Here is a 71,802-nt window from a genome sequence, read left to right on the forward strand (position 1 = left end):
ATGTACAGACATGTGGACACCTCCAAGGGATGCAGTGGCAGAAAAGGACAGAGACACACCTTCTGAGGGCGACTGCATGGGAGGAAAGTTGGAGACCAGAAGCTGTGATTGCTGTACTTCCCAGCCTAGCCCCTTCTCTGTTTTAGCTGGTCTTGGTCATTCTGTACATAAACCTGCTGCCTCATTAGAGCGTGTCTGTTACTCGAGGAAGAAAAGGGAGATGAGGGATCTCTCCTCTCTTGTCCAACGGCTAACCTGCTAGCTAGCATTCAGCTTCCAGTTAATTCAACTCACCGGCATCGTACACATGTCGGTCGTCTCTCACAAACCTCGACAGGCAGGGCAGCTAGGTCGCCAAACCCGTCGACTAGTCCATCTTCCGAGGAGGAGTTGTCGCAAGTTACTGGTTCGTTTTCGTCCGAAGAGACCGACAAGGAGAAATTAGGGACTGCTTCCATCGAGGAGTTAAAATAGAGCTAGCATCAACGTAGCTAACGTTACCTAACAGCTACCGTAAACAGAGCGCCGAGCAAGAGCTGTAGCATAGAAATAGACCGACTAGAAAGGTAACTGAGCATTGAAAACACATTGAAAACTCATTTTCCTTTTCAGCTGACTACTTATATCTTATTATTATCATCACCAAATATCACCTGAATTATAGCTGAGTGTTTGTTGATATGTTTTGTTCATTTTATTTTACGGCACTTCGTAACTTTGATGGTAAAAGTGCATACATTTCGCATATCCAATCTCTCTATTCTAATTCTACGACCGTGAGTCTTGATTTGGCAAGTTGACGGCAAGCAATCAACTCGTTGCTGCCATCTGTCGTTGAGGCGGGAAAAAAGTGGTCAAAAAAAGTCAGAAAACAGGGAAATGTAAATTTCTAACGCAAGATGTCACCAAAGCCCATGTTAAAGACTACGCGAGCGGATCGGTCACAGGTAATCCATATATCGCAGAAACACACTTCTTCACTTCTTTTAAAACAGACAGTGGTCCGCCAGAGATAAAATACTTGCTAGTACTATTTCACACTTCTCTTTACATTTTTTTTTTAATGCATGCATTAAAACACACACGACATGCGTGTGTGTGTGTGTGTGTGTGTGTGTGTGTGTGTGTGTCTATGATGATGCATGATGGTCCATGATGGTGATGATATGGTGATTTTTGGATATTATGACACACAAATCTGCCGTCTAAAATGATGATAACAAGCAAATTTTATTTAAAAACTCTGACAAAATGAGGTATGGTAGGGATATTATTTCAGAATTTCAGTTTCAATTTCAGTTTGCCATCACATCTAACATTACCATTCGGTTCAATTAATTTGATTATTTAATGTGATTTTGCATACTTGAGCCATACCGTTATAGGCTGTATATCAATGTCTAAAAAAAATTCTCATGAGTATCGTGATACTGACTTCAACCATATGGCCCAGCCCTACTGCCATGCCGGACTCACTCCCTGTGGTAAATATGACTCACTGCTCAGCTGCAGATGGGACCCAAGAAGATCCCACTTCTATCAGGCCTGGCTCTGATAATATTAGCAAATAATTCTCAGCATTTGTTTTAACCTGCTTTGATTACCAGATGGGTGGGGGAAATACTTTCTTGCGATTGTCTAAAGTTCGTGGCAACTGTTGTACTGTCCTATGTGTCTAACCACACCCCTCTGGCCTTGGTGTGGATAATGCAGGGAGAGGCACAGACAGCTAGAGTCTAAGGTTTGGACTCCTTTGTTTTAATCTAGATTGCAGTCATGGTTGTCTTAGTTGTAGAATGCAGCTTGGGAAACATAAAGGATTACATCATGTAAAGGCGTCTTGCAAACATTGTAGACAATCCGTCACAAAATAAGTTGATGCTTGAACATAATGCACTCAGTTGCACATATACCACACATTATTATTACACACTTATTGGGTCTCTTGTCTGATCCTCTTCAGTTTAAAAGATGAGAAGAGGGTACACAGTACAAAGACTTCTGGTTAAGAGGTGGTGTCAGGTTAAGGGCCAGAGAGGGTTATTTATAACTGAAGATCCACCCTAACATCTCTCATACACACACACACACACACACACACACACACTCTTACTCACACTCATGACCCAAACCTCTCCCTTCAACCACTCCATGATTCATGCACCCCATTGCTCAATCAGTTGACACCCATCTATTGAATTAACCTGGAGCAACATGAACACTGCTCATACACAGGAAAAGATCTTCTTCCAGGAGAAAATTAGGGGATTGCGTGGCGACGACTGTGTTACTGTCATGATCCTGAATATGCATATAAGTACAGCATGGTAGAAACTGGTAGAAATGATAAAAACGGGACAAAAGGAAAGAAATTTGTTACATTACGACTCTCTGTTTGTGTATGAAATTTTAAGAATTTACCTCGACTCAAAACCTTGAATGTGACTCTAATCACGTTTTTCACATCAAACAAGGACACAATAGCACTTAGATTTGTGAAAATTGCTACACTAAAGTATAATACACTGTCCACTCGCTTTAGCTGGTTCAGTCACTAAGGCAGCTGGTGATTTGCTTTCCCCTTCTCTAGTTGATTCAGTTGAACTATCCCCCTGTTTCTCCGGTTTAACCTCTGCCTTAGCCGATTCAGATGATTTAATATCTACCTCTTCTGGTGCAGTTTGTGTTTTAGCTGTTCCAGTCTCACCCCTTTCCTCTGCTACTGTTTCAGTGTCATTCCCTTCAACCAGAGCTGGTTCTGTGTCAATTGTTTCATTGTTGTTGTCTTTTCCTTCTGATTCAGCCTCTTGGGTCTCATTTTTTGCTCCTGTAATCAAGGCATCCTGGGATAGAGCGACATCGTCACCGTCTCCCTCGTCGGCGGTCTCTGCCGGTGACGCCGTTTCTTTCTCCTCTTCCCTCTGTTCCTTTCCACCAGCCTCCTCTTTTTCCTCAATAACGTCAACTGGAGTCAGAGGTGTCAGATCCAGAGATGACTTAGGAGATGATGCTGCCTTTTTTCTGGGTGGAGCGACTGGCTTGTGCATTGCCAAGGCGTGTCTTCCCAATTCCTGATCCGTGGGCGCACCGTCATCTTGCCCGTCCAGGCCTGAACTCCCCCAGTCTGGTTCCTCTGGGAAGAACTCGAGTGGATCTATTGGGATTTCAACATTCTCTTTCGCTGTGATTTTAGCAGGTTGAACCACTTTTTCTGTTGTTTTTGATGCTTTTTTCTTTGTGTTTGATTGGATGTCATTCTCTTCTAGTGATTGGGGGAAAGGTTCTACATCACATGGAGAAGAATTGGCACTTGACCTGAAAAAGTCTGTGATTTCCTCTTCAGCATTTGGCATCTCACGTTTTTCGGGGTTTGAGTGCAAATCGGCAAAATTATACGAATCTTCGGACAACAGCCGAATTCCTCCCTCTAATTCCTCCCCTAATTTGTCTTTATCAGTTGGTTCCATTTCCAACACAGGAGTCTCGTCTTTTAGGACGTACTTCTCCAGGTAACCCCTGGCCTCCCTGTCTGAATGCCTACTGTGGAACGACTTCTCCGAGGTCATACTTTCTGTATCCTCTTCTTTTTTCCTACTGCCCATCGCTTCCTCATACAGGTCTGTGTATAGGAAGGCCATGGCTTTGGGCTCCTCCAGCAAAATGGGGTCGATAATTTTGGGGGGGCCGTCGGGTAGAAAGATCGGGGTAAGGATGTCCTCTTGGCTTCCAAACAGAGCTGAACCGCTCTCTTTTAAAGGGAACTTCGAGGGCACACCCTCAGCCACTTCGCATCCTTCTCTGTCTAGAGCACTTTTCATGAGGGTATCGTCCATACCACCGTAGAACACTTCATCTAGAAGCTCGCTGCTGATTTCTTCCTCTGCGGTTCTCGTATCTACAGTTCCAGTCATTGCGGTGTTGCTTTCTTTGGATTGCACAGGCTCCTTCGTGTCCTGGATCTCGCCGGCCTCCTCGGCGTAGAGTTCCTCCTGTCCCTCTGTGGTCACGGCAGGACTCCCTGGAGCCTGGGCATCAATCAGGGTGAACTTCTCAAAGTAGTCCACGTTGCCAACGGCTCCTCTGCCCGGAGGTCTGGCCACCGGAGCCCCCGGGGGATCCATCACATTTGGACCGATGGGGTGCGAGGTCTTCGCCCGTTCGCCTCCACCTGCACCCGATCCTGGTAGAGCTTGGGTTGAGATTACCAGCTCATTGTTGAGGTCGAATAGCTTGTCATTGGTCTCCTCACTGGATTTAGTAACGGGAATCTCCTCCAGGTAAGAGAGGTTGTCCACCATTTCTTTGCTCTCCTCCTCATCCACAGTAGCCAGTTTAGGAGGAACGACAATGTTGAGGATTTCTGAGCCTTCGGAGACCAAGCGGAATAGCCGTTGTTCTTTATCTACCACAGGATCTGCCACCTCCTCTTCGTCTCCTTCTCCTTCGGGTTTCACATTTGGCAGGGAGACTCCCACTAACTCCGGCCTCCCCGAGACTGCGTCAGCGTCTTCTTCAGCAAGTTCTCGTTGTCTGTCTGCCTTGCTCTTCTGATCACTGACTCTCTCTTTAGTTTTCTTCCTTCTTGATATCTGTTGCTCATCCATGACAATGATAATCCTGCCTGCTGGAAGAGACCCAGGTGTTGTGGGCCGGACTGTAACGGGAGAGCTGAAATCCAACGTGGAGTTTCCGGCTTCAGATGCCCAAGGCGTGGTGCAGCGACTCGGACTGGTCTCCCACTCAATGCCGCTGTCCTCACCCTGCACAGTTACCATGGAGAAGGAAGCGTCCATCATCAGGCACTGCATCTTAGGCCGGACAGTCTCGTCGTGGACGGCCTCGCGCAAACTGAAGGCACAGTAGCACACAAACAACATGGTGGTGAGGAGGAACAATCACCAAGGGGTGGCAGCGTTGGATAACATCAGCTAAATGCTGATGCTGTTGTTTACTGTGATGTTTACTTTTTTTCCATTAAAATTTGTTTCATTACTCAGGACCTTTGTCACACGTCATCCCCCCCTCTCCTGATCTTTTCTGTCTCTCTATTCTTTGAGCTGTCCAGTGAATGCAAAAATGCCAAAAAATAACATGTAAAAAAAAACAACTAGTTTGGTTAGTCTTAAGTACAGTAGACTTAATAGCTACACATATTTGGGCCATACGCTTTTTACATTCTACATTTCACTGTGCTCTTACCTCCAATTTTTGAGTCTCCACTGACTGGATTAGAAAATGTTTTGACATTTGAAATTGTTCATTTACTTCATTTTGTGATGGGTTTTCTGAAACAATCATGATATTTTGCTCTGGGTGCAAAACAAAAACATATAAACAATCACTTACTGGTATTTTATTTAACTGATTACATTTATATTGAAAGGAAAATGTCTTTCTCTTTTACCTTTCTTTTTCTCTCCCTTACTTAGACACACAGACAGAGGCAAACACATACACACACACACACACACACACACACACACACACACACACACACACACACACACACACACTCATAAACAGACAAACACACACACAGGTCAGTGACACTGATTGAATTTCCTCCATCAATTGGCCATTCCATATGGGAAGTTATTACTCTCAAATAAATCATTGCCTTTCAGCTGCTGATTTGATATAATTGATTGATTCAACTGTGGGGATTTGTTGATCATGTAAAATGAAGAAAATTAACAACAACTTTCATACTGTTATGAAAACTATAATGCAATCCCCATTACACAGGCAACTTTGACTATAAACCACAGCACTGTATCCAGAAAAGCATATTAATAACAATGCATTAACCTGATCACATTTATTGATCTGTACCTGTTTCGAAGGTCCTCCACTTCATCGCTGGTCTCATGCTCTTGCTCACTAATATCTTCATGTGTCAACACTGTCATCTGAGTGTCCACATCTGTCCTCACAAAATCTTCTGACAAAGTATCCATTGTTGCAGTGTCTTCAAGAAATCTGCAATAACCTCTCACCACAACGCAGCGCTGCTCTGTTGATCACATTCTAAGCAAGCGTACTTGAGTTGAGATTTCATGCTCAGCGTAATCTTGAAATAGAAGACTAGGCTTCCAGTGTTTCATCTGAAGCATTCGCAACATGTAGGGTAGTTAATTTGTCATCTGTTTACACTGACTGACCCCTTGCATTTGGCATTCATGACAAATTGGATTAATGTAAAAAATCTCATTTCTATTGTAGCCTCTGACTAATATGAACTGTAAAAAAAGGAAGCAGCAGCATGGGGAAAATGCCTGATACCTCTGCTTTATTTTTCTTGCCAGGTCTAAATATAATTTTGTGTCGGTTGCCTGTATCCAATGACATGAGTCTGTCTGCACGTCTGTCATGGGCAGATAAGAATGTTGAAAGTGGGCACAGTTTAGTCATTAAAAGTGTATAACACAATTGGGATTAAACAAATCCCTTATTCAGTTTTAACAAGTAACAATGAACTGGTGAAGAAAACTCAAAAACTGGAAAAACAGCAAGCTGCCTCCTCCCACCTCTCTCTCTATCTATCAGCCCTTCCCCCCAATAACATTTATGGGCTAATGTGATAATTAACTTTCTAAAATTCAATATATTGCAATTGAAAATTTGCATTTCTTCTCTCTTGCTCCATGCGTATTCGAAAATGTCAACCTTCCACCTGTTTATGCCTGTCTTCTGGCGGTGTGACACAGATACTACGTGGGAAATGCAAGACTCCAGAGGAGTTGGGGAGGGTTTTGCTTATACTCACACAGGTTGCATCTGGACAAGTAGTCTGGCATATCTTTCCTAAATCATAAACATATCCAGTGGACAGACATGACAAACCTAAGCCAACAATTTACTGGTGTAGAACATGCACACTCATCTTAAAGCCAGCAGGTCTGGAAATGTGAAACTTGGAAGGTTTCCCCAAACTGTGCTATGGACTGTATTAAGTGACACACGCCCAGTGAGGTGTGGAGCACATCTGACAGGCCTCACGTGGCTTTTGGAGGAGGCTAAAAACAGACAGCCCTGCAAAGTGCCATGCAGATATGTGGTTCGCTCTGTTTTACATCACAGAGAGGAAATAAGATAGGCTGTAAAATCTAAAATAAAATAAGCTGTAAATTATACATCAGTTCAAAGCACAAGAGCACAAAAACAACACCCCAATAATAACTGGTGGTCAGAGTTTACACTCATAGTGAAATGGATAAAAGAGGGAAGAAATGAATGACACAAGAGCAAAAACAACAAGAACAACAACAATACTACCACTACTACTCCTACTACTACAGCTACAAATTATAATAATAACAACAATAATAATGATAGGGAAATCAATAAAAAACAAAAATATGAAAATATAAATTAAAAGCAGCTCCATAATATTATGAATATATCATGTATTTAATGGTGAAAAATGGTTAAAAGTGATAAAAAAAACCACAGTCAGAAAAAACAAAACAAAACTTTGAACGAAAAAGTGCAGTCAAGAAGGATGAAAAAAAAAACAAGGACATTGGAAAACATCTCACTTCAAAAGAAACAAAACAACAAAAAACAAGATGAAAGAAACAGCATGGCAGAAAACAGTAAAACAACAACAAGCTCTATAAAATGACATGGGAAATGAAAATAAATTAAAATGGCCCTAATGCAGGGCAAAAATCACGGGGGAAGTGAGTGGGTTGAGTTACGTGTGTGTGTGTGTGTGTGTGTGTGTGTGTGTGTGTGTGTGTGTGTGCGTGCATGTGTATGTGTGTGTGTGTGTGTGTGAGAGAGAGAGAGAGAGAGAGACAGAGAGAGAGAGAGGGGCAGGGGGGCAGGTGTAGGTTGTTGAGGCTACGCCCATCTATTGTCCATATATTTATTATGAATTAAATCTAAATATATTCTGCAGTAACAGTATATTTGGATAGTCCAATGATATTCTCCACTATCAGGTGACAAAAAGTAGATGTTCAACAAAGTGTCACTTGTCTATTTGCTGCATCTCCACAGACTATGTAACCCTGACCTTAGCCTAACCTTAACCCTAAACCTGACCCCATTTTTAAACCTAAACCCAAACCTAACCTGACCCTATTTCATAACATAAACCCCAACCCTCAGATTAACCCTAGCCCACACACTGAATATCTATAGACTACTTTTCACACAGTTATGAGTATCACTTGAATCTCAGTAGACGTTTTAGTGACACATTATAGTCACTTGATAGGAAGCTGAGTCTCAAAATTGGACTATCCAAATAAAATGAGCCCTATTGGGCCATACGACCTGTTCCTTCCTTATATACAGTAAATTAGTCTGCGGTCGCTTCCATTTACAGCATAAGACATTACCTCATTTCATTATTAATTCACACCCAGAATGAGATCTTGATACTTTTCTGATGGCTCTGATAATGTCAGTTGCCAGAATTTTCAAAAGATCTTTCAGTTTTATTTGCTTGTCCTCTTGCTTCTCTTCGAACCACACAAAGCAAGTATAAGCCATATCAATAATTGTCCACAAGATGGCAATCATCAGTAGCACATAATCTATTCCTGTGTGTGTGTATATGTCATTGTAGTTAGTGACACCTGTTTTTGTTTTGTACTTAATTTAAATGAAGTTATGCCATAAAGTACTTTAGCAGTAAATCTTCTCATAATATCTGTCATATAGCAAAATTATCTTGCCTCAAGAGGAGTGTTACTGTATATTAAAGTCCACTAAGCCTGTCTGTACCACTCTTTTTTTGTATTGCAAAATAAGCTACTATTTTGTAACCTAACAGTATTATTATTAGTAGTAGTATTAGTATTAGTATTATTATTATAGGCATACCGGAAATGACGAAAGACTTTATTGCCAATTACGTCAGGTTTCAAAGAGAGTAGCGTGATGACGTCGCAGCTTAATGCTCCCACTGGGCAGAGGGATTGAGCCGAGCTAATGAATGGGATGAGAGCTGATAGACTCTGTGCAGACTGATGAAAGGAGAACCGGGCGATGGAGCATCCAGACCACAATTTGACATTTGGGTCCCGGTGTAGGCTATAATGTCAATGAACAGTAAGATAAGGAATTTGCATATTTAGCATTAACTGCTCACACATTTTTTATTTTTATTTTTATTTTTTACTATCAGTGAGCTTAGCTGCTGTGGTCTCGTAGGACAGACGTGATGATGAAGACTTGAGTATGCACCAAGTCTTTTCCCTTTTCTCAAAAACAGACCGGAGATGAAGCTCTCTCGACAGAAAATGTTTATTATTCCCAAGTAGCAGAAATGACTAACACAGTCTCGGTCTTGTTTGCTCATGCCTACTGCAGCAATAACACGCTCTAATATCACATAGGACTGGAGGAATTTAATGGCACAGCGAGCGACGAGAGCCAGCGACTAAAACTGGGATTTATGGACAGTCGGCTTATTTAAATGGAGCTACTGGGATGAGTGCTGAGTGTTTGTTCTCGGTCGATGATAACTATCTGCCCATCTGCTATCTCTGCATCTGTATCTACTGGTCACGTTCACGTCTGTGTCCTCTGTGGAGAGCACATACCAGCAGGCAACGGAGAGAGTCGACAGCAGGCTAGCAACGAATGGATAAAGCTAGCTCATTTTGCAGAAAAGTGGAGTCTGTATTTCTGCCTTGTTTTTTTGACCGGCTAGATAACGCTGCTTCCCGCCTGTATTTCTCAACTTGTTTAATCCGAGAATGAAAAAAAATAAGCAATTTCACCAACTCGAGCTAGATTTGCATTAAAACCACACTGTCTCTGCTGTCAGTCTCGTCCCGAGTTAGCTTGGTAATCCTCGCATGTAGCCTCTCGCATGAGCATGATTGAAGAGTTGGTGTTATTCGGCTAACGGCAGCTACTAGCGTCAGTGCTGGTGTTTTCGGGCATCATGCATGCACCGACACGTTTGTCTGGATGAAGCAACACCCCGCCACATCCAGGAGCAGACCAGCAAGCCATGTCGGACTGAACAACACCGTGGCTCCGGCGTCAAGTCACAGCCATCAGCGCTGAGCAGAGCAGCTTACTGGAGAGGATAAAACACAGCGGCTAGCTGCAAGCCTGTTCCCACCGCCCTCAGAGACCACTCACAGGACCATTTCGACTCCAGTTAGCAACCAAACCTACCAAAATGGGGTATGTAACTTGCAACACAGTGCAATGACAACCTATGCTCTTCACCCTCAGTGTCGAGGCATGACTGTCTGTGTGTGTGTTTTATTTTTTTTAATTTTTTTTTAAAGATTTCAGCAGTCCAGCAGGAGGTTTCAGTAGGGTACCAAAGCAGGGTTATCTGATAGCTGCCAGACTGGCAAACATGGCTAGCAAGCTAGCTGTATGAAGTTGGCACTTACTCTTGCCATCCCTTGTCACCTTGACAGCACATGAAAATACCAAACTAAGGCTTGGATATACTACTGATAACAGTGGTTGTCCATCACTGGGTCTAGTCTTAGCCTCCACATAAACATCTGGCATCCAAGACAACAGAAACCACAAGATTAGGCTGTGATGTTGCCCATGATGAACTAGACTACTGTTTGTGAATTGATGACAGAGAGCAGGCCAAATAGCACAGCTCAGACTGTAAACTGGGACAAAACAGTGCATGATTTGTCACAATCTGATGAAACGGGATAGTGGGGAAGTAAGGCATATGCGATATTATTTCCCCTCACTGTTACAGGAAAATGATAGTCAGCCGGAGGATCATTATTTATTTTGTGCTACCAAGAGGGAAGCCAAGCCTCCTCAAATCGCCACCAGACAGTAAGGATCTCTCTTGCAGTTGACTCATGTAATGCAAGTAGCTGAAGCCCCAGATGTGTGGTGATTCTCCTGATCAAGAGCGACCTAGTTCTTCCTGCAGATGAAGGCAGATGTGGCATGTGGTTGGTTTGTTGTCATATTGTGGTTGGGGGGGGGGGGGGGGTGAATTACTTACCTCCTCAAGCAATGCACATCATCTGTAATTCTCAAAGCCAATAATCCAGTCAAAATCAATTCCTCAGACGCAGACAGAATGCATGTGCCCTTATCCCTGAATTAGCCTGTCAGAGTTGGCTCTTCTATTAATGTAAACACGCTGTCAGCCTGAGACTTGGCACCTCTGAAAAACCACTGAGCTCCAGGTATCTGTCAGAGGAATTCAGTTATATTGAGGCAATAATTAATAGTGAACAGATTACGTGGAATGGTGAGATGCTCCAGCCAATATGAAAAGCCTTACATTTGCATTTGTAACGCTTAAACCACATTAGGCAACAGCCCACTCCTGCCAGTGTGCTTTTTACTTACTATTGGCTGAGGGGACTAAACATAGCACTGGATAATTTTGTGAAAAGTGTTTAAAGTCAGATGTGTCCTATATATTACAGATTCCCCTGCAGCTCCCAATTCCTTACCTCCACAGAAACAATCTTCAAATGAAGTTACTCACTCTGAGTGTGAGTGCAGAGTCTTTATCTCAGAGTCATACAAGTGAACTTTATTGTGGAATCATCACAGCTTTATTGGCATGAAAAACTGGACAGAAGCATAATAATAACAGAAAATGAAGCAATAACCATATGCTTTTACAAATCTACCCCTTGATGAGTTGAGAGAAAAACACTGGAGAGGTCACTGAAAAGACAGGAGACGTCCTCTTCTTCTGCACTGCCAGCGATGAAGTGATAGGTAGAGGAGCGATGCGATAACTCTTACTCACCTGTTCACCTCTCTGAGCAGATGGAGCTTGTTTCGTCCACACTCTAAGGGAAAGATGGAGAGAGCGGGCTTCAACCAGTGGGAAAAGACACGGGGCTCCAGGCAGCTGTCAGTGCTTCCCCCTACCTTGAGCAACCATGGGAAACAAAATATGATAGTGTGACTGAGATCAAGCAACAAACATCCCCTGTGCATATGAATGTATGTGTCCACACACACGCAGCACACGCGCACACACGTGTCTATCTGTTACTAAGACCACCCGGACCAATGTATGGCATATGGGTATTTTAAACCGGAGGTTTTGCCTTGCCAAGCCCAGCTGCCTCCCTCTGTGAGTGGGTTAACCGATAGGGACACTGGGATCTGATTGGGCGAGAGAGCATGTGGGAAGGAGAGAGAATGAGCAAGAGAGAGAGAGAGAGAGAGAGAGTTGGAGGATGTTCACAGCTCATGACCAGCCCTGAGTCACATGGTTGTTGCCATGACGATGCAGCAGCTAAGTTAGTAATGCAGGGTTATTTTTCTGTGCCTAGTAAGCACAGACTGCAACCATCAGTGTTTTGACACAGCAGAGTGCTACTGGCCACCGTGGGATTTTCTCCTCTTTTCATAGTCAAATATTTTTTTCCCTCCTAGCATCTTTTCCCTGTTATATAGATGATAAGCTTTCACTATTTTACTTTAAAAACTGTATTTATAGCACTTATCTAAAAGCAGAGTGTACAAAGTGCTTTACGGGAAGTCATGAAAACAAAAATAAAATGCTAAAAAGGAGGAGGTAAAATTAGGGAACACATTCACAAGAACACTGGTTAGAAGAAAAAATACATAAAAATACATAAAAACATGAACAACTCAAAATAAAAAGCTGGCAAAATAAAAAAACAATTAATTGAAAGCAAGTATATAAAAATGTGTTTTTACGAAGTCATTTAAAAGATGATATTGAATATATATAGATTCCTTATGCACAGCGTTACACAGTCTAGGGGCCCGGATGGTAAAACCACCTGTGAACTTAAGTCTTGAGGCTAGACATCTTATTGTTGTCAGTTTAGTTTGATAACCACAGTGAAGAGCCAACAAACTGTTTATACTGTATATTGGTGGCAAATATCTTTATCATCCAAAAGTTCAGTTATTGCTGTGGGTATCTGTATCAGTTTTGGCAAATGTTTGGAACAGACAGTTTATTTGTTTCACAGTGAGGAATGAGAAATTTAAATTATGATATGGCTTTGTAAATTAGAGAGGAATCATATAGGCATATCATCTGTCATCTGTCTGTCTGTCAGCATTTGCTATCAATGACTCATTATGTTATTGCGTTACTATGAAGAAGCTTTGAATAACAGGTCAGATGAGTTTGAATAGCACCTAGGCAGAGGTTAAGTAGCATCCTAAAAGGGAAGGTGTGACAGTTGCTAACTTCCAAGACTAGGCTATGAATGAATGCATAAATGCACTTAAAACCAAAAAAATGTGGGGGAAAAAAGTGGGTTTTTCCCTTAAATGAAACCGACGTGCTGTTGAGAGAAAGATAAAGGTGCTTTTGAGAAAAAAGGTGTCTTTCTAAGAGTAGTCGTACGGTTTTGTTGCTACTACATAAGAGATGCAGCATGCACCAAAAGCGGCTTGACCTGGGTGACCATTTTGCAACTGGTGGCATTCACGGATAAAGAGCGTAATTGGGAGCTGCACCAGAACACAGACAGTACATGTCTTTGTCTGTCTGCCTACCACTATGCAAACAGCAGTGTGTGTGTCTGTGTGTGTCTTCTGTTTCCCTGAATGTGTCTGCCGGTTGTAAGTGGAGAACTGCTGATTTGATAACATCTGCGGTCAGATTCCTCTGTCATAGCACTTGTCATTGACACTTGCATGCCACAATACATTTCATTGTGAAAGGGATTATGTGCTAACAATTGACACACACAGACACACAATTACAGACGCACACACAGGGTCAGGTTTTGATCCCTGCCTCGCCATCACACTGATGACACCCTAAATATACCCTAATATAAAATGATGTGCTAGAATTTGGTCGGGGCACTCAGTTGGCCCTTTTCAAAATCATGGCTGATGGAAACTTTGATACTGTTTGTGTTGAACATTGGCAGAGCCAACGATGGTGCAGTTTTTTCCTCCTTGTCAGTGGCAAAATCCAGCCACGCCACAATGCTATAGCGATATTTTGTCTTTACTAAAGCCATGAACGAATATAGACCATTTCTGATTTCAGCAAGTTCATTTTCAGTTGGCTGAACTCACCTTGTTCTTTCTCTCCTGTTTAGTCTTGACATGGGAGCCTAAACCCAGTGGCCTCTGGGTTCCTCATGAATTCTTTGAATACAATTCAGGTAGATCGCACGTACAAGCAAGCACTTGGCTTATAAACAAATTCAAATTGTATTAGTCTGCCAAATTAACCGATTGTCGATTAAGCAATTAATTAGATGCTAAACAGAAACTCATTCAGACACTTTCTTTTGGAACAAGATTGAATCAAACAAAATTTTCAGTCAGATACTGCCACAGGTAAATAACTATCTATCTTAGCAATGATTTACGTTTTGAAAGAGATTTATAGAGCACCATAATCACACTTAATGCAGATATTTTGCCTTTGCCTTTTTGGAGAAACAGGTTATTTCTTGAAAGAAAAATTTGTGTCGGTGTCAGTCTATAATTTCATTTTGTGCTCAAGTATCTTCAGATCAATTTCTGATTCGGTGCATGGCCATGTTGAACTTCTTGAAATTCTATACCAGTGACTAATAGCAAAACAAAATATGGTATTAAGGATTTGAGTTGAGCTGCCTATGTAGCCTGCTTCATCACTATATTGTAGAAAATTCTTTAATCCATTATTTGACAATATATTTTAATAGGTGGCAAGTTCATGAGTTGTGGAGCAGCCTCTGGTTCATTGTTTTCTGTTGACCCCCTCAGATTAGGCATTGACCCCTAGAGTAGTAGCAGGGGGGCCCACTTGACCCCTCCAAAAGCGTCCTGGCATGAACCCTGCTGGCTATACATGAGCGCACACACCTGCACACTAACTGATAGATAACAGGGAAGAGTCGCTGGAAACAAATTATGTCAGAGGACAGGAGGAAGTGAAATTTCTTCATGATGAAGAACACACACACACACACACACACACACATACCAAAATTCCCCAGAAATGAAAAATGTAGTTGGTGCACATACACAGCAGTTTCTGATCTCTCTGTGGCATTGAAAGTAACCTAAGACTTGATTTTCTTGCAAGACAAAGCTGTTTACTTGCTACAGCACTACCCAGATACACTACACAATTAGCAGTTTACAGATTGTGCTTTAAGCACAAATACGTATAAATAGTCTCACCATCCACACTGTTCAGCTGTCAGGCTGCGTGAGCCGGTGTGAATCCTGGGTGCGCACCCTCACATTACCACCATCTCTCTGATTAACTGAGTCTATCTTTTAAATAACATCTGCCGAGTCTCCGCTCCGCTGAGTTAATTAACACATGGAGACACGAGGAGAGGCTCCCAGAGCGAGGAACAATCACGCTGTCCCGGAGAAGACCCTGGACACCGGGAGGAATCCGCTCCCAGCCAAGCAATCAAATCTCCTTTCCCTGGAAGCTTGGCAGATAGGCATCTTAGGACCAAATCTCCATAGAATGAGCCCAGTTTCAAGATGAACAGCCTGCTTTAGCGCGGGGCTGGCGTTGCTCATGTTGAGGAGAATGGATTCAGGGCTTCTGTGGTTGTCTTTGATAGTGGAAGAAGGCCAGTTGAGAAGCTCAGAGTCCAGGAGAAGCTCACTCTGGTCAAGACAGGGCTGCTGCCTTTTCTCTGGTTCAGTCAGCCCAGTCCAACCAAGAGTTTACATGGCTAGTCAGTCACACACAGATGCTTCAGTGGCTTATTGACTGCCTACATGTAGCATGACGGTCGCTGCCGGCCCTCTGAGGATCAAGAGTGTGGTGCGTGTGTTATTTTAGTCCAGTAGTCCAGAGTGACAGGTGGGAAAGAGGATCTCAATTCTACACAGTTGAATGCAGCAGAAAATGCAAGTGATTAGGCCAATGCTTTGCATTTTGCATTTTGGATACCTACTTTGCATTTGGATACCTATTTCAAAGGAGATAATATGTTTTTACAGAAGTACAACTTAGCTTTGATGGTCTATAGAAGGATTGCAAGTCTAAGTTCACGACTAGAGAGTCTCACTCTATTATAATCATGAATATTTCTAAAATCAAGAGAGTTGATGTGCTGTAGCCAAGAAGGTTAGCGGCCCTGTAGTTTTCAAGCTTGGCCACCCTAAATTTGAAGCTAGTCACTAAGCAATAGCATCTACATGAATTATTATCAATAAACTTGCTCACTGCCTGCATAACATGAAAACCTTCTAGATCTATTTTTAGTATTCTGTGAATCCACCAGATTTCCAAATCACCACAAGAAGGTGAGTCTGCCATTGCTTGTAATGTTGTTGTACTGTACTTGGCTATAATTGCAGTAAAGGTTTTATACAATAGTTACCAATAATTGTGTACTTAGTGAAATTAAAAGTAGTGTACACACAAAAGAATAAAAAAGAAGAGAAAGTAAGTGAGATTGCTAACTAGCCCCTTGATTACGTCAAGCCAGATGCATTTTTTATTTATTTTTTAAGTAAAGTTAACTTTATTGGAATTATAATTCTGTTTGGAAATTGTCCCTTACCCATCAGCTTGCTTGTCTGAAATTCCCCATTGTATAATACATTGTAATATAGCCTACATCACCACTTAGATGAAATATGAATTCTTGATTGTATGTGCTGAGCTGAACTTTGTACAATAATGGACAATATTTGTGCTGGAAAGAGTCCAGCAGCCATATTGTTGCTTTAGGAAATGTGTTTGGCAAAGTGATTAGAACAGACTTGTCTAGTGTGTGTCACCTCTGAGCTTGTGAGGGTCGTAGTCAGGGCACAGGGCTGTTTGCAGCCTCTCACTCCATAAAAACCTTAAAACAGGTTCTCTGATCTAATGTGTGTAGTAAAAAATACAAATTAGGAATTTCACATTGAATTTAGAATATTTAAGGAGCCTTAACATTTAGATCTGTCTGTCCATCCATCTGTTTGTCTGAACGTTGAAATTCTGAACCACTGAATACAAACATAAATAAATGCTTGTTTTTTGTATAAATGTTAATATTGAATGTGTGCTTACATGTCTAGAATGTGTTTTTCCTCACTGCTGTTAGAGAAAAACACTTTCAAAACCAGAGTTTGGTTTGTTTTTCATTTTCATTTTAAAACTGCCATATTTACTCATCATTTTCCTACTTGCCATTTTTAAATATGATTCCATTAATATTGAAGTTAGATTACTTTATAAGTCACCTTAGAAGCACTTAGGCAATAGTTATTATTTATATGCAATTATAAAATCCTGGCTATGCCACTGATTTCAAATGGTTTGGGATGGCTGTCCTGGTGAAGTGTGATCCATGAAAACCATGGTGAGGAGGAAGTTGGCACACACTGTCTCCTAACTTGGCCCATTATGGCAACAATATCTTCTTACTCGACCAGTTTTTTAATTGGCGTAGATTTAGCGTAGATTTGATTTTTAGTACATAGTCTTTGAGTATAGTCTTGTATTTGAAGCAGTTGCATAAATGTAATTGTCCATATACAGGGTCAAACTCCATAATTCTCCATCTCTCCTTGTTTTGGGCTGGAGAGGACGACTTGTTTCAGCATCAGGCCTAGCGTTTGATATTCTGAGGGAAGGACAAATTGGGACATTTCCAAACGGAGACTGTACATCTCCAGGCAAAAATCTGCTCTTAGTTTTTTGTGGGTTTCCAAGGGCGTTCTGATCGGTTGTAACCGGAGCGACGCAGCTTGTTTTGCTATGCGTGCTTTTAATCCAAGACCCTGGGAGCTTTTCATCCATAGCAGTGTTTGGAAGCCGTCCAGAGCCTGCTGATCTCTGTATGTTGGCACAGGTGCTTCCAGGTCACCTTTGGCATCATTGCGTCACTTCGGTGTCTCTGCTTTAGACACTGTGCCCCCTGCTGGTCAGGTCTACTCAACGCACACTCACACATGCAAGGTCTCAGCTGTGATTTGCTATTCAGTGTTGGGAAATAGGCCTGGATGTTTATCAGATACACATTATTAACCTTAATATTGCTGTTGTACCTGTAGTCTTTAACAATGTATTCTAATAACGGGAGAGCATTATGTACATAGAGTATTGTGTGTTTAATACAAAAATAGCATTTCAATAGTTATTGGTCCGTGTCATTAGGTGTCACTGCATCACTGACATCCGTCATGGGACCCCAGACGGATCACGTCAGCACCAGCCCCTCCTGCTACACCCGTGACAGGTGCAATGGGTGTGAAAGTGATGTTCAAAATTAAATGAGTGACAGGCCGCAGCAGCAGCCAAATATGCATCGGGAGCGGCTCCAAATCTGCACCGACCAAACAAGCGTGGAAGAGCACCAACTCTCACTGCAGCATCGATTGGAACCCACATGATCGTGTTGGCGCCGATCAATTGACTTTGGCTTTGATTAGAGGCCACCTCCGCACCGTCCTGGCCTCTTCCCCCTCCAACACACACGGGCTCGGGGCTATCTGTCATCCTCTCTGGTTCGGTACAATAGCCGCGCCGGGGGAGATGATGACTGTCCATGTTTGTGGGCTCTGCTGCAGCATTGTTCAACTCTTGTTATTTTAAAAGTAGAGGCAAATTAGCATATCTGCCCTCGCGTTTGCTGCTTTTAAAAAATGCATAATTCCTGCCTGATTTCATCATTACCGCCCACACACAAGGGAGTAAGTTTCAAGAAAGACCTCTCTCTCTCTCTCTCTCTCTCTCTCTCTCTCTCTCTCTCTCTCTCTCTCTCTCTCTCTCTCTCTCTCTCTCTCTCTCTCTCTCTCTCTCTCTGCACCCAGGTTACATTCTTCTGTTCACCTTTCACCATTCTTCTTTTCACCTTTTATATATTTTTTCACCTTTTTATGGGCATTCTTATCCCTCTTTGTCCCGTGGACTTACACACCCAGAGAAATAATTCAGTATTACTGTCTGACTGTGCTAGGTGTGAATAGTATTGAAATAGCCTAAATATCACCATTATGATTGCTTGTTTGATCTTATTTTGTCAGGTTTCTCTTAAGTCTATATTTAAAGTGGCTTGGCATGAAAACATAAATCATTTTTAGTGACTCTACCTTCATCACCCACAGTCTGCAAAGGTTCATTAACTCCAAATAACGGAGCGATCATGGAATTATGGTTTATTCTTGTCGTGTTTTGGTACCTTGCAAGTCAATTTGATGAGGCTAATTTGAACATTTGTCCATTCATTTACTGCTTATTTTTTATTTCCAGTAGATATGCTTGTAATATTTTCTCATATTACTCACTTTTTGACTGATACTGTGTATACGAGCAGAATTAATATATTTGACTATCTTTAAAACACAACTTGTGAAGAGGGAGATTGTGTGTGTGTGTGTGTGTGTGCATGCATGCGTGCGTAACGCTTATGTGTATGTGTACCTTTTGTGTTTGCACATAACACACTTGCTCTCCTGTGTCTGTGTGTGTGTGTGTGTGTGTGTGTGTGTGTGTGTGTGTGCGCACAGTGTGAATGCCTGGCGGGTGTTTTTCCTCTTCCAGTCAGTGGTAGTGCAGTACACAGCAGGAGAGAGTGAATTATGGATGTGCTGAGATCTGGGAGGCTGCGTCTCTCACCTACCTCCGCTTCATCACGTTCTTCTTGGCTGGTTAGGGTTAGATGTTTAATGTGCAGCTTTATTCACACATTTGTCTTTTGTTTTGCCTTTTGACAACATTCTCCTTCTGTCTAGTTGAACAAGATCTTGTGCTGAATAGTCTATGTGGCGGCAGTGGTGACTAAAACTAAAGTGATTGGCCATGTGACCATAGTGGCTTTTACACGCACACGCACACATACACACACACACACACACTGGAGTTGTCTATTGCTGATGTGGCTTGTTTAATCTATTTTGGTAGAAGCCTGTTTTCCCCCTCACAGGCCCGGGTTCAGTTACACGCAGCATATTTTAAGGCCGACCTAACCTCAGAGTTGAGGCCTATAACCAGATACTGATTGCCCCATCTCTTTCTTTCCCTCTCTCCGTCTCTCTCTCTCTCTCTCTCTCTCTCTCTCTCTCTCTCTCCCTGCAGAGAGCAGCCTATCTTCAGCACACGGGCCCATGTCTTCCAGATTGACCCCACCACCAAGAAGAACTGGGTCCCCACCAGTAAACACGCTGTCACCGTCTCCTACTTCTTTGACAGCACCCGGAATGTATACCGAATCATCAGTCTGGATGGATCTAAGGTGTGCGCATGTATAGCACTCAGTACAGCGTGTGTGTTTATTCTACCCTTCTCATTCACAACCCAGAACCACGACTTTATCGCCGGGAACTTGTGAGTGTCCGAACTCACTTACACACAACTTTTCTCATCGGTCTGCCTCGGCCTTTCCGCGGACGACGGCCGAGGCGAAGCGGTGAAGGGGCGGCCGGGTCTGTCATATCTATGTGGCAGTGATTATTTTAGGCTCGAGAGGGGCGCAGGGGTGGAGTTAGCGCGGTTATGTAAGGCCCTCCGCTGCCTGGGTGACTACTGCTGTTGTGGAAGTAGCAAGTAGCACTGTATTCTGCCGGAAATAGCAGAGAACGGGTGGGCTGGCGCTCGAGGATATTATCCAGACAACATCAAATCATCTCAGCAGAGAAAAGAGAAAACACGCGCTCGCATGCGTACACATAACAGAGACAGATGCCACACAATGCCAAGTCATTGGCTATGTTTCCTTCCAACTGTCAGGCGGATTTTAAGCAAACTTTTGAAATGTCACAAGCATAATAATGTGAATTAGGTGTGTTTTCACCAGCTGGGTGGAAGTAGATACATCACAGAACACCTTCATCAGAAAAAGGGTTAGTCATTTATTTGGCAAACGTGTTTTCATCGCTATTTATGGCGTGATTTATGATCTTTATCGACAAAAGCATTTTCATGTCAAGCGATCATAAAAACTTTTTTGCATTGTTAAGGGAATTTTATTGAAATTTTCCATTCAGCCTCTCTAATACAATACATCATAATTTGCAAAATGAAAAGAAGCCCAGCCACCAGCTTGTAAAACTACAGTAAAGGCATATTAACATAAGTTTGACAGACACCAGTCTTACTGTCCCCCTCCTGCGCCCAGACAGCTGCCCCCTCCCTCACTGATCAATAACGCTGCAGTCAATTGAGCTCACTTGGGCCCTCTCTTCATTGACTGCTTCCTGTTTACTAATCAGCGGGGATGCAACCCCACCTCTATACAAGAGACACACACACACACACACACACACACATCCCCTGGTCCCAGGCCAGATAGATAACAGGCAGACAGCCTCTGTTGCCCAAGGCAGCAATCCCAATTCACGGCCTTAGCTATTTTCTCGCTATTTTTAAAGAATCAATGGGACTTTTACAAACAATATATGCATTATCACTACATATAGGTCTTTTTTTTTCTTATTTTATGTCATCCTAGGATTCAAGGTTTTGATGTATGACCCATTTATGTTTGTGTTGTGCCTTCCACAGGCCATCATCAACAGCACCATCACCCCCAACATGTCGTTCACCAAGACATCTCAGAAGTTTGGCCAGTGGGCCGACAGCCGGGCCAACACTGTCTACGGCCTGGGCTTCTCCTCCGAGGGCCACCTGGTCAAGGTGAGGACACAGTGGTTACATCCGAGAAGCTGCTTCTCACTGCTCTGTCTGTATCTTCTCCTCAAAACACTCTGGAGGAGAAAGTCAAGGAGAAGGGATTGTTATTACCATTTTTTGTATTTTTGAGAGAGAACTGTATAAGTACATTAGGTTAGATGAGTTTCCACCCAGGTTGTTGTCTTACTTTCTGCTGTTGTTGTCTCAGTTTGCAGATAAGTTTTCTGAGTTCAAGGAGGCAGCGCGGTTAGCCAAGGAGAAGTCTCAGGAGAAGATGGAGCTCACCAGCACTCCCTCTCAGGTAACTCTGCTCAGCGCCAGCCCCATCCATGCTTACTGAGAACTTACATTCAGGAAGTCAACCTGCAATACATACATGTTTCACCACAGTCACCAGCTAATCTTTTCAACAGGTTAACATAGGCCTTTGGCTTTTACTTAACAGCTGTCATTGCTGCGCATAAATTACACTAACTTGAGTGATATTTGACCCATTGGATTGATTTTTGCACCCAGTATCTAATTAGTAATATTACTAGTAATATTTCCGCGGCCCGCCCATGTAAATTAACACTCCGCCAAGTAAATGTATGTTTTGGATTCATGTCGGGTGCCATGATTCATTTTCCTTCGAGACGCGGTGTGTCTGCCGACACAACCTGCATGGAGTGGCAGTTTGAAACCTTGATAATCAAATGGAGGTTTAATAGTGTGCTAAAAATATGAGTTACTGGGTTCGCTAAATTAAATGTCAATAACAAGTCGCCAATAACCCAAAGTAAACTGACAACCTGTGGGAAACACTGAGTATCAGAAGTAGCATGGGAAATGTAATCATGTGGTAGTTTCAGCAGATATCACAGCTCCTATTGGTAGTCACAAGTCTAGGTGGAGTTTTAACCTATTTGACTTGTCACTCGTCCTGTACGGTGTCCTGCTGTGGCCACCCGGCTAACAACCTTGTGTGGCTTGTTCTGCCCCCTTTGCTCTCCCTAACCATTCCTCCTCAGGGTGCTGCTGTAAAAAGGAATGTGTTGTCAGTCAACAAACCTGGTAAAAAGAAGGTAAAAGGAAACTGTAAAGAATCATTGCCACTAACCCGATCTAATGGCCCTTCTCCCGACCTTACCCCCGATCAGTGGTAGCAGTCCCTCTGTAGCACCCGATCTCTACATTTCAGACTCCACTCCCCCCCAGGGGGTCTCCCCAGAACACTGCTGCTGTGATAGATACATTTAATTATTTTTCTTTCTGAACAGTGTGAGGATAAGGATGGATTTGATCGATTGATTGCATGTCAAAAACAAACTTTGGCCCATCTCACATTGTTATTATAGGATATAATAAGCCAGTCGTTTTTCTTTTGGGGAGAACCCTGTCACCAGTCTTTATCTAACAACCTCCTCCATCATCGTAATGTCAGATTAACAACCGGAGTAACCCCATCTCAGTGAATTTCCCACACAAACCTCCCACAGACAACCCTAAAGTTTTCCCCTCATGCTCTCAAAAAGGTTGCTTTCAGCTCAGTAGGAGTGGAAATCGGCTATCGTTAGGGATACTCTGATTGGTTGCAAATGACAACAGCCAACCTTAAAAAAAACAAAAAAAACCCATAAAAAACAAATTCAAAGTGTCTCCAGGAAAAGGGTATTTATCATGCAGTTTTATAAAGTGCCACAAAAATATTTAAAAATTGCAATCTGAAATGTGTGTGCAGCGGAAAAGAAGTGCACAAAAAATCCTACTAACCTCCACAGGCATTTTACGATGCATCATGACGAGGAATAGGCTGATTTTTTGAGAATGTCAAGTGTCAAGGCAGTGGACCAAACCGACTCTCACCAACTCCCAGCCATCAAGTAGGGAAACTCATAAAAGATGCAAACTCCACAGCAGAGACAGCAAGCTGCCAACACATTACATAAGGTAATGGAATTCATTGGTCTTGATACCGAGCCACTTTCTATTGTGGAAGGTGAGGAATGCAGACAAGTTGTGACCCACTGACGCTACAGTCTGCCAGGGCATCAGTATTTCACTGTAGCTCCAGTCCACCTCAGGTACAGAACACTGGTGCACTAACAGCCGTCTGGAAGAAAACATCACTTCAGCCCGTTTCACAAGTGACAGTTGGAGTTACAGCATGTGTCCCGTGGCCGCGTCGAGTCTAACGGGGTGCGAGCGGACCGATGGAGACTAGGGACATGGCGAAATGATTTGTGAAGCAGGAGGTCTCAGTCTTGTTCAGAGTGATAATGAAAAGGAAAAGGGAAAAGTATCGTGGTTTGACAAATGCTTGATGACAGCTCATAGTGATGCATTCAAAGATAAAGAGTCAGAAAAGCACTTAGTAAAACTAACATGTAAATGAAAATGAAAATTGGATTATTTCATTTATATTAATTTTGTCGTACATTATCCCCTCATAGGAATTGAAATTGCAATTCTATTTCATGATTTCAATTGAATAATGTCACTTCTCAACTTCCATACATGCCCACTTCATATTTTTCTTCTAAATATAGCTTATTTGAAACATTTCATTGGATTTTTGTTAGTTGTTTGCAGTGCTAAACAGTTGTCAATTAATCATACTTACCAGTGTGCATCTTCATTTTTAGATTCTCCAAATTTTTTGTTTAAAATAGTTACTTTTATTTCTGCACAATAAATACGAGGCTATTTAGGCAGATATGTGCAGAGACATTTTTACCCAGCACAGAGTGCATGGTAAATAAAGCATAGATCTAACTTCAGTGCAGTTCGATTTATTATATTTCAATACAGAATGTAATTGTAACAATTTTATTTAGCAAAACTGCTTGTAGTCCCTCATCTTGCAAGCTCGCCTAAAAGTTAGGACTAAATGAGAGTTTCTGCTGCTACATTTCACACAGCTACCCTCTAAAACTTGCCAGAGAGGTGAAAAATCCACATTGCTGCCTAGATCAGAGTCAGAATCTACAGATAGCACTTGCATCTAATCACTGTTGGCCTAAAATTCAGAGCATCCCTAACTGCAGTTCAGCTGAAAATCCTGTATTGTTTTTTGAGAGCATCGGATCGATCACACAATATTACACTAGATTTGTTGTGCCTGAGAACTCAAAGTTAATGCGACGTGCATTTTCTCTTACTGTCATGTTTTTTGTGCCACGAATGTGTGAAACCCAGGAGTCGGCCCCAGGTGATCTGCAGTCACCTTTGACCCCAGAGAGCATCAACGGCACAGATGATGAGAGAGTCACGCCGGACACACCGCAGCACACTGAAGCCAGAGCAGAGCCCTCGCAGAACGCACTGCCCTTCTCACACAGGTAAACCAGACAAAGCCGAGAGCCACACACATTGGTCATCTCAGTACTAATGGTGGTCAGTAGTTGGAGATGGAAAATGACCAAAGTAGGTAGAAACAAAGAGGCAAAGAGAACTGTGTCTGTAAACTGTAATCACCAAATATTTTACTTGCCTTTTATTACAGTTTTGTTTTGAAAAGCTGTTCTTAGCACCTTTCATTCAGTTTTCCCCTTTGTTAAATACGTCTTATAGGGTTGATACACCCTGAAGATGGAAGTGTCACATCCAGCACTGTAAATGAGAGACTGACTTGTCCACAAGGGACTCTCTTTAGAGTGCTGATTTAAAATGAAATTGGCACAGTGCAGCACGGAGCAGTGGAGTCCACGCCGGTTGTGTCGATCCGTTCATTCATTATTAATCTGGTCCCCAAGCCCCCGGACAGCATTAAAACATTGCATTAAAACACTGTGTGCGTCCTATTAATTATGAACTACTAAATGAGTGGAGATGCATTTGTGCATCAAATCCTCTGACCACACTCTCCAAGGTGTGAACTTTGCCTTAGGGGTTATTAATGCATTAATGATTATTTATTGTCGTGTTAAGCACATTTTTGTTGATGAATTTCAGCCAGGCAATATAAATCTTAATTGGCCAATATTTTACTCATCAATTTATAACAGGGTGTTATCACATGGCAGTTTGCATTAATGCTTTTTTACAAATACAAATAGGTCAGAGACATGAATTAAATATTTTGCTCAGTGATTCTCTTAGTTGCAACAACACTATGCTACCATAACACTTTGGTGTTAGCAGGTGTTTTTAAAGAGGATGTTGCTTACTCACTCCTATTGTGCATACCCTGCACCTCCTCCACCCGAGCACCTGTAAAGTGCCAGAACACTTGTTTCAAAACAAACATGAAGCACTGCCACATTCACCCTGAGAGACTGGGACTCACTTCTGCAGGGGCTTCACACTGTGTAGTATAATTCACAGGCCTACAGCAAATGTAGAAGTTACATGGCATCTTGTAAAATGTGAAAAGAACAATGTTTATCTATAATACCAACAGAATTAGATCCCTAAGATGTTTATTTTTATTTATTAATGGGCAAAATGTGGAAAAACACCATAGGCTTAATAGGCCACAATCTACAACATAACACAATATCAATATTGAATGCAAAGGGGCGATAAAACATGTATTTTCAATGTAAGATATGCCGAAGAACAAAGAGCCAATGAATATAGCATCTAAAGACTCTAAATCCAAGTAGGCCGATTCGATGCAAAGACTTTTACAATTCACTGTAGTAGTAAACTAATCCTCAAATTTGCCTTTTGACGAGGTACAATCCTAAAATAAAAGGTTCCTCAAGAGGCTGTGGATGTAGTTGTGATGGATTGGTAACACACAAACTTCAATCAATAAAAATGTACTGCAATAATGTAAACATCACTATATTGTTACGGCCCTCGGGGTGCGTTCACACCAAGCGTGTTCGGAGCGGTTTATTTGAGACCGAGACCGCCTGCTGCAGGTCTCTGGTCTCTCCAAGAGAACTGTGGTGCGGTTTGTCAGGAGTGAGAACGTAATCCGAACCAACTACAGGAAACAACCCCAAAACACAAGGGATTATGGGTATAAGGAAACAGAGGTTGACATCTGATAACCAGCAGTTACCAGAACCTCCTTGGCAGTTACTCATGCTTGGAATGTCTGGCAAAACAACATGAACTGAGTGCAAACCGCAGTCTGGACTGACGCTCATATTCAGGAATTTCTTCATGTGTTCTTAACTGTTTTGAACACCAGAGAGGGGAAGTTACAGCAGAGTGTATTTGTTTTGATTCCCTCTGCCACCAACATCTCTAACCTGGTTGAATGACAGGTTACCAAAACTGTCCAATAAATTAGGTATTTGTGACCATGTGACTTTTGTTTACAAGCCCTGGTTTGCTTGTAATTGGCAGTGTGAACCAAAATAAACCAAATCCAAAAATGCATTAAAAAAAATGAACTGTTGGTGTGATTGCACCCTAAGTGTTGGGCTTTGGGCTTAGAACATCTACTTTACCAGCTGGTGAGTAGAGTCCACTCCCTCCCGTCAGTCTCTCAGTAGTAACTGTCTATCTCTCCCTCACATCCTTTCAGTTCATCCAGCATCAACAAGCACTGGGAGGCAGAGCTGGCGGCGCTAAAGGGGAACAACGCCAAGCTGACGGCGGCTCTGCTGGAGTCCACAGCCAACGTCAAACAGTGGAAACAACAGCTGGCGGCCTATCAGGAGGAGGCCGAGCGGCTACACAAACGGGTATCACTCAGTGACCGCCCTGAATAGAGAGGCACACCTTAAACCAAACAAGTCCAGACTGTACAATCCCACAGTGCATTAGTGGTGATGACATATAGACCTAGTTAATTATGAGTTTGTTCGAGCATGATCTCAGCTCTCTGGCTCTGGATCAGTTGACTTCATCTATTTTATGGAGAATAGAGTAACATTATGCAACTTGACTTGCTAGTTAATGTTAGCACCTGAACTGTGAGCAAACATGGCTTATATACATATCACATACATACATTAAAGTACAGCTTATACAACAATGTGCTTTATTTTAAAATGATAGAGTATGTTTGTCATAAAAAGATGTAGCTATTTATATCCCCATACATCACTGTATGATGATATAGATATGGTCTGTTATGGTTCTTTGTCTGTTAGTTTGCATGGCTGCTGTCCATGCAAACTAACAGACAAAGAACCCAAAAGTACGTTCTCCAATTGTGTGATGACTTTAAATTCATTTACATACGAGAAGAGGATTGGCAAATTTGTGAACAATTGCAGCTTAAATATGAAGATTCCTAGATAAAGTAAAATTCTCACAATAATACAACTTGCTTCATGCTTAATTTTATGAATTAGGTACTGCTCAACAAAGAACACAGAAAATGGGGTTCTTTTTACTACACACTGACAAAGTTTGACAGCACCCAGGTGTAGAGGAGTGAAGTGTCTCACTCTGACTGACCGACCTGATACTGGCTCTAGCGGTGTGCTGGTGATGTGATGCTGTGTATGCACAGGTGAAGGTAAACGGGTGTGTTTGTGCTGCAGGTGACGGAGTTGGAGTGTGTGAGCGGTCAAACAACAGTGATCAAATCTCAAAAGACAGAACTCAACCAAACAATAGAAGAGTTGGAGTTGGCGTTGAAGGCCAAGGAGGAGGTATGTATTGAGTGTGTGCCAGATGTGTTGAGTAGGTGTGTGTGTGTGTGTGTGTTTGTGTGTGAGTACTGTGATCTTATTTGTTCCTAATATCAGTTCTTTCTGTCTGTAATGACTTGCAGGAATTGGAACAGCTTAAAGTAGAGGTGGAGAGTGCCAATGAGTTCCAATCTCAAAAAGACTCCCTGACACAGAAACTACAGGTGAGTAATACACTCTGCTTAACACCTAGAGCTGGTTAAGCACAGCTGATTGGCTAGATTCCCCCCATCGTCCCTTCACCTCCCCTACTATCACCAAACCCCCTGAAGCATCACTCCAGCCATTATCGGTACACAGAGTCTGAACACTGTGTTTGTGCACTAGCCTGTGTGGCTCTTGACTCATTCAAATCGGAAAAATGTATAATTGACAAGACACATCTGTGTTGTACTGGATTTATGACAAGCAAGACTTTGCAATTTAACAGATATGGTCTTCTGTTGAATAGGCATTACATTTAAAAATTTGGAAAAGAGCTTTACCTTGACATCACGACATATCCCAAGATGGCCCCAATGAAAAATAATCTGTTTTCCTTCCTTCAAAGTGGTACGCTTGGTGCCAAACCAAACCATGTCAGTTGACTTTGAAGTATCACCATAGTCTGTTATTTAGGCCTGCTAGAACGTCTGAATGAGAAAGGCATTCACCTATGAAACCTCAATGATCGGGGGGGGGGGGGGGAGCAGATGCTTAAAAATCTTTCTGAACCCCCGACTTCTGACAGACCTTCCCCCCCCCCCCCCCCCGAGGGGCTTTGTTCGCTGAAACAATAAATGCATATCTCCCTCAGGACACGGAGTCGAGGAACCAGACCTTGGAGGCCCAGCTGACCGACCTGGAGCAGCGTCTGGAGAGCAACCAGCAGGAGAGGGAAGCCTTCCGCAAGAGCCTGCGCTCCCTGCTGGAGCTGCTGGACGGCAAGATCTTCGAGCTGACCGAGCTCCGCGACACCCTGGCCAAGCTCATCGAGGGCAGCTAGAGAGAACACACACACACACACACTCATACACACCACTGCCCCCCCCCCCCCCCCCGCCCCATCACCGCCACCACAATGCAGCCAGCGCTCAGAGAGCCACAGACGTCACCTGCATACCGCATGTCGCCACTCGCATCGTCACCAACGAATAAACGACTTGAATTCTCTTATTTCGACACGTATACCACGCGCATAACAAAGTATGTTTACACACAACTTTATGCATAACGCCACACACACACACACACACATTTTTGCTACGTCCATATATCCGCGTTCAGATCGGTACACGTTTACAGCAGCCTACTGGAGAGGCTCCGCTCGGACCATGCCTTCCCTCCCCTCTGCCCCTCTGGAATATTCTTGACTCTCTCGCGGCAGATGAACTCCTGAATGATCTATTTTTGTCTCTTCTTTATCTGACTAGCATTCCATTTAAGAGGACATTGATTTTTTTCTTTTTTTTTTTGTGCTTTTGCTTTCCTTCAATCGTGACGACTGTGTTAAAGAAGACCCGCTCTTTTTGAGCTTTTCTTTGGTGCGTTCTGCAGAGTAGAGTCGGGGATTGTTCATGTCTCTTTTTTTCTCCCCCTCCCACCTTTTTCTCCTCCTTGCATTCAGGTTTTTTGTTTTTTTTTGTACCTACTATCAGTTGCATTATTAAAACCCACGTCAACAGATGTCATTGTCAGCCAAATGAACATTCGAGTCAAATGAGAAAGACTCAGTTTGACTCGCTCTCGTTCTTTCAAGCTTTTGCCAGACTCTGAAATCACTTAATTTTGTTGTTTTGAACTTTGGAGGGTGACAGGGGGGTCGAATGTCATGAAGAGATGACTTCCTGGTTGAATGCTACCAATGTTCCCCCCTATGACTTTGATCCACTGAGGGATTTACCAAATGTGGCCGGGGGAGGACATCCTTATCTTCTACAATAAATGAGCAATACAAAAAGGGAGCATCAGAAGTAAAACACTTTTCAGTCTCACTTTCAGGTAATTTACTCCTCTCTCGGATACGAATGAGACAAGTTTAGGCCACAAGCAAGGTGGGGTTTTATTCAGCTGTGGCTACAATACAGTCTTTCTTTCTATACACTTTTTTAAGAATACTAATATAACAAAATTCATAGTGCACTTGTAAAAATGGAATTGTATGTATGGGTGAATCGGATTATTTTGTTTTCTTTCCCTTCTTGTTTTTGTTGCGACTTGAAGTGCAATGATTGAATCCTCTGTTTTTGTTAATTTATTACTGACGCTAAAATAACTGTTATTGAAGATGACTCTGATTATCATGAAAGTTGTACGAAACAAAGATGTTTTCTTTCTTTACATCTCATTTTCACTTAATCTTTTTTAATGTCTGGTATGTGGGTGTCAAGGTAGTTTTTTTAGTTTTGGAAAAAACTGGCAATATTTTTGAACTATTTATCAAAGGAAATGAAAATATAGATACTTGTATAGCAGGTGATGACAGGTTGGATTTGCAGAGAAACTTTTTCTTTTGCCAAATATGTTTTCCTGTACAGATATGAATTTTGCTGATGTTGCCTTTGGTACAAAGATGCATCAATGGTAGCTAACTGCGGTACTTTTTTGTGGGGTTTACTATTTGCCAAAAATTCTGTGATGTTAGAAGAATATAATTATGTATACCTGAAGAACACTATTTAAGGGCTTGTTGTTGGTTCCGGTACATTTGGGAGACTTGAATGGGTTCAGCGGTGACTTTATCACATTTAAATTATGAATCGTAATATTACAGCTTGAAAGGGAATAACATTTGAATAAAAGTTTTAAATGTTGATTATACCACATGCTTAAACACAATTGTAATTTTGAGTTTATAGTAAAACAAAAATAAATGAAAAACATAAAGTCATGTGTCATCCTTTCAGCGTTCTAATTTTATCAATAACTAGATTACCGCTTCTAGCGCTTTAACACGCATGACTGTGTGCAGAGAATTACTGCAGCTCCGCTCCAGATGGGCCTGTGTAACACATTTGCTCCATTTGTGCCAACAAAAGCCTGGTCTGGTTTGCCCAAGGACATTTACACTAATGTCTTCATACGGCAAAGAGTATTCAAAGAATAAGACAGGAAAACATTTTGGTGCTTGGTTTTATTTTGAAGGGAAAAATATACTTGGGATATAGAAAGCAGATAGGAATGTAATGGTAGGAAAAGATGCAAAATGCAACAAAAAGAAAACCTTATAAAGTACATTTACATTTGTATGGTATTGCTTTAAAAATTCTTATTTCATTTTTAAAATCTGAAGTTTTTAATAAATACTTCAATACTTTTAAGCATGCTGATATATTTTCATGATTTACATTTCATTACAGTATAATTCATATGACATTTTTCAGTTGAACAAATTATTGCACTTACGTTGTGATGGGTTTGTCTTGAAACCGGTCACATGCATAAGGTCATAGAACTCAAGGGTTATAGGTCAAACTAGAGTTAGCTTGAGGGAGTAAAAAAAAAAAGTCTACAATTAATTCACAATTTGGATTCTACAAACATCTAACAAAGATTGGTAAAAAAAAAAAATACAGAACACAATGGCATAATAAGCCCAAATACAATGAAAATGGACTGAGAGCGGTGACTGATGGGAGTAACTATTACTGAGCAAACTCAGCTGTCTGCTCCGAGGTCTACAGAGTCACATGATCCAAAAAACACCACTATTAAAGATCTGTGTGGATGAATGAGATCGATTCAATTTTGAACAATTGCAAATCACACAGCCCGAGCCATGATGTCGTTGCGCTGCATGCAGAAAAGCTTAGTGTTAGGACAACGGTTGATTCTGAGATCTCCAAAGACCAAATAAAGATTTAAACACTTAATACATCTAGACAGACCGACAGTCTAGCTGGACAGCAGTTGTAAGTCCATTTGTTTTCAACAGTACATCCTCAATTTAGCCATGGTAACTCAGTGTATGACTGTTTTGTATTATCAATACAGAAAAAAGTGAGTTTTCTATTTTTCAATTAAAGACACGTTTGACACAACTCATACATAAGAGATTGGTATAAAATCACACACACACACACACACACAAAAAAAAAAAAATCAGACAAACTTAAAACGCCTCCAGTTAAATTATTAATAATGGACTTGCATGGAAAAGATCTTTGAAAACAAGGCAGTGGAAAGAGAGACTCTCTCAGGCTAAAATGAGTGTAAAAAACAAACAAAAACAAAAAACAAACGTTGTAAAATAAATATAAACATCACATATGATCCCCAATGTTGTCAGCTCTGGAGATCTGGATGTGTCTTCTGTTACCAGCAGAGGGCGATGATGCCTCAGACACCTGAACCACCTCACACCAACCAACCCTGCCAATAGGCTTCACTTGGATTTCACTTCAATTGTTACAGTTTACTTAAAGTTTCTGTGTATAATGTGACCAAATAGAATATGCCAAACATTTGGGAATGTTATACATACTACTTGAAGGGCTGAATTTGCCCTTCAACACTGATTCAGAGTCAGTTTTAACATTTCCCCACTAACAGAGGCCTCATAAAGTAAACATAGGAATGCGAGGAGTAAAGCCTTCATAATGCACTGACTAAGTTACACTAACTACAAAATGTTGACTAAAATCATATTTCACAAGTTTATTTGGTATTTAGTGCCACCTCCTCAACAGTAATCAGTTTTTACCACTGGGCATTTAGCTAACACTGTCACCTTTTACTAAAAAACACCCTATATTTCCATTCATCATGAACTGACCTCCAATTTTTACTTCATGGGGTCTTGAAGATTGATAAAATGGTAGGGGAGGCTGATCCCTAGGCAGCACTCAAGAGCATCTTCACCATGTAGCCCATTATTCATCAGGGGAATCCTATCCATAAATTAAAATATTAAATGAATCCATTATACCATCTGAAACAGAGTGATAGCAAAAACAGCCTATCATTAAAAAAGATGACCAAAAGTGAGACCATAGATTCAAGTAGGTGTTCATATGTCAGTATGTGCTGGGGGTGGAACGGTATATGTCAAAATATTGACCTGGTCAGCACAAGTCAACAGATAACGTTCGGTTTAACCGTGAATAGTGATTTGGAAAAATTACACCATAACAGTTAACCATGACTGCTGTCTGTGTGCTAGTATTTTTTATAGTGTTGGTCCATGATTGACCATTTGAATTTACTGTCATACATCATTGGAGATACCAATTCTGTTAGCTGTTGCTAAGCTAAGTTTGAGCCTTCTTCACTGGCTCGCAAATTCTTCTAAAGCTCACAGAAGTGCCATCTCAAATTCTACAAATCTCTGCAAATAGATGTGAATAAGCAAACACAGAAGTTTATTCCATATTTCTATCTCAAACGGGTTGAGCTGCTAAGACTCTGATCCTGTGTGGGCTATCTGATGTGCTGGCTGCAGAGGTAAACAGTATATCTGCATAACATCCTGCCATGAACTTTCTCACTTAAACGCTGTAGTTCTATCAGCTATAGCAACTTAGGCTATAGCAGGTGGTATAGTTTCAAATTGAGCTTAATATCACTCCTCCAAAATTCCTCCATTGTGTTATGAATATGTATTTCACTATCTGTGTCTATTGGAAAAGTGAAAATGCTCAAAATAAGACAGTTAACATGTTTGTTTTTTGGGAATGTGGGGAATGTAAAAACAAAATCACTCGGTCCAATCAAACTAAAAACAAACCCATCACAGCAAGCTACAGTATAACTCTCAGACTTGAAGAGTGACATAATGAGAGGTTAGAGGTGACAGTTGTATCCTAGCTAAGGATACCACAGAAATAACAGAGAAGTAAAAGATTAGTGGTCCTTCTTTACAAACAAGACACAGAAGTAGGAAAAATGTACTTCAGGCCTGTTTTCTGCTGTTACAAAATCAAGGATTTTTGTTCACATTGCACCGAGGTATCTCAAGTTGATTTAACCCGGGTTTTGTCCACTGGATTGGGGCCGTCAATTTCTCTCGGTTTTGGCTCTACACGTCCATGAAGAGCAGGCCATAGAGATCTGGTGTGAGAGAGTATGTGTGTTTACAAAAAGTATTCTTCAATGAGCCAAACTAGTTTTCCCAGTCAGTGCATGGAAGGCCTTCATCTTCAGACTCAGACTCCGGCGAAGCCTCCTTGATCCTCCTCAGAGCCTCGTGAATGCTGCGGGTCAGAGCGTCGGCTGAATGCAGGAAGCCCTTGGCGTGGCGCTGCTGATCCGGCCGGGTCCGTACCTTCCTCAGCCTGACACCTTGCCGAATCTGGGCCAGGATGTTGTTGCTGTCATCGTCGTCTGGGTCAGGAGCCAGAACCCGGAGCTCGGCCTTCCTCAGGTGGAAGCTGCCCCGTTTCAGAGAGGCCAGCACCTCGTCCATGGGGGAGCTCGCTGCAAACACACACCGGCAGGAGAGTCATACTCTGGCATTTTATGTATGTAATGTGTCAAGAGGTGTGTCCAAGTCAACTTTGCTCGAGTCCCAAGTCAGTCTCAAGTTTTGAGGCACAAGTCTCTAGTCAAGTCCCAAGTCTAAATGTGGAACAGCAAGTCAAGTCAGAACAAATCAAGAGTCCAGTATCAATTTAATATCTTAAAGAAAACTAAATATCTAGGACTTTTCAATGCAATATGGTTTTAATAGGATTAAAACTTGGTAAGAGCAGTTGTGTGTGAGTTTGAATGAGTTTGATTTCTAGAATCAGTTACATCATTCCATACAAATTCAGAAAACAGAATTTAAATTCAGTTGTCTGGTGGAACAAATCTCATCATCAAGTCATTTACACAAACACAAGATCTCAAGTCAAGACTTTAGAAACCTTTTCAAGTCACCAAAGTCAAAGTCAAGTCCCAAGTCACCAGAACCCAAGTCAAGTCTCAAATCTTCTCTTCATGCATCAAGTCAAGCAGTTAAGACTGTGACTCGAGTCCAAGTCATGTGACTCGAGTTCCCACCTCTGTAATGTGTTATAAACTATAAACTATAAAATGTTTGCTCACAGTTCAGTTGCTGACATTAACTAGCAAGCCAAGTAGCCTAATGTTACTGTTTTCTTTATAGAAGAGATGATGTCATCACTTAAAATCCACTGGGACTGTACAGAGGCTGTACTTGTTCAATACATCCAGTTACAATTTCTCTGTTCAAAGAGGTGCATATCTTTCTGAGGAAGTCTGCTCTGCCAAAACAACATTGTGAAATCGGAATATTGATCATGAGTTTCCTCCTCACCTCTTCTCCACTGTGAAGAGTCCAGAGACGCCGTCTTCTTCAGCTTCTTCCTTGCTGTCAGCAGTTGGCTGCTGTCAAAGAAGCGAGGGGAAAAGGGAGCCAGGGGTAACGGAAGGGATTCAGACCCACAATTATGGTGCCGCACTGGGCTGCCAAGGAGATCCCTCTCCCCTCCCTCACCCAGCTGGTCCTCTGAGGGAGGAGGAGGTGGAGGAGGAGGGGGAGGTGGGGGAGGAGGAGGTGGAGGGGCCAGTGAGAGAAAAGCTGGGGAAGCAGAGTGAGGGAGAGCTGAGAGGGGAGGCATAGAGGTGAACGGAGGCAAAGAGTCAAGATTTTCAAGAGCAGCCGGTCCGATTGATGGTAAAGACACACTGTCACGGCCACAGGCATCAGATGGAGAGAGTTCTGGGAGATCTAAGATGCTCTCAGTCTGAACGCTGGCTGCCTGGGTGCCGGGGTGCTCTGTTCGCCCTGCTGGTGAGAGAGAGGCTCCTGCTCTCCTCCGGGTGTGAGTCTGGCTCAGACGCAATCTGCTGGACTTCAGAGTCACCTGGCCTGGATAACGCTGTGTGGGCAGTCAGCAAGAGTCAACAAGGGCTAGCCAATCAACAGTGAAGCAAGTACACAAGCATTGAGAGAGGGGTAATCTTAATGGCTCTATACACACTGTAGGTGTAGTTATTTCCCACCATCACGAGATCGGAGGAGTGAAGTGACTCCCGTTACCCGTAAAGACAGTCTAGTCATTTAAATCTGCTCTGCTGCAATGTGTACCATGCATATGCGCATTCACTCTCATTCATAAATTTGGTTGTCACAACCAAATTCTGTCAGTGTGTACGTAACCAATGAGAGGTTGATGGAGCTGAACATTAGTAGACAGTGGATGTCTGAGCTCCTACCTGTTTGAGGCTGCGAAGTCTGTCCAGAGTTCTCTGTCTCTCCTGACTCACTCTGGCATTTCTCTTCACCTCTTCATCTTCCTCAGCTTCTCTCTATACAGGAAAGAGGAAAACAGACGCTCCCAGGTTATCACATTTACAATTTGATAGAGTAACAAGTGTGCTAGTGCTTTTTAGGTGTTTGGAGGGTGTCCAATATTGGATTAGCATAGAGCAAAAGCAAATATACACAAGCTCGCACATCCAATCTCAACACCATCTAGCGTCTCACTGTAGCTAATCCTATGCGACGCACCTACAGACTCCGCCAGCACTGACGAACACACACAGCCCAGCTTTTACGGAGATGCTTGATCCCAAGCAACTAATAAAACTGTGGGTCATACCTGATGCAGTGCCTGAAGGGGACTGGGGTCCTCAAGGCTACCTTGGTGCTGCTGTATCTTCTGGTTGTGATTGACAACACAAATTTCCTATTAAAGAAAAACAATAACATATACATTATGTATTAGACTGAACTGCACCGATGTTATGTGTTTGTCAAAGATATCTTTAGAAGGCCACCACAACAGCTAACAACACGACTGCCTGTCTCAAAGTTAAAAGGGCCGCTGGTTCCTGCTTACCTTCTTGTTTTTGAGGTAGACTTTTTTGGCAGTGATGCGGCCCCTGCGGGCCTCTAGCTGCCGTGTCCTCTGCTGTAGGACACTGAGCTCTTCATCTCTGAGGGGGGTTGGCGGGGTTGCAGGGTCCTCTACACCCTGCATGGCATCAGGGCTCTCATAGGCATCATAGTACACCACCTCATCCTGTCGCTCTGGCAGCACACACAATTACATCAAAATACAATTATAAAATGCTGCTCGTGCTGGTCCTCAGTTCTGAAAGCAACACACCTATTATGCAAGCAATGTTAATGAGCTACCTGAAAATCAGCACTCACAGCATTACTTATGTGCTGCTTCGTAAGTTTGTTTAGCTGCTGCTCAGATTATATTTCTGGGCACAGAAATAACATTTTAATATTATTATGTTTTAATTATCTTTGTTTAAAAATGTAAGATTTATTAAACATTTGCATTCTTTCCCTTTTAATACAATTGGTACTGCCTTTTTGTAAAAGCAATAAGCCACTCAATGCAGAACTTTTTGATTTTAGAACAGCTTATAAAGCACAGTCCCTTGACGCTCATTGCTTAAACATACAGAAGGGACAGAATTTTTTAAACATCTTTGTCAGTAGAATATAATAGATCCTCACCTGTCATCTGCCTTCGCAGACTCTGCAGCTGGGCAGTTAGCAGCAGCTCCTCACAGCGCAGCACCTCGGCCTGAATATCATACAGCTGCAGTTGCAACTCGTAGTACAGCGCCTCCAGCTGGTCCAGACGCAGCATGGCATCCTCCCCACCTTGCAGACTCTGCATCTGGGAGCGCAGCCACACATTGGCATTAGGCTAAAGGGCATATGCCACTTGGTGGATGCTTTTATCCAAAGCGCCTTACAGTACTATCTTTGCATACATTTTTAGTATGGGTGGTCCCAGTGGGACCTGAACCCTGCAGTGTTCCTGCCATGCTCTAAGAACTGAGCTACACAGAACCACAAGGACAGACAGTAGACCAAGCATACTGCAGTTTTAATGTATGTTCACAAGTCAAGCAACGATTTGACCTCAAGCTTCATCCCCACTGAGTCATTTCCACTGTTCTAGAGCAGGATGTTAGTTAAAGGATATCTAAGCCGTGAGGTCATGTCTAACATGGCCATTATCTCGCTGTTTTTCCTTCTTTTTCTCAACTTCTCTGAATCCGTAAGTGAGCCTTTCTCTCAGACTTTTCATTCTGGCCTCTGATGCCCTCACTCAATTCCAACAGCCTTTAACAACACACCCAGACAAACTGCAGAATCTGAGAGTGACACACACACACACACACACCTTGGTCTACATCAGTGATAACAGCTTTCTTGTGACTAGCATGAGTGTGTGTCATGATGTGTGTTACCTCCTCCTTCAAGCCATGTTTCCTCTGTTCCAGGCAGATTTCCTTGGCCCTCATAAGCTGCAGTGTTTCTTTGGAAACAGCATACTGCAGCCGCTCCATGCGTTCAACTGCTGCTGCCCAGGCTGACTTGCCGAACTTCCTCTGGTCAACACGCATTCGCTCATATACCGCTGCAACACGCACACGAATGCACACACACCAAACACACGCACACACACAAACACACAGAGTAATGTTTATCATACACTGAAACAAATACTAGAGACTGACACTCAAGCAGTGTTCAATACAGTCCATGACTGCTTGAAAAACGACATTTTTGAGTTGAAGGTAGATGAAATGTGTTTCATAGTTAAACAGCAATTAGTGGGCAAGTTTATAAGCTGCGATAATAAGTGATGATAAAATGATAAGTTGAGATAATTTGAGGATTAAAATGCTTTTGGTGGAAGGGAAAGCTTAGAGAAAGCAGTTTGGCATGTGAAAGCTTGGAGATTAGGGTTTGAGAGAGGGTATGTTGGTTTTGAATGATCTCCACAACATCTCTTTGATGCTTTGGTGATGAATAGTTAACTGCAGTTTTGTTATTAAATACAAATTCAATACAAAGATTCAAAGGTCATACAAATGACATCTGCATGATGTCATTGTGTAGGAGAGGGAACTCCACGCTGCTTTATAGTGGGAGGAAATGACTCCTTTCTGTGTTTACCTTTCTGCGCTCGAGTCGTGGTGTCAAAAAACTTGACAGTCAGGTCTTGTATGGAGAGCACAGCAGCGTGAGCCTTCCTCTGCCACTCCTCATCTTCTTTCCTCAGGCTCTCCACACGACGAGGACCCAGGCGCTCCGTCTCCAGGGAGATCTGAGGGAGGTCAACGCAGGTCAGCGCGAGAACATCACCTCAAGGCCTGAGCAAGTCAAATCTATTTGCATCAGCACAGGTAAGGGAGGTTCAATGAAGTAAGGACCATTCAACTTCACCTCCTTGTAATACCAGTCAGTTACAGAAGGTGGTGCTTTGAGGTGAGGTAGCGACCAAAGGCATGCCTGTGCATGTTTATGTTTAGAGTGACACTAACCTAGTGTCCTACTGAGGTGGCAGGGCAATAAATAAATAACAAGATGAAGAGAAGATAAAAAAAAAAAAACTGAATACAATCAATAAGAAGTCTAAATTATATGGCAGAACACTTCCACACATCACAACCAGGGTTTATTTCTTTTTTTCCCTTTTTTGCAGTCATGACAGGCCATGTGCAAAGAGTGAGAAATAGCTGTGCCACGTGGAGTCCTGTCCTGGGTGTTGTCTGTGAACTACATCCCCCCAGAGAAGAGGAGAAGGAACAAAATGTACACAGAGAGCGAATAAGCTAAGCTCCCTGTCAGGGCCTCTGCATATACATCCATATTAATATCTCAATGTAAAACAGATGTGTGTAGGTGCTCAAAAATAAACAGCACCATAGTAATCAACGACAAACCTCACAAGGCCTTGTTGATTTATGTCAGCCAGCAAACTTAGTGCTTTGTGTTTTCTGTGTGTGTGTGTGTGTGTGCGTGTGTCCGTGTGTGTGTGTGTCTGCACGTGAGACACGAGAACAGGGAGGAGTTTTGGGGTGAAATGAAAAGAGTGAGTGGGGGAGGAGAAACGGAGTGAGGGCGTCAGAGACCAGAATGAAAAGTCTGAGGGGAAAGATCACTTTAGGATTGAGGGAAGTCAGCAGAGAAGGAAAAATAGAAAGATAAAGGCAAGGATTTCACTCAGTCCCTGTGTTGGCCATGATCTCATTGCTTAGGTATCCTTCAACAGAGGGGATATTCAGCCTCCACGCCAAGTACAGTATTTCGGTTAAAAGGGAGTGCATTGTTATGCTCTCAAACAGTGGAAATGACTCAGAGGTGATGACGGTCAAATTTCAACTTAGTGACACACATAAACACTTTATTTCAACACTGTATTTTTCTGTTTGCTGACAATATACATCTCTTTCTGTATTATGCTCCGTTTTGCCATGAGGTGTTTTTTCTTAGAACCTACATGAAACAGCTGGGCCTATATGTGACGAGAGATGAAGAGAAGAGCCTACAGCAAGGTCCAAAATTAACACCCACCAAGCACCAAATGGCTGTAAAATTTGTCTTTGGCAGATCAATCAGATCAGTCAGGTCACCCACCACACTGGCTGGTAACTTTGAGATGAAAATATACAGTCAGTCGGTTATATACAGTTTTTAGTCTTTGCCTGTTCTCAAACTTTGTCCCTGCTGACCACCGTACACTCTCTCTGATAGATTTGATTGCAAAAAACAAATCAAAGTGGTAAAATCTAAACTTCTGAAAACTTTTATCTCCTGTTTCTCTACTGTCGGGATCGTTAAGAAGCTTAACATTTGTTGAAGCTTAACCCATGTGGCGACACACAAGATGTGAGGCCACAAAAAGCAAAAAAAACATTAAGGCAAAGAAAAAAAAATCCATTGTGTAAATGAGTGAGCAAGTTTTAAATTAAACCTCTAATCTGCTCTTATCTTTGTATTAAATAGTACAGTATCTGATTCTACATGCAAAATAGCACTGAAAATGGGTAGGACACATATTTCTGTGAAAAATCTATTATTTTGGCCAGTAAAAGTTTACCAGCCTTTGGCAGACAAGCTGAAAAGTTACTTTTGGACACTGGCCTACAGTATAAGGATAAAATACTAGAACACCAGCAATGTATGAAATTATGTAATGAAAGAAAAAGATATCATCTCTAGTTATATCAGCTCTATCATCTCTAATCTGTCACCTGGCAAACCCCTCCCCCTCTCAGTTGTCACTTCCTGGTGTTAGTCTCAGACACTCAATCCATGACCTAATCCCTGCCTCATGAATAATACACTATTGCTTCTGCAGACAGCATAGCACCATTCATTTGTCACTCCACATATTCCTCTGGGGTGCAACAGAGACAGTGAGACAGGGGGAGAAAGACAGAGGCCAAGAGATAGCTAGGGTGATTGAGACACACTAATGTTGTACACCTAAATATTGATTTTTGTGCTAATACCAGCCCAAGTATCACAATAATATCACAGCAATAATTCAGTTGCATGGCTGCACTGAGACACAGTCCACTGAGTGCAAAATAAGAGCATAATGTTTTGTCATTGTTATGAAGTGTGTTGATGAATAAGTGAGACTGAACAGAAGTGGCCAGCTAAATGTGTCTGTAAATAAATAAATTATGAAATGACGCACAAGGACATAGTAGCAGTTTTAGAAAAACTCCTTTCTCAAATCAGATACTGACTTGCTTTATAGTATCAGTCTTCTGTGCAACATTTTGATACAAAGAGGGAGGGGAAGAGGAGTTCATGAGTGACTCAGTCCTCTCTTTACACCTCTCTGGTCAACAGCTGTTGGTGACAAAACACAGAGGTGTCAGACTCACACTGAAATAGACGTGACACCAGTTCCCACGGTAAAGGGCTGGGATTACTACAGATACACACCCCATGATGGCCCTTATCTCATAAGGTTAAAATAGCCATTTAAGGCCTTTGTGAGTGCCGTAGCACCAGATGTTAGGCACTACTAGTTTATTAGGCAGCCTTGGAGTATTGGATTACTATAACACCACTTAAGCACTAAAAGGCTACTAATGAAAAGGTTAGGTTGGTGATAACCACATTATGATGACCAGCGGATTTTTTGACAATCTATCGATTAATCGATTAATCATTTAGCCTATAAAATGTCAAAAATAATGACAAATGCCTATCACAAGTTACCAGAGCCCAAAGTGAAGTCTTAAAATTGCTTACTTAGTCTGACCAGCAGCCAAAAAACCTCCAAAATATTCATTTTATAATCATATGAAACGGACAAAAACAAGCAAATCTTAGCATTTGTGAAGCTGTAACCAGCAAAAAAATTGTATTTGTACTTAAATCAAATTACACACCAAATTCTGATTTTCCTCTACACAAAGCAGACTGCTTCACACTTCAATTCCTTTCATGATATTTACATCCTTTAAAACTGACAGTTAACATCTTGTCTTTCTTGTTTCTCATCCAAGCATCCTGGTAACCCATTTATGAGTAGTATGTTACTATCCGAGCCTGCTGCCACCTAATTTGCATTTTATGTTTTGTGACATTTCGCAATTTTGCGTAAAATTCACTTGACAATTGGATGTAAACTAGTCTTAGGGGACCACCATGACAACAGTTGCCATGTAATAACGCAGCCTATGTGAAACAGTAACTAGAGCTCACTATGGTACACAACTATCTGAAACATGTCACAGAAACCACATTTTTTATTCATGGCTGCCCTCTGACCTTCCAGGCAACAGGACACCCACACTGCACTGCTCTGAAATGCAATAGGGCTGCCCCACAATACACCATTCATCAAATACTTAACGCCCTTTGTTGCTGACATTCATTCAGGTGATCATTCATTCACCTATTCGTCTGCTCTCCATTCACTGGTTCATTTGACATGCTCAGATGTCTACAGTTTGATACATAGAGTGGAACAGACAGCATTTGCTGAAAACTGCAGCTATGTGAATTTTCAACTTAAAAGTCAGCCTGTGCAATCTCTGAGTGATTATAACAACCGTGAAATACCACACAAGAGTCTGCAGAGTTACACAAAAACACACATAAAATCCTAACCACACAATCCATCTAGATATTTTTGTGTACAATAGTTTCCATGTACAATCCTACTGTCTGTCTTCTTATACTCAACTCTAGTTGACCAGTTATACCAATCTATAGGCTAACCATCAAGCACATTTCTGAAAGCTTACAGCACTGTGATGACAGGTTTGCTTTACAACAAAAGCTTCACACATGTAGTGTGTATTCACACTTGCAGATGAAGATAGAATGGGCTGTAATTCTAGGAAGCAACTGATAGCTGGCTGCCCTAGTCTCTTTTCACCTCAACTAACTCACAACATCAACATCAAGCAGGATGCAAACTATATGTAAATCAGTATCCCGTCTCCTCATTCCCTGGTCCCTCTCTTTCCCTTTCTTAACAATGGAGAATCTCAATTACACTACACACTGCCACGTCTGCTGACTCATCAATTTTAGGGAAACCAACAGCCTATGCCTGCATGGAGAAGTTATTTGCATACAGCTTTGTTTTCAGCTGTTGGATTGCCCTGAGGGGAGCAGGTGGTTGAGCAGGAAACTTGGGCATCAGACAGAGTTAAGACTCTCAACAGGCTCCCTAAACCATGACAGAAAATAGCAAAAGGTTTGGGGGGGAACAGGGGTCTGGTGTGGTGGTGTTGATGGTTACCGCAAGTCTTAGGGAAGGAATAGACCTCAAGTCTTCAGGTAAAACTGAGTTGAATACTCCAACAGTTTCTTCTGAAAAAAAGTGACATTCCTTTAACACTACGTTTAAGGCTCAGTTTCACCTTATGCCATGCATTCACAGTAAAAGGAGCTCATCAAACATCCAACAATTTGTTTTAGTGGACTAATAGGTAGTAATAGGTGGTAATAGTAGGTTTTTGACAGCTAGAAGGCTGCATAGAGGGGAGGCAGATCCCTAGCACCGGTTTTACAACACTTTCCAGAGATTATCTAGTTAGTATAGATCTCTATTAGGGCTGCAGCTATCGATTATTTTAGTAATCGAGTATTCTACCGATTATTCCATCGATTAATCGAGTAATCGGATAAGAAATACTTTTGCTTTATTAAAGAGCAATAGTAAATATACAAAAGAGAAAAGCTGTCCGCACGAAGCTGTCCATACGACGCTGTGATTTACTGAAAACGAGGTGAAATAATTATTATTATTGATATTTATTACTAGGCCTAAATATCATACAAGTTCATAAGACTGGCTAATGTACATTTATTTACTATGTTGAAGGGTTGCCCTACACCTGCTGACCCTACTCACTGCAATCAAACTAAACTGAATATACCTGCTGTATTGGACTGGTGCATTTTAGGCTCCAATTGCTACTTACACCACCTGATATTTTGCTTTCTGGGGTATTTTATGCATCACTGTGAGGGGAGTAGGTGTGTGTGTGTGTGTGTGTGTGTGTGTGTGTGTGTGTGTGCGTGTGTGTGTATGTGTGTGCGTGTGTGTGTATGTGTGTGTGACTATCATAATAATAACATGAATGAAGCTCAGGCTTTCACAAATTGACTGCAGCATTTTATTTTCTGTGGTTATTTTCTTGAGCAAAACTTAGCTAACTTAGGGACATCATAACTAGCCACCATATTGATTTACGTTCTTAACTAGCCATTACATATAGCCATAATTAACGTGCATTCTTTACTAGCCTTCATCTCATCCCGTTTTAATATTAAGTGCTGACTCCGCCCACCCGGGCCAGTTTCGGCGTACGCCGGTAGCAATTACAAGTGGACCATATCCTACAGTCCCTGCTCTCAGCGGAGGGAGGGAGCTACGCTGTGTGTGGGAAGCGCTGTGACCATCAGACCTCTCTGGATTAGACAAGCAAGTAGAGAAAACCGGCATCAGCCGAACCAATTTATTGCCAAATGCTTTGGGATTCAACACATTAACATTGCTTCCCATGGTCAGAAAAAGTCGGCAGATTTGTCGCTAGTCGCTTTTGAGAAATAAAGTCGCCAGGGGGGTCTGAAAAGTCGCTAAGTCTAGCGACAAAGTCGCCAAGTTGGCAACACTGGATCCGAAACTTTGGACACTTTCTGTCGTTTTCTCTGGCCTGTCTCTTCTCTTCGCCCCTCGCTATTTTCTCTCTCTTTCTCCAGCGCGTTGTGCAACAGTAATAATCATCCGTGCGAAACACTGAGTGTGTATATAGTTATATGGATTAAACGAAGCTTCGATGCCAAGAATTTGCATGATGATTTTTAGTAATCGAGTTACTCGAGTTTCTCGAGGAATCGTTTCAGCCCTAATCTCTATTACATCTTTCTCTACAGCACTGGCAGGATTGTTAATCTAGTCCACATGCCAATGACTCAAAACGGGGAGCAAAATTAAATAATAGTCTCAGGACCAAGGCAGCCAGTGGCCAACCAGTTTTTGAGCCTGGCTATCCATAATTTGTAGACAGCAAGCAATAAATTCTATTTTTGTCTGTATTGTGTTATTGTAGTAGAAGTTGTAAAAGTTTTATTATACTTCATATTGGTATCAAAATTCAAAGATTCTAGTATCATGACAACGCACAAAATTCTAATATCATGGCAACACTGAATTACAGAAGAGGCAGAGAAGCTTAATTCCCATTTTAGCTACCTAAAATTGGCTTCCAGTTTAATATTTATTTTAATAACTTACTAATTGCTTTTAAGTCAATAAATTGCTTGGTCTCAGCCAATATCATGAAACTGTTGCTTCCTTAAGTGAAGAGGTCTAGTCCCACATCTGCAGACAAAGTTCTTTTAACAGTTCCAAAGTCTAGATAAAAACAAAAAGTGATTGAGTATTTTAGACCCAGGTCACTATTTTTTTTTGCAACAACACACTTGGGGAAACACAGTCAGCAAACTATCTACTTTTAGCATACAAATAGAAACTCACTTTTCTAAACTTGCATTTGACTTATATTTATTGCTGTCCTTATGCTATTGCTATACAAGTTTTATTAATCAAGTCGAATATGGGTCTTGATTAAACCAGCAGTTCAACTCTTATTAGCACTCTTATTATAGCAAATTTTACAGCACTTCCTTCATACACACTCAGAGAAACACATCCACAGTCATCCGTATAGGTTACTGGCACCATGCTGGGTAGACAAGCATGCTGGGTAAGGAATGTAGTTTAGAGGAAGGCAAGAAACCAGTGAGGGTGAAACCAGTGAGAGACAGGGAGAGGCAGGTACAGAGACAAAGATAGACAGAGACCGCATGTATCAAGTTGGATAGCAAGTAATACTGCAAAACATCCAAATATAGCCATAGACCAGCATAGGCTACCAGGGTTTGATAATAAGGATTCCCCAAGGGCCCGAGGCCAATGACACTTTGACTTGGGCCAGTTGCTTGGTCAGTCAGTGGCCCAATTGGACCAGTGCCAAAAAAGTTCTGGTCTTACTATTTCTCACCCGGGGATAAGCCTATTATCTTTGCCTCTCTTCTCTGCCATTGGCCCACTTTCCTCTTGGTTGTGCTTTTTCTGATCAGCTAGCTTGGACACCACCTCCAGCAAAGCTGTGTGGAGTGGACACATGTAGCAGCTACTTCCAAAAACAAAGGAAAAAGCAAAAGGCTGTTTCTTTTGCATTGGAAGCAACCTTGGGTTGAGAATGCTAAATCAATCATATTGTGCCGTTTATCAGTAATTTCCAAGTAAAGTGGACTGGGCTTTTCAAAAACATCTACAAACATCTACATTACAGCACACACTCAGCGACCTGTATGTTGGCAAAGCAGGAAGTTAACATTCCCTCATCAGGTCCGATTAAGATGGATGAATGGAGAAACTCCATGAATTACCATTCTGATTTTCTTGTTTTATTGGTTGTTGTTTTGTTTTTGCCATGTTACTGCTGTTTGCATTTACAGAAATGTTTCTACCAGCTGGTTATGAGGGCATATTAACATTTTTAGTTGGTAAAAATCATGCATTTCAACTATTTACTTTTTGTTGTTTATTTTTCAGGCATTTTGCTGATGTATTTCATGTGCTGTCATTTTATATTTGATAGCACTAAATTACTTAAATGTATGAGAAATCAGTTATCATTTTTGCCTGCTGGGCGGGTGAAATATAAGGGGCAAGTGGAACTCTCTATTGACCTGACCAGGGAAGTAAAAAAATTCTTAACACTGAACCCTGTACCATACATGAGACAGTAGAGATTAGGCTGCAGATTGCTTCCCTTTTCAAGGCTCTAATGAAGCAAAAAACCACAAGGATGAGGTGGAGAAAGTGTGGAAAACAGAGGAGAGCGTGCTGAGCCTGCAGAATTACTAAGTGGTTTAGTGGCTGCTGTAATAATACTTATGCTGGTTGTTAAGCCGCTCTGGGCGGGGAAAAAGCCTCTCTTGCTGATCCTCTGCTCTGTTTGGCCCTCCTCAGCCCCCAGATGTAGAGCTACAGTGTGGCATAGACTGGCTACTACACCATCCGCACCGTCCAGTTAGCCTCAGCAACTAATGCTAATGTCATTACAGAGGACTTAGGAGTGTAGGCTCCATAGAGGATATTAGAGTGCAGTGGTTTAGGGCGTATTTCCCAGCACTAACCATGGCTTTTAAAACAGACAAACCACACAAATAACCCAACTGTTACAGTACGCTACAGTTAAGGTGAGGCAGCCTGACAGAGGTCAAAGTGTGTTCTGGGACAGAGCAGTTAGCCAGCTAGAGTGAGATCTAAAACCTACTTAAATCAAGCCCTAAAGCAGATGGTAGTTTACATTTGTGTGTGTTTGTGTGTGTGTGTGTGTCTGTCTGTGTGTGTTACCTTGATCTGCTGCCTGCGCAACATGGCCAGTTCCCTCATGTCCCTGAAAGGCTGAAGCAGGTAGTGGTAGAGCTGAGTGGTGGCCTCCAGCAGTTCTTCGTAGGCCTCGTCCTCCTCTGGGTAGACCTCCAGCAGCTCTACCATGCTGTCCATGGCACGGTGCTTCTCCAACACCTGGAGAAGTACACACACAAAAAGATACAGCTTAGATTTGGTGCAGTCATAGGCCTGCAGGATGTAAAATATTCCATTTCAAGGTCAAATACTTCATGCCGGGAAGGAAATTTACCCAAATAAATAGTCATAACAAAACGACACATTTTCAATATGCTACAAGAAAATATTATCAGGCATACAAGGAAATAGTCTAGTTTGATTCAGTTAGTTATATAAAAGAATGTAGGTGTCATGCTAATATTGCTGATTCATTGGCAAAACTGGATGTCAGTGATGAACTAATTCATAATTGCAATGAGGCCTGAACAAAGCTCTTTCAAAGCTTAAGGAAAAAAAAGTAAGCCTAATTTATCATAGGCAAGGTAAAATGAGCAAGAGTGTGTGTGTGTGTGAGTATGCGCACGTGTGAGTGAATGCGCACGTGTGTGGTGTGTGTGTGTGTGGTCAGGAATGATACCATAAAATACGTTCTTTCAATGTTGTACAATGGGAATAAATTGCCGCCAACTGTTGCTGATGCATACCATATGTCCAGCTATCCACAGACTGTGCATTGTTCCTGAGATAAACGCTATCAAAACAGCTATTGTACACACAAACACGATTCATCTCCCAGCTCTCAGGAACCAGTAGCTCCAATTCATACAGTACAATACTTCTCCTTCAGTTCTGCCTTGGATAATATTGAAATGTACCACCATCCAATCTTAGTCCAAAGCGGTGAATAAAGTGCTCTTCTTTCTGCAAAGAGAGCTACAGATATGAATAGTGACTCTTATATTAACTCCAGGCTGGTTTTCCATAGCCCTCCACTTTGGGGACTGGGGTAGACACTGCTCGATTCAGCTCTAACACTGCTCCTACTGTTTACCTTGGCCCTGTGTCTCCCTGGTAACCACTGGCCAACCTTGCACCGACTCCCTACCCCTGCAGCTGCTTCTAGCCTGGGAAACCCCTAGGCTCAATGATCGGACTCCTGCCTGGACATAGGAGGTATGCAAAATTGTTTGTGAGTTATTTCAAATCATAGCTGTCAAACTTTGATTCAAACAGAGTTCCCTAAACCATTATTTAACTGATACAAGGACTGGAGAATTACTTTCCACATGCTGCACAGTGTAACAATAAATTATGGACATTGGACTGACATCATTTCCTTTTACTAACCCTCTAGCAACATTCTCAGTTCCTGGTATAATTCTTTTTACATAGTTAGGTCTATTGTTTGCTGAGTGAGCCGTTTCCAGCCAGAAGGCCCAGACGTCCCTTTAGCCTGACTGTTACAGTGTGGTATCTGAGCTGCCGAGCAGGTAGTTTTAGGCCAACAGGGCTAGCTGTCCCATAGGTTATTGTTGATATTGTTGGGTGATATGTTGGAGACCATGTGTGAGTCTCAGTGTATTTGCAGGGTCAGCGTAGTGTAGATGTAGTGCGGTTTTGGGATGCCAGAATTTACCGCTGAGACTTCTAAAAGGTACAGGCGCCGAATTCAACGAACACATTCCATGGAAGCTGCCAATTTGATAATCCCAAAGACATTCCTGCTCTCACCACATCAGTTTCTGTGTATTGGTTAATCAAACCTTAAATGATATACTAAATAGCTGATTCAGACGTGTTTTTACCAACTTAGGAACTTTCCAAAGATGAGATCAGCTTGGTTTAACAACACTGAGGAGACTCTACCTGTCTTAATCAACAACCCATGGCACATCTCAAAATAGCACATAAATGTCGCTGTCAGCTTATTAATGAAGACTAAATGCACATCATGGGACCAAATTACACATATTTTAGCTTATCTACCCTAGCCTAGGTCTGGCTCAAAATTATAGCTAAAGTTATCTTTTAACCACTTAAGAGCCCTCCTGGCCATCCAAAAGTCTGGGCTAAAGACAAAAAGCTATCGAGACTGAGATCCAGGCCCCTAGACCTTGTCATCTCTTAATCACCTCTTATTAATACACATTTTTACAGACATATTATTTGTTTAAACCCCTTTTATTGTTGTACTTTCCTGTGTCATTCTTTTAGAACTCCGTTTTTAATTCCTGTGTGTCATCTTTCTTGTGTTTATCTGAATGGCTTTTAGTGCTTTTAGTGTTTATTAGTGCTTCATTTAGTCTTATACCTGGCCTTGAAAGTTAGATGTTGCACTTTTTTTTTTTTGGCCCTTTTCCCTATTTTCTCCCAATTTTGTCGTTGCCAATTCCCGATGTGCTCCATCCCCGTCGTTGCGCGACCCCCTGTCAGCCGGGGAGGGTGTAGACTATCACGTGTCTCCTCCAACACACATGGAGTCGCCAGCCGCTTCTTCTCATCTGACAGTGAGGAGTTTTTCCAGGAGAGCATAACGCGTACAACGGTTCATGCTATCTCCCCGAGATCCACCCCCCAAACAGATGCCCTAGCCAAGCAGTAGGTGTCGCTCCTGCAATGACGAGGACAGGTTCCCTCGCCAGCTTCCCACCCACAAACACTGCCGATTGTGTTGCGCCATCTTTTAAACTTTTGTGGTGGAAAAAAATCATCACCAGCAAGGCTTTCTGTTTGCACACACAAAAAATAATGACACAGCAATATTGACCACCTGTGATTACTAAAACGTTGGCTGAACTATGAGGATGACTGCTACTTTGAATGTCATTGCTTCTCACTTTTCCAACCAAATGGTATGATCTCATTAAAACATAATGATCATGTGGTAAATTTAGCAGTTAACAAGTTCACAAGGAGCACTCGAATGCGCCATGAGTGAGCAATTACAGGACATTCCCACTGATAAGAGCTATGGCAGCTACCAACCTCAGGCACCTACAGTATGTCCGCTGTAGCCCTATCATCAGGTCTAACTCTTCCAGTTTGTCAGTGCTAAATCTGCCCAGTCTTGCTTGAGTACTTTTCTCTCTGCCTTTTAATTCAAGTGTCTGAGAGCAGGAACACGCCTTAACTGTGCTGTGAGCAGACAATCTTTAAAAGCCTACACCACCTCTGTTCTATCAGCTGAGAGCTATATTTAGGAGCTACAAAAAACAAAGCTTCCATTGCAAAATGAGTCTAGAGGGGAATCTCTCTGACAAAATTCTATGGCAAATTTGAACAAGCAAAAATAAAGTGCATTTCATGGGTAGTACTGAGTTTTTTGTTGAAAAGCCAACATCTAAAAATCAGCAGAACCCCAACTCACAGCTAGAAATGCATTTGACAATGTGGGTTTGTTCCCTAAGACGTTTATTTAATTCACCGTTTCTGAAATGTGGCCAGAATAATAATAAGAACAGAGTGATAAAGACAGAGAGGTACAGCTTGATATAAAGCTGCTTAAAGGCTGATATCTAGGCTACCTCTGTGTATGTGTAGGGCTGTACAAGAGGAATTATGGGTATTTGTAGCCAGCAGAGGCCATCTGAACAGGTACTGCACAAAATATTAGCCTACTACTTTTGGCTCAAAGAAAATGTATAGACAATTGACAGACATGATTGATGATAGGCAGGCTTCATGTTTTCTGTACACTAAACATGTAGGCTATTAGTGAGTAACACAGAGTAAAAAAGCCCTGCATACCCCAGCATGAATCATGTAATGTGTAGCCTATAAATTAAGCTTAACTGAGACTAGTATTCCTGCTATGCCACTAAGCTATGGCAAGCTAATCCTACAGCTGCAATGGGAAGCTAACATGCATACTCACCATAACAAACACACTGTGTACACACACACACACACACACACACAAAACATAGGCACACCAATACGAATTCACATAATGCACTGAAGTCTAGGGGCCAGCCAGTAAGGGCACATTAAAGGGAGATTAAATCTATCTAAATTTATAAATTTAGGCCAGACTCTCCTAAACTCTGCAAGTGACTCAGATCTATGCAGCAAACAGGGCTGCAGTTTTATTGAAACACTAGTCCTGGAAAAAACACTTCATAAAAACACCCTTTTACATACACTGCAGGGAATATTGTGTACCTGGGAAATTAAATATGGCATGAATCTATGTGGTATAGCCTAATGCTAAATGATCAGTGCAGTCTGAAAATGTTCAAATACAACCCCTCTGTATCTCCGATGTAATGACACAGGTTTGATTTGAATTTTTGACCGCTGAGAATGAAACACCATTGACTACAATTTTAAGGACAACTTTGCTCTCTCTTCTGCATATTAATGCACCATAGTAGATAATTAAATCCAGCACAGAAGGCACTTCACATCACACAAAATAAACCCACATACACATTTCTTATTACGCTCACACACTATCATGAGTACCACTGAAAGTTTCTCACACGCTTACCATGTCGCTGTAGGCTATGTCTACACTGCTGCTGTGAGGGTAATGGACTGTATTTAATTGTACATTATCCCTGTAAATTTTACCAGCTGTCCATTATAATAAACTTTCATTCCATTCATTTTAAGGAAAAACAAGCTTGGTCAATTTAAAAAACATCACCAGGCATCGATTCAGAACGAACAAATGGGAGAGTTTACATCCACAGCACTGAAAACAGGTTAATTTTCAGGAAAATAGGAATCATTACTGCTAACATACAATAAATTGTTCTGCCAGAGCATCACATTAGGAAGTTAGCCTGCCGCAGAGTGATGGTGTAACTTTTATTTCACAAAAACAAGAGATTGGATTCAAAAGAGCTACCTAAGAATGCTGCCTATAGCACCCAGAGATAGTTGAGTGGTTAAGTCTGCCAACCCCGGAGCCACAGGTATACCATTACTGACCAGCCTCTCGCTCTGCTTTTCAATTGAATCCAATTTTAAAAAAATCTCAAGGTGAATGGACTGCCCACTCTCCTTTTTTGAAAATTAATGCTGAATATAAAAGGAGGATTAGTCTTAATTATATGTGCTTGGAAATCTTTCACATACTAACAGTTTAGATTAGGCTATTCTTTTAACCTTATATGTTCCATACCAATCACTGTGTTGCATCAAGCCTGTTTTAATTGTTGTTCTCTTCACTTTATCTTCCCCTCATTAGATTCATGACTTACTTATTCATATTGACAATGTTATCACCACTCACAGAATGACAACATAGTGACTGCCAAAGCAGTTATTAGCTTGAAACATGTAAGGTTAAGTGTAGCCTAGTTGTTAAGCCTAATTTTATTTAACAACAGGCCACAGATCAGGTAAAATTGTACAGTCAGCGGTGAATGATTAACTGATGCATGGCCTAAATCTGTAGAATGTTTCCCACTAGTCAGTCTTTGCATATTTGACACACTTATATCACAGACCAGGCTGGGGTTGCGAAAAAAAAACCCACTTCGTGATAAATTGTGATAAGGGCACTACAACAGTGATTCTCTGCCTCCCAGTCCAGGGGTCTGCTGAACATCAGCTACTCCGTCACCAGTAGATGAGATCACTGCATGACTGAGCACTGGGTTGTGATACGCAACGATCCACTGTGACGTTCTCTTTGCTTATGGGCACTACTTACAGGGCCATCAAGTGTCTTCAGTTGCTGCTCTCCCTGTCCTTTATTCAACTCACATAATGGATTTCATCCCAGTGTGTAGTCTCTCCTTCACTGTATAATCAGAGCGTCTCTATACAATTGTTCTGAATGGGATGTATGGGCCACACTACATAGCAAAATCCTAACTGACCACTGACCTATTTTATCTCAAAAGTCATATATGGTGAAAATCTCATTTTGCCATAAAAGTAAATCATATTTTCCCTCCTATCTTGACATGTTAATTCTTCTATGCTATAGGCTATCTAGTGTAGGGCCTCCTAACTGCTAGGACCATTTCAGTGCTTTGCTTATTATGCCCATAGTCAAGGGTTATCAAAGACGGACTTTGTTTCTCACGAGTGAATGATAAAGCTCATGTTGCTTAGGTCTCATACATTTCATTGAAGTTGACACAGTAACCCAGTTATTGCGAATGGGATGTCTAAATCAAGACAATGTAAACAATGACAGTGACAAAAATGGACTAACATAGATTTGGAATTTGGATTTACGACAATAGAGACTTTTTACAGCTATTGGTGGGGTTTGCCACCTAGCTACTACTTAGCAAGTGAATATTATATGGAAAGAGGGCATGTAATATTATCAAAAACAGTACGCAGCATTAGTCACATTAATGTAAAATAAAACTTTTGTTGTGGCTCTATGATGCTTTAATGCCCTTCTATTGGTGTTGTCAAGGTTTTAAACTTATTGCAAAGTGGCATGTGTCACTTGTAGCTGGAATTTAAGTCAGTATAGCAAGCTGTTAGACAGTTAGGGGTCACCAGGTGTGCCACATTTAGGCTGCTCAATTTAGGAATAAGAAAAAAAAATCCTAAATAGTACTCAAACATGAGATTAAATAACTAGAGTTGATCCGCCACACATGGGTATAATTTGATACAGATCAGCCCAGCAATTGCATGTCACAAAATACAAAGAACCCTTTGCCTCTGCTGCTGCCTGGTATTGTGGCTTGCCATCAACACACACACACACACATCTGCTGACCTCCCTTGTAATAATAAGGTAATGCATTACCCGTCTTGTTTTTACAGGTTTCATCATTACCAGCAGTACAGAAATAGTCACCCCTCATTTTGATCTACACACAGGATGTAAATGCAGTCAAAGAAACTCACCATGGAAACAACCACACATAAGATGTTTATACACTCGGTCGGTCCTAGCCTACCTGATGATCTCAATGTCTTTTTGATGAGATCAGGTGCCACAAAATGGCTACCTTGTCCAAAAATGCAAGGATGCGTGCTAGAAGAGATTTGTCATATATGTCTACATATGTGACAAAGAGCATATTTCTTTAAATAAATCTGTTCCTGGTAGAACCCAGCCCTACTCAGCTGTTTGTGGTTTGTGAGTCAGATAGGTGAACAAAACAACCGAGGAGGTGAAAGGCTTTGCCTCTTCTCAAACACAGTGACTATCATGACCATGGCTTTATTGATTCCAAGCTACAGTAGTTCTGTACTTTCCAATCATGTCTAATCTCAAAGTGATGCTGTGTTCCGCACATATTTTTCCAGAGACATCCAAGACAACACAATTGTTTGGATGTAGCTTCTCACAGGTATGTTGAGCTTACTGTGTCTTAAGCATCAAAGCAAACCCAACAACTGTGGAGACATACTATTTCTCTAATGTAACTCCACCTCCAATTGTTCTATGCTTCTCTGTGACTGGCTTCAACCACTCAGCCAACTGAGTGTCATGGCCAGCCCAGAGCATATCATATTACAGGCCTGTGAATGTGCAGCAACAGATGGCAGCTCACAGGCTTAGGGGAACAAAGGGAAAGGAGGAGAAAGAAGAGACCATGAGGCACACTGCACCGACACACATGCACTCATCAACCTATGGGCACAGTCTGTCCCTCTGAAAGTGTGTCCTCTAATTCAAGACAGAGATGAGCTCAAAGAGCACATCAAAAGCTTAATATTCCTTCTTTATACAGTAAACATTCTGCAACTTATGAGTTGTTCATTTCACAAATCTGAACTCCTATCCTAACTACAAGGATGTAAAAAAATATATATATTATTATTTCACCTCTTGGAGACGTCTTTTGGCCCTCTCCAGCGCATCCTCGTAGCCTTTCTGTCTCAGCTCACTCAGGTTCTCATAGTACTCGTCCGTGTCGTCGCTCTCAGAGAAAAGCACCTGTGAGAGTATCTTCCAGCCGCAGGTGTCAAGGGCATGGCCCAGGTACACCTGCAGCTGGTAGCACAAAGCATCCGTCTCCCGCTGCGAGACCTCAGGGGCACCGAAAAGCACCGTCCACATGCCAGACTGCTCCTCTGGGAACGGAGGTAAACATGGCTCCAGGTCCGAGTTGACAGCACAAAGCTGGAGGTGGGCAGCCCTCATGTCCTGGAATGAGAACAGCCCGGCCCAGCTGTAGTCCTCATGGTCGTTGCTCTCACTTTCCCCTGGGTCTCCATCATCCGGAGAAAGAGGCGCCCCCGGGAGATCCACTGGATCCAAGACCTCGATGTCTATTACTTTGGGTGTCACAATATCCCACGACCCCAGTGTCTGGCTAACGCATTCAGATGTCCTTGAACTGCCGGCCGTAAATGTTTTCTTTTCTCCAGCTAGACTCTTTGTTGCCGGTTGTCCTTTTGGTCTAACTTTACCCGATGGGCAGATTTCATCTTTCCTTATACTGGGACTTTTTATGTGTTTTTCTGCCACGAAGGCACCGGAGACAGGAGATGTAACGTTGGGGTTACAGTCGAAGAGTGAATCACGAAAAGTGGTCCGTCTCTGTATGGTCCTGTTGTGGCAGGTTATGGCGAACTTTCCCTCAATATCGTTCCAGGCCACGATGAAGACAAATTTATGCCTTTCTTTTTCGTCGAATATATTGGGTCGGACAGACACCCATCCAGACTCCAAAGTATCCTCCATCGTGAATGACATCTCATTCAGCCAGTAAAAAAATCCCAAGTCAAATAAAGTTAGCTTAGCCAGAAAAAAATCCCCTCCGACGTCGACGCTAAAACGCTGCTGTTAGCTAACGTTAGCTAGAAGCAAGCTAAGAAAATAAGATTTGGCAAGCCTAAAGCGAGCAAGCCGCCGGCTGGCTGATTTCGGGAAACAAAGGCTGTCCAGCTTTGTTTACACGTTGTCAGCTGTGTGAGAGCTGGTGAAAATTCAGCTAACCAACCAAACGATTGCTAGCTGGATTTGGATTCAGACATGAACAAGTTAAATCAACCAGATACCATCAGAAACAGCAATGTAAACGAAGGGAAAAGTCGGCTTCATCAGGTAGATAATGTCGGTTGTCATGACACCTGCACGGCTACCTGGCTGAGGCTCGCGCTAAAGCTGCCTCGCTCTTTGTCCGTTTACAGACAATGCGGTCGCGCGGCTCCCAGCGTCACGTGTGAGCTTCTGTTTACAAGCAGTCAAGGTGCGTGCTGTCAAATCCGGGGTGGGATTTAGCTGCGCCCACCCCCCTCCCAAATGCTGCATTCATATAATGTGGGAAAGATGGTAGATACGAGCTTCCTACTTGAAAATGCCGTTCACTTGAGATTCCAGCTCGTAGATGGTTTAATTTAACAACAATCAACATGATATTAGAAAATACGCGTAATATACATTGTAAACACCTGAGCAACATGTAAAAAATAAGAAAAAGAATTAAATAAATAACAACAACAAAATCGTCATGTCAGGACACAGCTATTTGCTGGATTTTTTGTTTGTAGTTGACGTTGCAATGTTTGGTGCTCTAAAACATGAACCCAAATGTATCATTCACTAAGTGTACATATGCTGAATGTTAAAAGCCTGATAATAATTATCACCAATGGCAATAAACGTCTACAGAAAACTTCAATGGTGACTATAAGCCTAGTCTATCGGCAGTTATTCCCATGTGAACTGAAGGCAGCAATAACAGCCCCTCCGACGAAAATAATTTCTTAAACCAAACGACAGGTAACATGTAATTGATTCCCCATTATTTTTTGTTTTGTCATCCAATAATGTGTTTAGTGTTGTTTATTAAAATCTTCTCTTCTCTCTCTCTCTCTCTCTCTCTCTCTCTCTCTCTCTCTCTCTCTCTCTCTCTCTCTGTTTTGCATGGATTGCTGACGTAATTTTGCACGAGGAGCGTAAACATCTGCACGTGGGCAAATCCCTGACGCAAGCACGTAAAGAACATGTTGACGTAACCCTTCCCCCAACTTTCCAAAGTTGGAAACTTGGGTATGTAGCATGTATGCATTTTCATTGTGAAATGGTGTATGCTGCCACCTATATAGCAATAAATTGAGATGAGCAGCCTAGGAATTTTCACTTTATTACTCTATCATGAAGTAGTTGTGGAAAGGTGTACAGTTTGATTCGCAAAGATGTGTGGGGACCCTTTGTAAAAAAAATCCTCATAATTCCACTTTTTCCTCCTGACAGGCTGTCATTGTAAATTATAATTTGTTTTATAATGTTTTATAAGATGTTAATAATACAATATTTTGAACCTGCTTTTAATAAATAAAAATAGACAGATAGATCAGTCATTTTGCCTAGTCTTATCACACTGTGTATTTGCCTGCATGAGGATTCCGTAAATGTTTGGTGCAGAATCTGAGTCTAAAAGACATATGCACATAACGTTTTGAGTTCGTAACACTGTGCTTGATATAGTACTTCATTTTTTAAAACTAAAGGGAATATCCTTTCCTGACACAGGATTACACCAAGAAGTATACTGTATTACTGGAGAGAACGTAACCCATCCCTTAGACTGAATGGAGGAAAGCATGGCTCAAAAACAACAAATGCTATAATTCTAACAACTAGAAAAATATGACTACTAACAACCTCTTCTAATTTCCTGGGTGTTGATGTGTGCTCATTTTTATTGTAATGACGCTGTAACAATGTAACATGCCTTTTATGAATACAATATAGTTAAAACCTTCTAAAACAATGTTTATGCCTCTATTTCTGCAATAGTGAATGAAAATTTCACCAAACAAGATGTCATTTTCTATTACCATGATAAGACTGGGCTCTTGATAAACCTTTTATATGAAAGACTGTCTGACTTTAACAAATGCTAATACTCGCAGAAGCTACAATTAATGTGTGCTTGAAAGAGTAACTATTCAAGACGATATTTAAGAATAATTGCCTACAAGATTGTTTTCTTTATTCTCCTTTCATGTTTGTATATGATGATGTTGTACAATGCAGATGGTGTTAATTACATTGTAATGTATTTGAATTATTCAGGAGTTGCCAACTTATTTACCCATATATTGTAAATATCATATTTTCCACAAGAAAAGGGAAATAAATAAATAAATAAATACTTGTCATTTTAATGTCTTGTACAGTATATTTGTGACAGAGTAGAACATGTGATAGGTATAGATGGTCCAACATTGCCATCTACAGATGATTTGCTACTTAACATGCAGCTTTGCAACAATGTAATAGAGATGTGATACTTCATCGATCCAGACAGGGAAAGTCTCTTTTTGCTTCCCTCCTCCACATGGAAGTAAGAGTTAAGTGCCACCTCCCCATGAACTGGTAGGGATTCAGTGTCTTGCTCAAGGACACTTCAGCAGGGCGGATGCTTGCCAACACGGGGTCTGCATGCAATCCATTTAATTGAAACATTAATTCAACTACAATATGGCTTGCACCAGTTGTGCAAACCTGACCTGGTGTGAAAACCTGACCTATGAATAACGTCAAGATAAAATTACCTTTATGCTAATTCTATGAGCATTCCTGATCATAGATTAAAGCTTATGAAATGAACTTAATGCTCCAATTCACAAACTAGGCAGTTCACTTCAGTTTCACAATCACAGTTTCATTCATAACCAACCAAAATAATTAGTTCAGAGAGCTAATACTTTTAGTAAAAACTCGATTGCAGCTAGCGGACTTTTAGATCGCTAACGCTTTTAGCATAACTCAATGGAGTTGAACATAGCGAAAATTAGCATCACGGCTAGCGGACTTTTAGTTCGCTAATGCTTTTAGCATAACTAAACTAAACTTAGCATAACTAAGAAACAGGAAACTTCTTCTTCTTCTTCGTTGGTTTTACTGGCGGACTACAAACCAAAGGTGCATGCCGCCACCACGGAAACTGAAACTGACGCGAGTGAAATTTGTTTAGGAACCGATAAGCAGAATCGAAATTAAAATGTCTTGTATTCCTTTGGAATCGGAATTTTGGAACCGGTTCTAATTTGGAACCGGTTCTCGATGCCCAACCCTAGATAAGATATGTTCACAGTCTCCATCTTTCAAATGCATCTCCAATATTTACCTGTATTTTACCACGGCTCTGGTCATGGAGTTTTTTCGAAAGAGGACGAGGCTTTTTAGGTCAGGTAGAATCCATCTCACTTGATCCAGTTCGTTTGCTTGCTTCCATGGCTGCAGTACACTGTGTTTGCGTGCCAATTTGTTTCATATCTGGCAACCCCGGGTGTTGAAATGGGCAGTGGGCGGGATCACACAAGCCAAAACACAAACAACAGACATTCCGCTCCGGAACAGAAATTTCAAAGGAGAACATACTGGCTGTAGCATTGTTGTCGGAGAAGCCAGTATTTCAATTTAGCATGTTTCCTTAATCTCTGATGACATATCATGGTCATTTTATGATTTAGTACAGTAAATATATTACATATTGGTCCTTTAACTAAGGTCATTATTAGGCTACTTCCTGGCTCTATTGAGTGCATTGATTCTTGTATTGATTAATACCTTCTACCATGACAGACATTATTGTCTTATACTACAGATTCCGTTCTATTCTACTACGACTCTAGTATTTTTACTGTAGCTCTACTGTCATGTAGTATGACTCTACCCCACTGATGTTGACCTGGTTTCTTCTGTGTGTATGTTTGTGTGCGTGCAGTGATCTAGAGGTTTTTTGTGAAACCTCCTGGAGATCTGTCCTCTCTGTCCTGTCTGTCTGCGGAGCCCAGACCCGGACCGAAGCCCCCAGTCTGAGCAGAGCAGAGTGCTGGGAGCTCCTGTTCTTCTCCAGCAGAACCTGATGGAGCAGGTAGGAAGAGGGACCAGAGCCCCCGTAGGCTTTGTGGAACCGATTAAGGTCAGGATTTTCATAGTAATCCTCGTTTTTTTCAATGTGACCATGGCATCCCTCTATATGAAGTTCTCAAGACTATTCTTGATGAAACTACCTGCTTAAGCCTTCGTTTGTTTTACCTTGCATCTCAAACCAATGAATGGAAATCATGATCAAAACAAAACATTTAATTTGTTAACATAACATATAACATGTTATAGGTAAAATCACTGATCTCCTGGGAAGTGAATGTCCACTGGCTGCAGCAAGGATCCTGTCCATGTGTGTGACTTCTAACCTACTGCCTGGTGTACAAGCCAATCATGTGACATTTGGCATCTGTCAAACTCAGCTGAAACCACCTAGGTTTAGGCTAGTTGCTGTGGATTGCTGAGTCTTGAAACATTTTGAAGCAGTTTACCTGATTGCTAGTTTGTTTACCTGGCCTCTGTCAAAAGTCCAGCTAGTTTCAACTTTTTTAACAGACTGATATTTTCATGCACTGATCTCTATCAATCCATGCCATCCAGCAAGGCACAGGTCTCACCGAAGTACATTCATAACTAGTAATTTTTATGTAGTACAAATGCACATGGAACGCCACCATATTGCGGCGTAAAGAGCGCATACTGTAATTAGGCACCGCAGTGCGCACTGGGCACAAACAGCCCAGCTGCCTCTGACTTGAGTCCACTTGGATCCATGGAGCTAGTGGATTTTCTAATAAACCATCTTCCATATTAAACTCTTAACTACCTGTGCTATGCTGCCTTGGAATGAGAGGACGTTAAAGTTTACTGTTACTTTAGTGTGGCACCTTTGGCTTAGGATCTTTTTAGAACTGCCTGGGGGATGAAACCTTTCTTAGCTTTCATGTGCGGACTGGAGAAGAGCTTAATTTTTGTAGCAAAACACTGGGATCAGGTTACTGGTAATTAACACATTAAAGACTACACGACTTTTTGGGAGCCAATATATGAAAATCATCTCTTTGTCTCTGGTGCATAAATCTACCTTGTGTGCTTGCTAACACTTTAGCATACAGTATGTTAAAGGACAACTCCAGTGTGATTCGAGTTTTTGCCTTTTTTCATCCCTTTAATGTTGACTGTTTTTACATGCATGTGCCACAATTAAAGACATTTTCAAATCAGTTTTGCCAAACCACTCGGGCTCATTCACTCCCATTCAATTCCAAACGGCATAGAAAACAACTCTGGAGACTTAATTCAGTCAGTAAAGGTAATCCATCACTGAGGCTGCCAATCGCGTTTTGCAAAATTGCTTCAGAACGATAATATCAGGCTATAAACTTTTAAATTTTTAAAGAAGTTCCGTTCACGGTTTCATATTAGTGTTCAGGAACACTGCAAGAGCTATAACGAGACAGACTTACCACCGTTTTCTACTTGTAAACAAATATACCGCTTCCAGGTCATTACATGTCCGATTTCTGCATTTTCCACTCCAAAATAAAACTTTTAACCACTAGAACACAACAACTATAACAACTTTAATCTGGAGTCAATCGGATTTAAGTTTCAGTCGATCGGTCGCATGCAACACATGCAATGAGTCATATTTTGGGCTCAAACATATGGGAGAGTTGTACACTTTTATTTTAACACAATACATTCTTCAAACACAAAATGTTTTATGGTTTAGTACAATAACCTCTTACTGTAATGTCTGACAAGGTTGGAGAACACTTTGGGAGGGACCGTGCCTCCATGCAGAACATTTCAAGATCCTTGATATTCCTAGGTTTGTGCTTGTGGACTGCCCTCTTCAATTCAGACTGCAGATTTTCACTAGGGTTCTGGAGACAACATGGCCATTGCAAAACATCGATTTTGTGGTCCCGCGACCATTTCTGTGATGATTTTGATGTATGTTTGGGGTCGTTGTCTGGTTGAAAGGTCCTTCCACGGCCAAGTCTCAACCTCCTGGCAGAGGCGACCAGGTTTTGGGCTAAAATATCCTGATACTTAGTGGAATTCATTATGCCATCAATCTTAACAAGATCTGGACCACTAGCAATAAAACAGCCCCAAAGCATCAAAGATCCTCCACCATATTTCACCGTGGGCATCCAGTGCTTTTCCTTGTATGCAGTCGTCTTTTGTCGCCAAACATGCCGATGGTGTGCATGGCCAAAAAGTTCCAATTTGGTCTCATCTGACCACAACACACAATTTCAATTATAGTTCCAGTGATGATTGGCAAAGTTTAGGCACTTCAGTTTATGGGTTGCACTCAGTAAGGGCTTCTATCCTGCAACCCTTCCAAAGAGCTTGTTGACATCGAGGAGGCATCTAACTGCTGATTTTGACACTTGATAACCTCTGCATTCCACTCAACTGTGCAGTTGTGAAACTGTGATCCTTGGGTTCCTCTTTGCCTCCCTCACCATCTTCCTCTCTGTTCGTGGGGACAATATGCACATGCATCCTCTTCCTGGTGAATTGGCAACTCTTACAGATTTCTAAAACTTTTTGATTATTGCCCTGACTGTGCTTAGTGGTATTTTACTATCCGTAGTTGAAAGCTCTTTGATTTTCCACAAAGTGATGGATGACAAATGGATTTTACATGTGTGCAACCTCATATTTTGACCCCAGTGAAACAGGAAATGATGAAAACAATACAGTTTCTGGATTCTGAGATCAATTAAAAAAAAATAGAATTTTATTTATTTTATACAATAAATTTTGCTCATTTTCATGAAGGGTGACAATAATTCTGGAGTTGACTGTATATGTATATGTATATGTATATGTATCATGCAATTCCTATATGATCATTTATGAATTTGACAATGCATCAATTCACAGTAAATGAAAAAAAAATTTTGACTGACATGGACTGATTGCAATGCAACACTGAATTTATTTTTTGCAGTGGGATTTCAGTCCCTCTCTGTTTCCTCGGCTGTTTTCCTCAGTGTTTGGATCAGACTCTGTTCTTCTTCTTCTTGGTCTTTTTGATCTCTGAAAAATAAAAGAGGACATGAGCTACAGTGTGAGCGGACCTGATGAAGAACTCCTACCTGATGGTGTCAGAGGATTGTTGGACCTCCTCCTTCTCCTCAGAGCCAACCAGGCTGCTGGTGAAGCCTTCCTGGACTGGAGTAATGGCAGGAGCTTCAGTAGGGATGGTCAGAGGAACCAGAGGAGCTTCAGTAGGGATGGTCAGAGGAACCAGAGGAGCTTCAGTACGGAGGCTCAGAGGAACCACAGGAGCTTCAGTAGGGAGGATCAGAGGAACCACAGGGGCTTCAGTAGGGAGGCTCAGAGGAACCACAGGGGCTTCAGTAGAGAGGCTCAGAGGAACCACAGGAGCTTCAGTAGAGAGGCTCAGAGGAACCACAGGAGCTTCAGTAGGGAGGCTCAGAGGAACCACAGGAGCTTCAGTAGCGAGGCTCAGAGGAACCACAGGGGCTTCAGTAGCGAGGCTCAGAGGAACCAGAGGAGCTACAGTAGGGAGGCTCAGAGGAACCAGAGGAGCTTCAGTAGCGAGGGTCAGAGGAACCAGAGGAGCTTCAGTAGCGAGGGTCAGAGGAACCTGAGGAGCTTCAGTAGGGAGGCGCAGAGGAACCACAGGAGCTTCAGTAGGGAGGCTCAGAGGAACCACACAGGAGCTTCAGTAGGGAAGCTCAGAGGAACCACAGGAGCTTCAGTAGGGAGGCTCACAGGAAACACAGGAGGTTCAGTAGGGATGCTCAGAGGAACCATGGGAGCTTCATTCAGTAGGGAGGCTCAGAGGAACCACGGGACCTTCAGTAGGGAGGATCAGAGGAACCACAGGAGCATCAGTAGGGAGAGTCAGAGGAACCAGAGCAGCTGAACCAACAGCAGAGTCCATTTGTGGGCTTGGTGTTGTGTCCTCTTCCAGGCCGGGCTCTTCGCTCAAATCTCCATCAAGGGGGGTGGAGTTCACGGCTCCATCCACTACAGCTGGCTGGGTGGAATCATCTAGTTCCACCTAAAGAGGGAGAGAAGCGGTTTGAATTTTAGAAAATATTTTTTTCTTTTTTACTATACAGTATCTTATCCAGCTACTCGATCATACATCTGCGCAGGTCTTCTTAACTCTTTGGTGGTCAGCACTTCAGACTTCCTTGTGTTTCTGCGGCTCGAACATCGCACAGATTTCTCCCACTGTGACGTCCTGGTCAGCAGCTCTGGCCCAAAGTGCTTCAGCTTCTCCAACAGGACGTCTGGAGTGTACTTCTCTCTGACCTTGTTCTGGATAGAAAGGACCTTCTCATCCCGGATGGAGCGGGAGAAGGCGGCCTGATGGTCCGTGGAGGTCAGAGAGGCGGAGAACTTATCCTCAACGGCCTTCGTGAGTCCGACGGCCAGGTCGTTGAGCTGCAGCGGGGGTATGGACGAGAGGATCGCCGGATTAATCCAGAAGCCCTGCAGCACTTTGGGCACAACCAGCATCACCACTTCCTGGGGGCCGAGGAGGCTGGAGCTAGGCTGCTGCTTCTCCATCAGGCTCCTGATGGCTTTGTCAGCCAGACGGATGATCTGAGGGTCTCTGTCGATGAGTCGCTCAAAATGAGTGGAAATACACATTTTCTGAAAAGACACAATTTTAGTGACAGCCTGTTATCAGTCATCCACCTGCTGACAGTCAGTAGTTCTGCACTCAGTGTACTTTCTACTGTGCTCTCATCTTCGTGGGAGACCAGTAGTGCAGAATCATCTGCATATAAAAAAAGTTCACATGAGCAGACAGACTTCATATCATTTTTATATAAAAGGAAAAAGAGTGGTCCAAGTACACTCCCTTGGGGGACCCCACAATCAATAGGCCTAGGTTGGGACAGAGTCCCACCAACATCCACCATTTGCTTCCTATCCTGCAAATAAGAGCAAACCCATCTGACTGTTACAAAATCAAACATGCATGTTTTTCACTCTTCAGGTTCTGTCAGAGCTGGAAATATTTGTCAATCTTGACAGCCTTGTTAGCGTATCAGTTAAAGCAGTCAGAACTACCTTGTTCATGTATGTTGTATAGTAACAGGCTGCCCATCACCTAATAAATCCCCCTGTTATATTCTGTCACAAGTAGTATACAGTATTTCATCTGCACATGTTTTTGGTGACAATTTGGTCACTTTGTATTCTACATTATGATATGGTGAACTTTTAAAATTGAAATGAATTCCCAGCTGTCTAAGGGAGAAAAAATAAACCCCACACATGGACAATTGAAAGTTTATTGATACAGTCATCAGTCAGTTCCTTCTTTGTAAGACAACATTTGGCACTTAGGAGTGTTAAAATAAGGCTTTGCTCAGGTACATTCTCAGCTGCTCTTTTGAACATTGTGGTCACAGTAATTTCACCAAGACACCAAAATTGGATAATCATCTGACTGAAACAGGACACTCAGGAGGCTTGCAGTTGAAATATAGATCTCATCTAAAAAATAATCTCATCAGAAGACCAATGCATCCGATCTCTTGAGTGGCAACAAATCTAAATGACATCAATTTTGTTCACAGAAAAAAAAACAGGTCCTAGAAAGACAGAACAACATCAGCATTGTATCTTTTTTGGTATGTTAACTTCAGGGAATGTTTGTGAGTATGCCTTCTAACATGCTACCCCTTGGAATACACAATGAAAGTTACTGTCACTTGCTTATTTCATTATCACCAGAGTCATGCCTGGCAGTCTATTATGCTAACCATCAAATCTTTGAAATCCCCTTTGCTTGGTGGTTAAAAACCAAAGCTTTTAATCCAGCCTTCCACTGGTGGTTCTCATTTTGGGATGAAGCCCTTCAATTTGTTTACCTTTCACAAAAATGACACATTCACTTTCATTGCGTATACAGATACCAGATTGTCCATTCTGGCCTTCGCTCTACCCAGGGGTGTCCTCCCTGCCCATACCCAGGAGGAGTGCTCAGTGGCTGGTCTTGGCCTTCTCAAAGAGCGCCTTCAGCTGAAGCTGGGAGGTGGCCTCCTTTTGTTGCATCAGGTCAACATGGCCTTTGGTAATGCCCCATCCATCAGGGGTGGACATGGAGGGGCAGAGGGGCTGGCCAGATGCAGGCTTCCTAAAGGGCCCTAAAGGGAGGAATAACATTGAGGAACCAATTTAGTGATTCAAAAGCTTGAAATATTGCAAGGGAAATGAAAGGATGGGAAAAAACAAATAGTTTCTGTACCTAGCTCTGACCCATGGCTTGGTGTGCATCTCCAGACCACTACTCCAGTTGCCATGCTTCTCTGAGGCATCAGGCAAGAAACCCCTCTCAGGTGCCAGCTCCTCAGACAGGGCGCGGATGTGATAGGGTTCAAATCCACAGCAGCCTCCAATGTAACGAATGCCAGCATTGTAGGCTTCCCGGGCGTATCTCTGCATGTCCCATCTTGTCAGGGTCCTTGGCTCCAGACCTGTGGGAGTAGATACACATAATCAGACAACTCACAAAATGAGTTGTGCATGTGTCTATTTAAATGCATTGCCTGTAAGCCACTTCAACTTTAGGGATAAGGAAGCAAATGTGAGAGACACAGGAGTAGTGAGTGTAAATACATACTGAAAGGGAACTCTGGCAGATCAATAAAGCCCTGGCAGTTGCAGTCGGGAGTGTGGTAGGCCAGTGGCTGGATCATGAAGTGAGCCTTCAGCCTGGCCTTCTCCACTCCCTCCTTCATCATCTTCACGGTCTTCACACAGGTCATGGGGTCAAAGTGGCAGTTCACCCCCACAATCTGAGCTCCTATGAAGAGTCAATAATATGCAATCTTGATCAGGGCTAAGATTTGTTGACTCTCAAGCAAAGTTAGGTGTTAACAGTTTTTGCCAAATTCAAAAGAGAATGAAAAACAGAAGTGTTTGTCATACCAGCTTTGACAAGTCTGACAGCACAGTCCCCGGGGCTGACTCCATTCAGGTCTCCTTCAGGTCCAATGCACAGAGTTGCGGCCACAGGCTTGTTGGTTGTCTTCAAAACCTGGACTGCCCACTCAGCTTCCTCCACATGCTCAAAGTACTGCAAACAAGCACACAAGCCTGGTAAACATCAAGACAAGTGGATCTTTTAGCAATCATGTCAAGTCCTTGTGTGTTGCCTCATACCTCTGCAATCAAGAAGTCCACATTTTTCTGGACAAAGACATCAGTCTGTTTCTTAAAGATGGCCTTCACCTCATTCTCACTCTTGCAGCTGAGGTAAGCAGGGGTCTGGGAGACTCCTCCAGCCACCATAGCATCACCCTCATTGGCCACCTCCCTGGCCAGGTCACAAGCTGTTTCATTAATTTGCTGCCCCTGGAATTCAAAAGAAATAATGTATTAGCCAAGTATGAAGAATTACAAGCAAAAACACTTAATGTAGCCTACATCTTTTAAATGAGTTTCAACTTCCAAATCAGCAGTTAGTATGAAAGGCAATTGAAGTTCCCCTTTTCATTTTTCATAAATAGAAGCATTATCTTGTTCCAGGCATCCCACATGTCCTGGACTAACCCTCTTGATTTGCAGGCTGGAAGTATACAGTGCTCCCTTTTGCCAAGTCTGCTGAGAGGAAGCCAAACTGCTCATTCTACTTATTTGCAAGCGCCCTTGCCCCTCTTCATTACTCAAGATGAGGCTTCTCATCAGCTGCGGTCACTCAGATCATAACAGGTCGCTCTACTCACAGTGAAGCGCTGAGCGTTGCCTCTGTTCTCCAGTTTATCATCGCTTGCATAGAAAGTAAAAGTCTGCATGACATTGGATCCTGCCCTGAGGAATTCCCAGTGCAGCTGCCGCACTGAAACAAGAAGATGGCTCATTCAGCAATTGTACGTATTAACTGCTAACAACCAGATTTACAGATTAGTTAGGAACCCAGTGAGTATCTGCTGCCTGTTATACAACGTCTGGAAAAAGGATGAGAGAAAAGTGGTACCTGCTTCACGATGCTCGGCAGCTGCCTCGGGGGTCCATGGTCCAGCCTTCACGTAGCCCCTCTTCTCAAGGGCGAAGACAAAGCCTCCGTCCCCAATGATGATCTCACCTGCATCCAGACGCTGCAGGATATTCTGAGGGAGATTCAGCCATGCAACAAGCAAGTCATGAGACAGACTCACAAAGTATAGGCTCGTACTATTTGGCAGCATGCGTGTGACTATTTCAATGTGCACAAAGCAGCGCACAGGTATGACCACAAAATCTGTGTGCTGTCGTCATTGGCTTCATAACTTCAACGAACCATGCAACAAGCGTTAAACTGGATAGCCCCCATTCTGTGTGGTGCATCTAAGTGTTCATATAAAAAGTCATATTCCAGTATGGAGGCTTACCTTCTTTGCTCCAGCTGGTGCCATGATTGTTGCAGAAGTAACTGGCTCACTTTTCTTCTCAGACACAGCCTTCCTCTGAGTTTGGAGAGGGTTTGATGCAGGCATCCAGGCACTTAAATAATCCAACAAAGGAGTGTGGTGCTCTTCATGTCACCAAAAGAAACGCCTGCCCCTTACATAACCTGTTTTTCCCCTCATCCATCAATGCATGTTTGGCACAGGACAACTTATTGTGCACGGATACAGAAATGCAATGTCCACTCTACGGTGTTTTTGGAGACGCTGGACTCGTTATATATATTATGTATAGCTTGTAACGTTTTGTTCCGTGGTGATTGAACTGAATGAATGGATACACTGTGAGGCAATAGCTCTAGCTTTACTGAAAGCATTTTATTTTGTGAGAAATAGAAGAGAGTAGTTATCAGTGGGAAGTTATGAGTTAGTTAAGCATTTAACCAATACAGATAGTTCAATATAGAAGATTGTCCAACTTGATTTGCTGACTTTTGCTGGAAAGCTTGTAAACGTAGATGTCAGCTCACAGATAGACAAGTAAGTCAAAATAATTCTCTGAAAATGTAACCATGATGAAGTGTTAACATCCCTTAAGATTTGCTGATGGTGGTAAATTTGATGTGCAGCAGTCATACTCCTGTGTTTGGTTATGCAAAGCAGTATGGATGGAAATTAGTATTTTTTTTATAGTGAAAAGATCCCTAACCAAGGAAAAACAATTTTGGAAATATTTTGTGCAAAAGAGCACACATGATTCCATAAGCTGTGAAAGATATGCAGGCATAGCAGTGATGAGAGTGAGGCGATTATGGCATGATAACATTACCCTTTTCAGAGAAGAGTCAAAGCTACATGACTGCAAGACCAAACAAGACAGCCGTCTGTCTGTCTGATAGGTTGGACATGATGTTTATCCCATTCCAAACTTAAGAGAGCAGTGCATAAAATGACTGCCTCTTCTTTTAATGGCATTACATGTCCAACAGTGTAAATTGTGCAAAAATGTATCTTCATATGAACATCTGCTCCTGCCAATTTGGAAAATAATGAATGCTGCATTGGGTCCTTAGTGTGGAATGGGTAGATGCTCTTTGGATGTAGAGTCAGAATTAAGCAATACATGGGAAGTCTTTGTAAATATATTTAATTACATTATTAAATTGAATCCTACAAATACCTGTGATATCTTGTAATGGATGGGATCATGTTAAAAAACAAACTCTTCACTGATATGTTTCACCAGTACCCTCAAAGCTGACTGCCTGCACTTTAACCTCACAAAGCGCAAAGTGCACAGCAACATCTTGATAAAATGTCACCCTAGTTCACTGCTTTCATAGCTTCATTTGGATGCTCATTGCCTGGTTTTGCTGTATTGATACTAAGAATTTCTTAACCTTTACTCTGAAGCAAAACTGTGATGTTATGCAGTTTTGCAGTTTTTCGACAGTCCACAATCCTTTTTTCTAAGCTGTCATTGTAGACAGATAACATGAACAAGTTAACATAAGCATGTAAGAAGTATGGTCATTAAATAAACAACTTTGAATGAACTTTGTTCTCAAACAAATGTATTTACAAACAGATAATTATTCATTAGTTCTATTTTACCAAGGAACAGACTTGGTAAACAGCCATAAAACTCCAATACACATCCATGTCTCTGTTAATGCCCAAAGAGTCAGAAAGTCTGGGATGAGAGAGATTTGAATCATGAGAAATGTTTGATACAGACTCATGAAACCTTGGGTATCACATTGTGGTGGAATTCTTTTTATTATTTATATCTGTTGTTTTATGTGTAACTGTGATGTTTTATATAATAGTTATTCGCATTATTCAATTTCTTCATCTTTACATGGGGCTTAGATAGCCATGTTTGATATCAAAGTGTTCAGGAATTTGCGCTGAGTTTAATAATGTCAACATTACGACGGTCAATTATATTGGATAGATCTGGGAGCCAAAATTAATGTTTTATGCATGTGTAATGAGCTCTTTCCCGCCATAACAGGGGAAGAAGGAGATAGAGAGGCAGATGCAGGCGCAGCCATGACACAAATACACATGTGTAATGGATAGAAAAAAATGGTTTACATAGGCTATGTGAAAAATGTATATTTGAATTTATATGCTCAATGCTGCATGGGAAATACTACAATACTGCAAAGTACTAGGGTTTTCACAAAGCTGCTATTTTACTTTTCTACAGGTTTGATTATTTTACTTTAGTAGATTGTAATGGTGTTTTACATTAATATTGTATTCAGGTTCAGTTGAATCCATCTGTTACCTGCTAGTTATGTCTAATCAAAGAAATGTGTGGTTGATTGCATTGGCCTTACAGAGTTGTTCCTGAGGGGGGTGCTTGTTGCCTGCTTTCCTCAATACACATTTGGTCTTGAGGAAGAGGCATTGTGTGTCAGCAATTTCTTTACATTATTCTTCCCCTCTTTCAGGTAAAACTGTTATAAGATGTCTCCAAGTTACTGGGCTCATGGTATTTTAAGGTATATGAAACTAAACGGAAAGAGTTTTGAATTTATGTTAAACGAAGGTAAAAAGATCGCTAGCTTCTGTGTTGCATGCCAGGCTAACTAGAGCACGCAGAGAGCATGCTTGGCCCTTTGTCTGGGTAGAGACATTCAAAGTCACCATTTCGCACATTTTGGTTGTGGTATATTTTGTGTTTTGCCCATTAGATAAGTCGTAGGATAATACATTATACAATATATTGTAGAAGTGGCAGGAATGCAGGAATACAGAGACGGACAACTTCTCTCGTTTACTACACCAACTCGTGTGTCATTTATTTTTAACCAACAGAGGAAGACAATTTACCTCGCGCTCAAAAACACAACATTACGTCGAGCAGACTCAGAAAACCAGACTTTCTTAAAGGGACCGTGTCTCCTTAACCCTGAGAAGCACACAATATAACTGCGTGTGTTAAACATACCGAAACCACAGATTATGGTGAATAATGTCTATAGAG

General features: G+C 42.0%; 4 protein-coding genes across 5 annotated transcripts in view; 1 reads left to right on the forward strand and 3 right to left on the reverse strand.

Annotated features, from left to right (window-relative positions):
- dtwd2 (DTW motif tRNA-uridine aminocarboxypropyltransferase 2) overlaps nucleotides 1-549 on the reverse strand; it is a 2,839-nt gene extending 2,290 nt beyond the window's left edge. The window contains exons 1-2 of the mRNA XM_071901763.2: nucleotides 295-549; nucleotides 1-72 (exon numbers count right to left, since the gene is read on the reverse strand). The exon at nucleotides 1-72 is cut by the window's left edge and continues 19 nt beyond it. Coding sequence (XP_071757864.1) covers nucleotides 1-72; nucleotides 295-458 — 236 coding nt within the window. The 5' untranslated portion in view covers nucleotides 459-549. The remainder of the gene's footprint in view (nucleotides 73-294) is intronic.
- An 8,893-nt stretch (nucleotides 550-9,442) lies between these two features.
- On the forward strand, nucleotides 9,443-31,302 carry homer1 (homer scaffold protein 1). 2 transcript variants are annotated; one of them, XM_071901722.2, is made up of 10 exons: nucleotides 9,443-10,152; nucleotides 19,958-20,114; nucleotides 21,383-21,514; nucleotides 21,720-21,812; nucleotides 22,522-22,575; nucleotides 24,689-24,831; nucleotides 26,976-27,135; nucleotides 27,943-28,053; nucleotides 28,176-28,256; nucleotides 28,889-31,302. In XM_071901722.2, exons 1-10 carry the CDS (start codon nucleotides 10,148-10,150, stop codon nucleotides 29,075-29,077), a joined length of 1,125 nt encoding a protein of 374 aa, XP_071757823.1. In that variant the 5' UTR covers nucleotides 9,443-10,147; the 3' UTR covers nucleotides 29,078-31,302. The 2 variants fall into 2 exon arrangements, with proteins under 2 accessions (XP_071757823.1, XP_071757824.1); XM_071901723.2 differs by lacking the exon at nucleotides 22,522-22,575 and having other exon boundaries at nucleotides 28,889-31,301.
- Nucleotides 31,303-33,743: 2,441 nt separating this feature from the next.
- On the reverse strand, nucleotides 33,744-56,727 carry jmy (junction mediating and regulatory protein, p53 cofactor). The gene is made up of 10 exons (XM_071901751.2): nucleotides 55,441-56,727; nucleotides 47,688-47,861; nucleotides 38,951-39,101; nucleotides 38,239-38,408; nucleotides 37,493-37,658; nucleotides 36,858-37,048; nucleotides 36,618-36,704; nucleotides 36,232-36,324; nucleotides 35,330-35,894; nucleotides 33,744-34,485 (listed from the first exon to the last, which is right to left on the reverse strand). Exons 1-10 carry the CDS (start codon nucleotides 56,311-56,313, stop codon nucleotides 34,172-34,174), a joined length of 2,784 nt encoding a protein of 927 aa, XP_071757852.1. The 5' UTR covers nucleotides 56,314-56,727; the 3' UTR covers nucleotides 33,744-34,171.
- Nucleotides 56,728-66,032: 9,305 nt separating this feature from the next.
- Nucleotides 66,033-68,856, reverse strand: LOC139913641 (betaine--homocysteine S-methyltransferase 1-like). The gene is made up of 8 exons (XM_078287320.1): nucleotides 68,790-68,856; nucleotides 68,396-68,528; nucleotides 68,145-68,257; nucleotides 67,582-67,773; nucleotides 67,348-67,495; nucleotides 67,040-67,222; nucleotides 66,651-66,893; nucleotides 66,033-66,563 (listed from the first exon to the last, which is right to left on the reverse strand). Exons 1-8 carry the CDS (start codon nucleotides 68,811-68,813, stop codon nucleotides 66,400-66,402), a joined length of 1,200 nt encoding a protein of 399 aa, XP_078143446.1. The 5' UTR covers nucleotides 68,814-68,856; the 3' UTR covers nucleotides 66,033-66,399.
- Nucleotides 68,857-71,802: the final 2,946 nt, after the last annotated feature.

Source organism: Centroberyx gerrardi, chromosome 2 (assembly GCF_048128805.1).
Source record: "Centroberyx gerrardi isolate f3 chromosome 2, fCenGer3.hap1.cur.20231027, whole genome shotgun sequence".
NCBI classification, from domain to species: domain Eukaryota; kingdom Metazoa; phylum Chordata; class Actinopteri; order Beryciformes; family Berycidae; genus Centroberyx; species Centroberyx gerrardi.

Excerpts from the sequence above, each read along its gene's own strand:
- jmy (XM_071901751.2), bottom strand. The coding sequence starts at position 56,313 with ATGTCATTCACGATGGAGGATACTTTGGAGTCTGGATGGGTGTCTGTC. Across the intron at positions 39,102-47,687 it reads TGCGCAGGCAGCAGATCAAG|ATCTCCCTGGAGACGGAGCG; the intron begins GTAACACACACA and ends GACCTCCCTCAG. Across the intron at positions 36,705-36,857 it reads TCTACCTCAAAAACAAGAAG|GAAATTTGTGTTGTCAATCA; the intron begins GTAAGCAGGAAC and ends TTTCTTTAATAG.
- LOC139913641 (XM_078287320.1), bottom strand. The coding sequence starts at position 68,813 with ATGGCACCAGCTGGAGCAAAGAAG. Across the intron at positions 67,223-67,347 it reads TGTCAGACTTGTCAAAGCTG|GAGCTCAGATTGTGGGGGTG; the intron begins GTATGACAAACA and ends GACTCTTCATAG. Across the intron at positions 66,564-66,650 it reads AGCTAGGTACAGAAACTATT|GGCCCTTTAGGAAGCCTGCA; the intron begins TGTTTTTTCCCA and ends TCCTCCCTTTAG.
- homer1 (XM_071901722.2), top strand. Across the intron at positions 27,136-27,942 it reads CCGAGCGGCTACACAAACGG|GTGACGGAGTTGGAGTGTGT; the intron begins GTATCACTCAGT and ends TTTGTGCTGCAG. Across the intron at positions 28,054-28,175 it reads CGTTGAAGGCCAAGGAGGAG|GAATTGGAACAGCTTAAAGT; the intron begins GTATGTATTGAG and ends AATGACTTGCAG.